The sequence below is a fragment of the Hyperoodon ampullatus genome (genome assembly GCF_949752795.1).
Source record: "Hyperoodon ampullatus genome assembly, chromosome: 5".
NCBI classification, from domain to species: Eukaryota; Metazoa; Chordata; class Mammalia; order Artiodactyla; family Ziphiidae; genus Hyperoodon; species Hyperoodon ampullatus.
The window spans coordinates 74,174,553-74,245,843 of record NC_136918.1 but is presented as its reverse complement, the minus strand read 5'-3'; the positions used below and the strand labels follow the sequence as shown (position 1 = coordinate 74,245,843).

Below are 71,291 nucleotides of genomic sequence, written 5' to 3'. Positions count from 1 at the left end.
TCTTTAACTTTTACGTATTACGTTCAGATAATACGGCCCTTGTTTCTATTTCCCCACCTGTACGCTCAGAGCTTTAGAGCAACTTTCTAAGGTAACAACAAAAGCAGGAATTCACTAGATGCTCTGTAACTGCAGGCACTGGGCCAGACACTACATTTCAGCTTCTTTACTTCCTGTGTCCCATCTACGCAGTAGGTAATATACCTATTGTATAGACGAGAGACTCAGGTGGAGAGGTAAAGAATGTGTAGGAAGTTGTTAAACTAGGGAATGGCAGAGCAAGAATTTAAACTTTTACCGTCAACACGTAGTACATATGAGGCTTTTTTTCAGACGGTAGGTGCTCAGCAAATGTTTATTAAATAAATATAAACCATGCCCATTATGATTCACGGTGAGTTCAGTGATGCCCATAACTTGGCGTGTATGTGTGGACACACCCTTAGGAAAGGGATCTAGATGCCTAGCTTTAATATATCCCTTTAAAGAAATAAATTTCCACCGCTCCACACTGTAGGTTCAGAGATGAATATTTGTCTTGCTCAATGCTCTATTTCCTGAGCCTAAAACAGAAACTGGTACAAAGTACTCAATAAATGACTAAGTTAATTAACTCTATGTTAGGGAATCATCCCGTACCCAGCTCTAACAGAAAATGTAACCACCTTTTGCTTCTACACAGAACAGCACAAATAAAATCCACAGATAAAACAACTTACATAAGCTGTAACTTCCTCCTTCTTCAATATCCTTAAAAGAACCAAGCAAAACTGAGTAACCCCATGTGCAGGCGGACTCCCTCCCAGGAAGGCGGCCCCGGCCAGCACCTGGGAACTTAGATTTCGGGGGGGTTCCCACCACCGTTGGTCACTGGCTTATGCTAAACACCAGCTTTCCTTCTGGGCGTCTGGGATTTGGCCGCGTGCCACCTAGGGAATACCCCCCACAACCAGCCCCCAGTAGGATCCACGGCCCCGAGTCTCTAAGGAGCTTTGCTGTCCGGGAACATGTCACCAGTGCTGGGGGGTGACAGGCATCCTGAGTGGCTCCACTGAGAGGTGTTCTGGGGAGCTGGCACCTGGGGCCCCTAGACCTCTCCCCATGCGCCTCTGCTGACTTTGCTGGGTTCTTTGCCCAAAATAAATCAAAGCCATGAGTCCTCCTAATGAATCTTCAAACCTGGGGGTGGTCTTGGCTACCCCCATCCACCTAGCAAAGCAAGGTGACCATTGACTCTTGCCAGCTTTCCCTCCCTTGAACACAGAAGTGCCTACACCATTGTTTTCTACAAAAAGGTGCCTGTTACCAGCACTGACTCTCATCAGCTTGGCGTCTAGGACAACTGTATACCACCGACAGCACGCATTACCTTCTATCTCTTTCCATGCGGTTGTGCCTCTCCCTCTGCTGGGACCTGCCCCGTGGGGGCCCGCTCTGCCTCTGCTCCCCGAGGGCGGCCTGGGGCGACTCCACCGACGGCAAAGCACCCTGTGCTGCTGTGGAGCCTTCACCCACATTCTGGAGCTCTCCAAGGGTTCTTCGTTCTATGTTTGTGTCCAACTGACGTATCCTACTCCGACTCCTCTTATTTATTGCTTGTTTACATAGCGCTTCTTCTTTGCAAAAGAAGGAAAAAGTGGTATTTTAATTTTTTGATTCTTCTAAACTTACCCTCGTGAATGCTGAATATATTTTTTGTTATTTTCGATCCAAGATATAAACATCAATGGGTAAGGAGCACACAGAACCAAACAAGAAGCACTCCAAAATTCCATAGAAACATCCGGCACAAGGCTCTAGGTTTCAAACTATACAACTGAACATAAACTAAATTAAAACACCCCAGAGGGCTTTCCTGGTGGCGCAGTGGCTGAGAGTCCGCCTGCTGATGCAGGGGACACGGGTTCATGCCGCGGTCCGGGAAGATCCCACGTGCCGCGGAGCGGCTGGGCCCGTGAGCCATGGCCACTGAGCCTGCGCGTCCGGAGCCTGTGTTCCACAACGGGAGAGGCCACAACAGTGAGAGGCCCACGTACCGCAAAAAAAAAACACCCCAGGTATTATGTAATCAATACAGCTTATACAGCAATACAATCAAAAGTCCCCCTTTTAAATCAAGAGCCATTTTAACTGTCATCTAGGAATAAAAAAACCAAGAAGTTGTTTCATTTTTCTGATATTCAGAAGGGGAAAAAAAAAACAAACCTAGAAATATTTTCTCCAAAAGATTTTCTTGATATGCAATTATTCTCAGATGACAACTGATATTCTAACTGCAATGCTCAGAAGAGGACAGAACCTAAGTGGTTTAGGATTAAACACGCCCTCACCTTACAAGTGAGATTCCCCCCACAAAAGGAGTCATCACGTCATAGCTTTGACCTGTGCTACAGAAATATGTCAAATTTCTATCACAGTACAGCAGGCGTCTAAGAAGTACCTGTGGTGATGTGCATTCCCGAGGTACCGTACAAAGCCAAACCCTCTACGATGAAAGAATCACTTAACACACATTTCAGAATGGTGATAACTTTTCAAAAGACATAGAGAGGAATTCACAAGTATTGGTAATATTTTGGTTCTTCAGCTGAGTAGTCAGTACAGGGACTATTTTAATTTTAACCTTTATACCTTACAAATGCTAACATATACTTTCACAAGCAATGTCATAAGAACAATGGAAAATTAATCACTGGCGTGGGAGAAAGAAGGAGAGCTCCATCCCTACCCTGTCTTTATCAGCTCTTGAAAAGCTGAGTGTGAGCTGTGTTATTGTTGGGTAACTCGAAAAAGAATATTTTCCAGGAAAAACGGATTGAGGGTTAACGTCAGGGGTAAGCAAAGTTTGCCTTCAGAAGTTTCTTTCTTTCTAAGACTTTCTGTATCACCTTATGGCCTCTTGCTCCCAACTCAATCCTTTGCCCATCTGCAGATGGTCCCCTAAAGCTCTGAGCGGATTTCAGACTCCTGCCTCACTCATGAAGTATGAAATAAGAGAAAAAAAAAAAAAACCCTAAATTTGCTGTCAGTAACGAAAATGTACCTAAGTCTATCATGTTTCTGTTTAAGGAGGTTACTGTTAAGAAAAAGCAGCCCCTAAACTCAACGTTTCCAGGCCAAGTATAAACGTGATGTTCAAAATTCGCAAGGATGTTCCAAGTGAGGTGACTGGGCAGAGGGACAGAAGGATTCCTAAGATGCAAGCAGGCTTCCGAGATCCTTTCATTTGTTTATAAACCACCTCTCTCCCCTCCCCCACCCGTGGCCAAAAAAAAAAAAGGGGGGGCAGAGACATCAGGCAGGAGGAGAGAGCAGCTGCCAGCTTCTGTTTTATCGCTTACCTCCTAATTTAATCCGAACGTGCTCAGGCAAAGCTTTGTTTCTACTACCCAAAGTCTGTTTAGTGGATTCAATTTACTTCTGATAACAGAAAGAAAATGCTCTCGGCAATCCAATATCCTGATGCTTGGTAGCTTCAAGTACAGAACGTGAGTTACTACAACTCTGGAAAACAATGAAGCAACAGGAACGTTATCAACAGGTGACAATCTCCTCTCTACGCACAAATAAAATGCACTTTAATAGAAGTAACGTCAAAGTTATTCACATGAACTTGAAGAACTTTAGGTGCACTAAGGATTTTTAAATATCCCCGAACCACATAAATACTCTCGATTTTAACAAGTTATCGAGCTCAATGAAAGACAAAAACATCCTTGGGACCTAACTAAAATACAATTTATCCACTTAACACAAAAGAGCAAAGCTTCGCAAATCATTTTCCCTACCTGTGTTTGTGAAAGATTAGAATTTCCACTAGTAGAGCAACTATTTGCAGTTAACAGAGGGTATGTAAATTGAAGAGCAGTAGTTGCAGCAGCTGTTTTATTTTTCACTCATGTTCTACATTTGTTTTGTTGCTGATGAAGTGGAACACTCATTAATCCGGATGGATGGCGAATAAGAGTTACCAAACTGCCAAGACAAAAGAAACCCAGAAACACATGAAGAGTATGTGGCAGGTAAGTTTCCTGAAACACCACAATCACTATCACACTCTAATGGCTAACATTTGATTTTCTGGATAGGAACTCGAATCTGTTACCATGAATGCCCCCCATCATGGAAATCTCTACAAAGCAATTATCAGCTACTGTTGTAGGGGACAAGTTCAAACTTTCTTCCTCACATTGGAAGGTGTGGCTGTGTGTCATCTTTTAGTTACACCTCCCTTCCCATTACACTTCTGACACCAATCTCTGGTTTTTTTTGGCCACCCTCCAAAATCTGACGACTATGGGCAAAACGGGGAAAACTACAGGGTGGGGACAGACAGAAAGCTGAGGAGACACCCTAGCAGACAGGCTACTCCTCTCCGATAGTTGTTGCTGCGAGATCACTTATGGGCTGGCAGTCTGGCTGAAGGATGAAGCTGCATTTTACACTCAAAGACTCACAACATGACGTCTGTCCTCCCAGGGGATGCATCTGTGCAAGATCAGGTCAGCCTCAACCTGAGTCAACAGAGGGGGAAGCAGAGGTCTCTCCTGACATTTAGGTGGGTGATTTGGGGACAAAACCTTTGTTCCTCAGGAACACGTGTGCACTTATCTCAACTCATCTCTCTTCCACATGCAGACGCAGAGCGCACAACGCAAAGGTAATGCTGCAGGCTGTGTACTTAATATCTGCTTGCTGTGCCTGCACAGAGCACACAAACTTTCAGCTCAGCCTCCACACCCACTGAGGTCTGCTCCCTGTTAAGATGCAAGCTGCAGTGAGGCCGCTGGCCTCTGCAGAAAACCCGGGTCTACATCCAGACCGAGGCTGGTGCTTCTCTGCACAGGACCCTGGTCTACACCCGGACCCAGGCTAGTGCCTCCCTGCAGAGGCCCCTGGTTCCACCCGGATACAGGCCGCTGGCCTCTGCTGAGGACCCTGGTCTACACCCAGACCCACGATGGTGCTTCTCTGCAAGGACCCTGGTCTATACCCGCACACAGCCTGCTGCTTCTCTGCACAGGACCCTGGTCTACACCCTGATCCAGCCGGGCCCGCTCCCTGGGGGATGCACCCACTTGTTGAGCGCCATGCCAGGCTCGGGGGGATCCGCACCGCGCGGGGCTGGCGGGGGCTCGGCTGCTATGCTGCTGAAGCCGTCCTCCAGGCGGACGCGCACCGCCCACTTGGCCCGCACCTCGGTCGCGCCCTCCACGTTCTCCTTGACGCCGCCGTCGGGCGCCTTGGGCCGGGGTGCGCCGGCGCCCGGCACGTCGGCGCCCGGCGTCTTCTCGGCGGCGCGGGGCGCGCCCGCCTCGCTCAGCAGCATCATGCGCAGCTCCTGGAAGTCGATGTGGCCCAGGCACTGGTTGGCGCCCGGGAAGCCACCATCGGCCAGCGCAGGCGGCACAGCACCGGGTACACGGGCGGCGCGACCCCGCCGCCGCGCCCACGGCCGCAGCGAAGCCCCCCGCCGCTGCGCCCGGCGCCGCCGCCGCCAGGAAGCAAGAGTTGACGCGCGTCTCGAGCTCGCCGTCGGCCGCCGCCGCCTCCATGTGCGAGTACAGGATGTGCTGCAGCTGCATGTACTCGATCTCCGTCATCTCCACAAGGCTCAGCTGGCTGGTCCTGAAACTCAGCCCCGCCTCGCCGAGCGCCGCGTCCGCGCCCTCGGGGCCCGCCGGCCCGCCCGCCTGCGGCGGCTCCTGCTGCCCGGGACCCGACATGCCTGCGCCAAAGGCGTGTGGCACGCGGGCGGGCCGGCTGGGCCAGGCCGGGCGGTCGCGTACGCACAAACCGCCGCCCGCCCGCAATGGCGGACCCTCCCCGGCCCCTCCCCGCCCCGCCCGGAGGCCACACCCCGAGGGCGGGCCACACTCACCCCCCGCCCCGCCCCCGCCGCGGCGCCCCTTCCCGAGCTGCGCGCCCATGTTGGGGGCGCGGGGTTCTGGTGGCGGGGGCGTGGCGCGCGGGTCCAGGCCGTCCAAGTCCAGTGCCTGAGGGCCCAGACCACCCGGGTCGAGTGTCCGCAGGGCCGGGCCGCCCGGATCCCAATGTCCAAGGGGCCAAACGCCCGAGTCCAGTGTCCGAGGGTCAGACACACCTGGGTCGAGTGTCCGCGGGGCCGCCCGGGGCCTGGCCGGGTATCAGGGCGCATGCAAGAGACACCTCTCTAGGTAACGCTTCACCACCAGTCCACGTATCCACGGGGTGCCCTGCGGTCCCCCCCTTCTCGGGACACGAGGCCTGCAGTAAGCCCGAACAGTAGACAGGTGAGACAGCGGCCCCAAATACAGGTGTGACAAGGCAGGCTGTACGTAGGTGAAAACTCAGGCAGGTAAATCAATACACGTGGTGCACGGTTCCTCCTACAACCGGCAGGGCTCGTGTAATCAATGCACTGGACAAACACTGGCCACTGATGAGCTGGAATGCACGTGCCATGTGGGTTCATGCTTTTAAAGTGCGCTCTTCAGTGGTAGTGTGTTCACATGCCATCACCACAACCAGTTTTCGAACATTTTCATCACCCCAAAGAATCCCATACCCATTAGCACTCCCTAAACACTAACCTTCTTTTTGTCCCTATGGGTTTGCCGACCCTGGGTACGTCCTATAAATGGTATCATAGAATACGTGGTCTTTAGAAGAATTAGTTTTGCAGGCTCAAAATGATGACTGTACCCACCTCTCACCCTTACCCCCATCTCAACCAGTGGCTGTTTTCTGTATGGGAACCACGTGCTTTAAAGAAAGGCCTGTGATTTAGGCACAGTTTTCTTCCATCAGGCTCTGAATCGCTCATTCTGTCAGAGCTCAGACATCTATGGAGTGCTATTCATTTCTTCTGCAGTCTCTTTTCTTTGAACAAGGTAAGATCATCCTGCACTTCCCTGGAGGACCAGTGGTTAAGACTCCGTGCTTCCACTGCAGGGGGTGCAGGTTCAATCCCTGGTAGGGGAACGAAGATCTCACATGCCACGTGGCACAACCAAAAAACTTTCAAAAAAAAAAAAGGAAAAAGACAAAATATATATAAATTTGCTTTTCTTTTTGTCGACTTAATATGTCCCCAGCAGGATAATGATGGACCACTTACTCAAGAAAAGGTATCAGGTGTTTGGGGGGGAAAAAGAGCACTTTTTCTCACACCTAACATAAAAATTAGTTTCAGATCATCGAAATACCTACATTTAAAAAGAAAATTATACAACTACTATATATATAGGATGATATCGATAAAATCTTTGAGAAGATTCTCAGCGTGACATCAACACATACCGTAATGTGCACAGGCTCGCCCTGGGGATCTTGTTTAAAAGCAGATTCTAATTCAGCAGGCCTAGGTGGGACCCGGAATGCCACCTTTCTAAGGAGGCCCCAGCTGACGTGTGTGCAGCTGATCAGTTGACCCCACTTTGAGCAGCAAAATCACGCAGTATGGTGACATTTACAATGTTTAAAAAAGAAAATAAAATCAAGATTATATGCGACTTGGTTTTTTGCTTATTGGAAATAAAGACCTTTGGCACCTACATTGTTTTCTGTGTTTCTTGATTTGGGCGGATTCCTTGCAGATAACAGTTTTTGAGCCCTCTTTTATTTAGACATGAAACGTGAGAATGATCTGGCTTTAGTGGGACTTCTTTGATAAATAAAATGTGAAGAAAATATAAAACATGTCTTTTTCAAACTCTAAACGTGGCTCCAAGTGGTTCTGGTGTAGCCCTCCAGGGGTAGCCCTCCTTAGCTGAGGACCCTGGCTGTAGGGTCAGGCAGAGCCCAGCGGAGCAGGTCAGGGCGGGAGAAAGGCCCCACCTGGGCTCCCCTGAGCTAAGAACTAAACATGCAAAAAAATCAATAAATGAATAAGTAAACAGCATCATGGACCGATGCGAAGGGCTGGCTTTCGAGAACAGGAGGAGCTGCTCTGTGGACAGGCCATCGTGCAGGGGGAGACCCCCAGTGGGTGGCAAAGGCAGTTTAGTGGCTCCGGACTAACGGCCAGAGACCCAAGCACAGCATCCATGTGAGCCTCAAGGAATGCGGGCAAGCGTTGGACATGACACCGCTGTATAAATATATGGATTCGGTGGAACCAGCAGGGCTGGAGAGCAAAACCAGATAGAGAATAGAGACATTACAAGAAATTAAAACTACAGGCAATATTGGACATGAACAAATAGGCACACATTCTTTTTTTTTTTTTTTTTTTTTTTTGCGGTACGCGGGCCTCTCACTGTCGTGGCCTCTCCCGTTGCGGAGCACAGGCTCAGCGGCCATGGCTCACGGGCCCAGCCGCTCCGCGGCATGTGGGATCTTCCCAGACCGGGGCACGAACCCGTGTCCCCTGCATCGGCAGGCGGACTCTCAACCACTGCGCCACCAGGGAAGCCCCTAGGCACACATTCTTAACAAAAGCTTAGCAAATTGAATCCAACAAGATTTCTTAAAAGGAATAACTCATCGTAACCAAGTGGTGTTTATTCCAGGGATGCAAGTTTTGTTTACATTTGAAAATCAACCAATGTAAATTACTATATTCATAGAGCAAAGTGGAAAACCATATGATTACCTCAAAAATGCAAAAAAAAAAAAGTGGCTGGCAAATCTAACATCGATTCCCAATAAAAATTAGGCAAACCAAGCATGGAGGGCAAGTTCCTCAACCTGATAAAGGAGTACATGAAATTACCACACTTCACATCATACTTAAATGGCAAAAGACGGAATGTTTTCCCTCTCGATGAGGAAAAAGGAAAGATACCCACTGTCGCCACTTCTATTCAGCATTGTGCTGGAGGGTCTACTCGGCGTGACAGGGCAAGAGAAAGAAGAGCATGCAGGTGGGAAGACCAGAAGTGGAACTGTCAACTTTCTCCCTAGGCAGCATGATGACCTAGGGAGAAACTCCTACAGAACCTACAGAAAAGCCAGTGAGTTCAGCGAGGTCGGAGAACATAACAACATCCTAATACCAGTCATGTTCCTATACAATAGCGGTGGACATGCAGACCCTGCAATTAAAGTACAGTAGCACCTACCATCACTCAAGTGCACACCGAGGTGTGAGTGTAACAGAATACGTATAGGACATGCATGTTGAATAGCATACGGGGTGCTTTCACTGCCCTAAATATCCCCTGTGCTCTGCCTACCCATCCCTCTGCCCCTTTGCCCCCTGGCAGCTACCGATCCTCTTACTGTCTCCATAGTTCTGCTTTTTCCAGAGTGTCATAGAGGTGGCATCATGAGGCCTTTTCTGATTGGCTTCTTTCACTTAGTTAAATGCATTTCAGGTTCCTCTGTGTCTTTTCGTGGTTTGATAGCTGATTTCACTTAGTGCTGAATCATATGCCATTGTCTGTGTGGGACACCGTTTATTTATCCGTCACCTGCTGAAGGACATCTTGGTTGCTTCCAAGTTTTAGCAACTATGAATACAGCTGCTGTAAACATCCGTGTGCAGGCTTTTGTGTGGACATGGGTTTTAGCTCCTTTGGGTAGGTACCAGGGATTGTGCTCCTGGAGCGTATGATAAGCGGATGCTTAGTTTTGTAAGAAATAATCAAACCATCTTCCAAAGAGGCTGCACCATTCTGAATTCCCACTGGCGTGAACGAGAGCTCCTGTCATTCCACATCCCCAGCCCCATCTGGTGTTGTCAGCGTTGCATGCTTTGGGCAGTCTACGAAGTGTGCTTGACGGCCTTTTGAAGACTCAGTTACTGTGCCGGCCTGGTGGCAACCCCGTGCGGCGCAGGGCGGGGGCGATGTCTCCCAGGACACAGTCTGGGCTCCGCGACCAGTGGTGCTCTTGCTCCAGGATTGCTGGATCTGGAATCAAGGGGTGCGAATGGGGTGGCCCCTCTCCCTATTACCTCTCCTGATGCCCCGCAGAATCTGTGCTTCCTGTCCTGTGACTCTCGGTTCTAGAGGGCTCAGTCCCGAGGGGAAGAGAGCTTCCTTGCAGGGACGCAGTGAGGCTTCCTGGGGCCGTGGGTGGAGGCTGTGGCCTGGCCACTTGGGACTCTTCAGGCCCAAAGCAGGGGTGGCAGGGCCCGACTGTCCAGGGTGAGGAGCCGGAGAACCCAGGTCCTCTTCATCCTCCAGGCCGGTGGACAGCCACAGCGATGCCCTCGGGCCCGACGGCTGAGGCTCAGACCCGTTAGAAGCAAAGGTTTGGGTCACCCACCAGGCCACGAACCCCCAGCAGCTGCTCGGGGCCCCAGGGAGCGTGGACGGGTTCATGGAGGAGGGTCGGTGTCGGTACCAGCGCCGCGGCTGCCACCAGGAGTGACGGCTGTGACAGCCGCCCCTCGTCCTCCTTCTGATGGAAACGTGCCTGCGTGTTTATCCACCGCACGCTTTTGTTCTCTCCTCCTTGCTCGTCCCTGGTCGCGTAGGATGCGACGTGAATGGCCGGCCTTATTCCCATGGTCTGCAGGACCGGGCAGCCCACCCAGAAGTGACGGGAGGTCCGGTCCCCTCTTCTGGGGGCGGGGACAGTGGCGATGGGGGCGTCGCGTTGGGTGGGAGGTGACTTTGTGCCTGTCTTCCTTTAGGAATTCGGCTCAAAGGGCGGCTGTAAGCAAGGCATGCAGGCGCGCGGGGGCTGAGATGATGGGCGCGGGGCGGCTAGCCGGGCCCCTTTTCTTAGAAGCCCCTCTGCTGCGTGTTCGCGGTTGAGGGGGTCAGCAGAGACAGTTCTGCACGAGATCTGGAGACCAGAAGGGAAGCAACAGCCACACCGATATTTCAACTCGGACGGTCGACCTGGGGTCACACGCGTAGCATTCGCCTTGTTGGGGGCAGTGTCCCCACTGGCCACGCCACCTCCCGGGCCCGCTCAGCCTCCCTCGGGCCAGGTGTGCCTGTAACCTCTATGACAAAGTGTGCCAGCTTCTCAGGCCGGCTGTCCGCACCGTCCAGGCTGGAGGTAGAGAGAAACACGTGAGAGGGGCTAGTCCATCCTCGTGGGGCCCGGCCTGGCCTCACCTCGCCCTCCACGCCCTCCCCTCTGCCCGTCCTTCCCGTCCAGCTCTGGCCGCAGCAGCTCCCACAGCTGGGGCTAAGCCTGCAGACCAAGCCCTGATGCGTCCCCCCATCCCTGTCTTCCTCTTCTCTCCCTCCCTCTCCTCTTCTCTCTGTCTCTCTCTGATCCAGATAACGAAGAGACGGTGAAACCCACGGCACCGGCATCTGTAAACCATTTGCTGCGCATCGTGTTATTGCTGTGATTTGTGAGTTTTGTTCGCTTCTTAAGGGGTAAAAGAATCGGAATACCTTTGTTAGAGATGTGATTTCAACCAGCGGCTTAGGAGAATTCGATTAAATACCTTTGTGACCGATTTCTAAATATTTGGGAAAATTGTTCAGTATTTAATTTGGTGTTTAAGTGTTCGATATTGTGTTTAAATATCTCTAAAAGTATTGTTTAATAGATTTATAGGACTGAGAAATAGGACATTGAACAAAATACGAGTTTCCTTCTGATTGCTCGAAAGTTCCTCAGCTAATAAAGTATTGATTAATCACACACACACAAACACACACGCACATGCACACGCAACGCACAGAAGGAAAGACAAACTAAAGGAAAGTTTGAGCAACTGCTTTTGAACTTCAAAGGAAATTAACGTGAGTTTGAGCTCGCGGGGTCAAGAGATGAACACTCCAGTGACGAGGGGCAGGGCAGCAGGAATCAGAGGCCAGCAGAGGCAGGGAAGGGTCGAGTCTTCAGTTAAAACTGCAAAATCACAACACAGTAAGAGCAGCAAGTGGTGGAGCCAGTGCTGGAGAGAATCGGGTCCGAATGCCCAGCAGGGTGGAGGGATTCCAGGACTGGCCTAGAATAAGGCACGATGCAGCAGGACGCCAGAGCCAGGGATGCACAGGGCCGTCCTGACGGGGGTGATAGCGTGACTGAGAAAAGCAGCGGCAGAGGGACCCGAGGCCGCTGCACGGGGCTCCTCTCCTTCCCTCTGCCCTCCTCCTCCCTCCCCACTCCTTGTTTTCCAAACAAAAGGAAAGCTTTCCTTTACCACTTGATTACACGGGTGGGGATCTTTTCTGAAAACCAAGAGTGCGCCACTACAGATGAAAGGTGCACATCGTCCAGGGAGAGAAGCGTGACCGCGGCCGGTTCGCCTTCCACACTTGAGCTGCTTTCTTTCCGTTCCTGACACGTGTGTGTGTGTGTGCCAGTGTGTGCACACATGTGTGCGTATCCGTGTGCATGTGTGTGCGCGGGGGCTGGGGCTTATCCCTGCGAGCTGCCAGCCCAGCACTTGGTCTCCCTGTGCGTCTGGGTGTTGCTCACGGTCAAAGTCACAAGTGCAAACAGCTGTGCCTGCAGCGCTGCCATCGGACAGGACGCCCCCGTCCCCCAGATGCCTCCCTCGTGCTGCCCCTTAGAGGCCCCGCCACCCCACCCTCTCTGCAACCTGCCCCCTCCAGCATGTCCCTCAGGGGGTCCTGCGGCCAGTGGCCTTGGTCTGGGGCCTCTCTCACTGGATGCACTTCCCTCCTCCCCGTGGCTGGGCCACGATCCACCCCCGTGTTGACTGAAGGGCACCTGGGTGGTTTCCTGGTGTAGGCAACTGTGAATAAATCACTCTAAGTACTTGGGTTCTCAGCCCCTTGGGGTGACATTGCCCTCACTGATGATGCATGCTTTGGGGTGAATGTCTAGCGGGGGGTGGCCGGCTTGTGTGGAATTTAATGACAAGTCACTGATTGGAAACCCGCAGCTCTTCCCCAGGGCGGTGCCACCTTCCCTCCACGCCACCCCGCATCCTCGCCAGCACTTGCTACAGTCAGTTTTCTGACCCTTTACGTAAAGGGACACCCTGGGGTGGGGTCCACAGTGGCTGTATTCCTCTTCTTTTTCTCTGGCAGACCCCGATACCCTGATTTGCTGCCTTGTAGCCAGAGGTGGCCGTGTGCCAACCTGGCCAATGAGGTCAAACCAGACATTTCAAAGGGGAACAGAGGCTCTGTCGCTCCTGCTGGCTTCCTCCTATAACAGTGAGGTGATGACGTGATGGCTGCAGGGGCAGCCTCCTTGCAAACACGAGGACAAGAGTCATGAGCTGAGGTTGGCAGAGCACGGGGGACCCTCAGTGGCATTGCAAGCCGCTCCAGCCACCAGGGCTGCCTGCCCCACCCTCGTGGGAAGCTCGAAGATGGAAAAAGTCTCTGTGCTTCCTTGGTGACCCCCTCACCTGAACACCAGCAACATGGGTACAGGAAAAGTGGGCCAGAAACACCATTAAGAACAGTTGTCTCCAGATGGCGGCATTTGGGAGATCTTGATTTTCTTGGTACACCTCTTTCATTTCCCATTCTGGGAACACACAGGACCCCACAAATCTCCAGGGAGCCCACATTCTCTGGAAAGTAGAAGTTAGAAACTTTTGAACGATGTGAGAAATGTAAATGATGCCCTTTTTAATATACAAATATATTTATATATTTTTATTTTTGGCCGCGTTGGGTCTTCGTTGCTGCGAGCGGGCTTTCTCTAGTTGCGGAGAGTGGGGGCTACTCTTCGTCGCGGTGCACGGGCTTCTCATTGCGGTGGCTCCTCTTGTTGCGGAGCACGGGCTCTAGGGCTCTAGAGCGCAGCCTCAGTAGTTGTGGCTCGCGGGCTTCGTTGCTCTGCGGCACATGGGATCTTCCTGGACCAGGGCTCGAACCCGTATTCCCTACATTGGCAGGTGGATTCTTTTCTTTTTTCTTTTTTTTTTTTTTTTGGCGGTACGCGGGCCTCTCACTGTTGTGGCCTCTCCCGCTGCAGAGCACAGGCTCCGGACGCGCAGGCTCAGCGGCCATAGCTCACGGGCCCAGCCGCTCCACGGCATATGGGATCATCCCAGACCGGGGCACGAACCTATGTCCCCCGCATCGGCAGGCGGACTCTCAACCACTGTGCCACCAGGGAAGCCCGGCAGGGGGATTCTTAACCACTGAAACACGAAGGAAGTCCTAAATGATGCTCTTGATGAATACTTGATCACTTTGGGAATTGCCCCGGTTATAAGAAGTGAAGAAAAGATACAAGAATGTATAGAATCCCAATTTTGTGAAAGAAAAATAGAGGGGAAAAAAGATTAAGGGAAAAGAGACAGATGACTGCCCTTGGTGACCGCTGGGTGGAAAGTGTGGGTGGTGTTGGAGGGCCTCCCCTGTCCTAAATGTCTGATGGGAAGCAGGCGTCAGAGCCATCCCAAGCCAGGAGCTCCCATCCGCACCCTGAGGGGCCCCCCCAACCCTTGCTCAGGCCCCTTCAAGGGCACAGCCAGTTGGTCCCCGTCGCCGTGCCCTCACCCTGCTGTCTCCCTGGCCCTGGCCCTGCTGGTGCGGCGGTGGGGAGGTTCCGGCCCCTGGGGTGTGATCCTCCCTTGGAGGCTGCTTTCATCCTCCCCGACGGTTGCCTCTGCGGAGCTGGATGGGATACGGGGCCCTGCCAGGCACCGCGGGCCTCGAGGCCTCCAGCGGGAGGGAGTCCTCATGCCAGGTTTCCGGAGAGCCAAGCTCTGCACGGTGCACCTGATTGCGTGTGAGTGACTTTGGCTAAACGGGGTCACGGGTTGGAGCCGTCAGGGCTGGTCCTGGAGGAGAGCAGGGGAAGCTGGCAGCGTGAGGACAGAGCTGCGCGCGCCGCGGGAGTATATTCTCTGCAGCAGATAAAGCAGGGATTGGGGAGGATGCAAATGTCCCAGCTGTACTCCAGGGACGGAGGATTTTAAAACTTGGGCATATTTTCCCCGACGTTTTGGGAAAACTGCTTGGACATCAGCCTGCAGGCCGGAGGAACTCACGCGTTTTGGAGCCAGGCACCGTGCCCAGCCCTGCTCGGCGTCTCTCCTGCAGGATTCGGGATTTCCTCTTTGGCGGGAGGTCACCGTAGGGCGGTCTTCCCCAAGGTCAGGCTAGCGCGGTGGGTTCTCCGTAGATGAGCGGCCACCCTCCAGGCCTCGCCTGGCCTGACGCCTTTCTGAGACGGCAGTGATGGCGGCGTCCCCTTGCGGGACCCCTGCTTTGCGGCACTTTCCCCTGGTTTCTCGTGCGCTCAGCCGAGTAAACCAGACCGTAAGCTACTGACTCTCCAGCCCACAGGGGTAGAGCCTGTCCTGCCCGAGGGATGTTTTCTGGCTGTCTGGGCTCACGGTGGGCATTGGGTGCACAAACTTGTTGAGAAGCTAAATGCTGGCACAAGGGCCACCACGTTGGGGCCAGTCACCGGTGGCCCTGAAGTTCAAGGGCAAGGCCCACACCTTTCTCTTTTCCTCCCAGCGGCGGCCGCTTCCCTGACCTGAAGGCACCGCATCTGCTGGTCCAGCCCCTGCCCCTTATTCCACCCAGCAAGGTGCCTGGGCCACCAGCTCTGCCTCACCACACGCTCGTGACCAGCCCAGTGCTCCTTTAAGGCCCGAGTCAGCGGCCGGGACTTTTGGGTGCCTGCCGACCCCGTCGGTACCTTTGTCGACCGACAGCACCCCCCCCCACCCGGGCCCACGTCTCTGTCATCCCCTGACCGTGCGCTCCTCCGTTCTTCCCTTGGTGGCCTCGGGCTTCCTGCTCGACATGGGGTCCTGTGCTGGAACCATCCCGGGAACGGGGTGCATCCGGCAGGCGTCTTCAGGCCAAAGGGCACCGATGCCCACACCACGCCGACTGCCAAGAAGCGGGAGCTGACGCATCCCTCTCCAGACCCGACTTTCCAACGCGATGCCACACCAGACAGAAAACCTTCTGTAGATGCTTATTCTACTTCAAGTAACAAAGCTATGAAGCTCCATGTTTTAATGTACAGTGATATAATTCTTTGCAATATAAAATACAATTTACAAAAATTTCTATCAAGTAAACCTAAACAAACACACTTCATTTTTTACATTTGTTGTAAATTAGAAAAATTTTGTTTTACACGTAAAAAAGCCTTCACATGTCGTTAGATGTTGGAACTCGTCGCCACTTTAACGTAACCTACTGACAGGGTCTCTAACACCAATCACTCCAAATTGCTAAGTTCTCGATGTTCTCATAACTTAAACGTTTTTGCTAGAAACTGAAAAATCTGTAGTGATGTTCAATGGAACAGACTCCAAAGAAAAAATGAAATTCTCTCATTTTATGTTTGCAAAAGTAACTTTATGAAAATATAAAAAAATTATCAAAGTTTCTTTGTACAGTCAAATAAACGAGCACGTTTTTTCTCTCTTTCGCACTTCAGAAGTACTTGGAAAATACACATGACGAGAAGCGGTATACTGTGTCTCACAGTGAAAAGCTTTCTAGTTGGCAGTTCTTAAGCTAGTATCACTATTTTATCTCAGGCTTTACACAAATATTGTTCCGTTTCAACGACAAACGTTGAGATTTGTCACCTGACAAGTACCACAGTGCAGAGCTCGTGCACCTTTCCCGGGACAGAGAACGAACCGCTCAGATGGTAAAGTTCAACAAACAAAAACGTTCCTGATTATCCAAATCAAAGAAACCTACTCCCTCCACCCACCCTGCCTTTTAAAGTACACTTGATTGCTTTCTTTTCTCACTTTCTTTAGGCTGGTAAAATTTACACCTTTCAAAATAAATTGTTCTTTAAAATTCCACAATTTCTATGCAGATGTTGCTTTTAATCCTGTTTGGGGCTGGGGGGAACATGTAAGGCGATACCTAAACACTGAGCAAAACCAAGAAATGTGTTTTTGTTTCCTGGTTGAAATTTGTATTTCAAATTTCTTCATGACAAGAGAAAGATGCACCTGTAAGTCTGGTGTTTCTCAACATTCCAGAGACGAGCTGACACAGCCATGCACAGAAACACGCGGCCGCCTGCCCCGAACCCTGTGAAGTTAGCTTCTGGAAACAGGTATCACAGATGAGAAGATGTCAGGAAAGGTATGGCTCTGAGGTCCACTAAACTCCCTTAAAATTTACAACAGTCAAGTTATGAGAAAAGATAACTTTATACTCTGAAAAGCAATATGCTCTTGTAGATACTTTCCCATTTCAGTACATTCAAATGGACATGTTAAAGACTTCTTAGTTTTTTGTTTTTATTTAAAAAGCGTCAGAATTGTAAAGGTGTGAAATTTTGTAAGAAATAATCACACACAAAATTACAGTAATTTCTCAAGTCCAGAAGGTTCTGTCCTGTGCGTCAGCTCCCAGCTCTTTCCAAGACCACCTGCTTAGCATGTGAGCGCGGCTTCACGGGCGGCCCTAGGTCTGGGTGGCGGGGGCGGCGCCCCGCGGGGCCGCGGCCTTGGGGTCCCGGGGTCGCTCCGGGCTCCGACTGCGGTCCCTGCGGCACTCCTCCTCGCGGGCCTTGTCGCCTTCGTGGTCCCTGCTGCAGGACCTCTCCCGCTCACGTCTGCGGTCGCGGTGGCAGCTCCGTCCTCGGGCCCAGTGCCACTTGCGCTGCTCGGCCCTGCCCGCGTTGCGCTTGCGGCCGCGGTCCCACTCGCGGCCAGTGTCCTTGTCGCGGGGTTGGTCCCACTCTCGGCCTCGGTCCCAGTCCTGCTCGCGGCTCCAGGTCCGGCCGCGTTCCCGCTCCCATGGCTTCCCACGCTCCCGCTCACGCCGCCGGTCCTCGAGGGCCTGGCCCGGGCGGCTGTCGGGCGGTGGGGCCTCGGGCTCCTCCGGGGCCTTGTCCCGGGGCCGCCCCTTGCAGCCTGGGCCTCTGTACTCGTGGCCCCTGCCCTCGCGGAATTCGGCCTCGGGGCCTGGGGCCGGCGCGGTGGGTGGCTGCGCAGCTCCAGCAGCGCCCGGGGCGCCAGTTTGGCTCTGGGGTGGCTGGGCCCTGGCAGTGGAAGTGTGGAAGCACCGATTCCCTCTTCTCCGGGAAGGGAGTGGCCCCCCGGGGCCCCCCAAAGGGCAAGGGCGCCGCTGCCCTCTGGCCGGTGAACCTGGGTGGCGAGTGGACCCTCTGCTCTTCGAACCGCTGAGGCTGCATCCCCCTGGGTCGAATCCAGGAGCTTGGCCCATTGGGCCTTCAAACTGCCCAGGGTGTGGCCCCCTCGGGCCCACAAAGTGGCCCGCGGTGGGGGCTTCTCTGACCTCTGAACTGAGGGGGAGGAGGGCCACCTCGGGGTCCTTTGAACTGTGACAGCAGAGGCCTCCTCTGGCCCCCGAACTGGAAAGGCGCGGTGCCCGTTTCCCAGGAACGGGGCCTGCTCGGGCCCCTCGCTCTGGCCAGGGGGGCCCGAGGCCTCACCGTACGGGGCCTCCGGGAACTCCCTCTTCTCCCCGTGGGGGTCCTTGCGGTCTCCAAATGGAGGCGGCCCTGCTCCCCTGGGCCCGCCCACGTGGGAGACGGATGGGCCCCTCCCATCCCTGTAGGGAGGTGGCCCGTGTGGCCCTGAGAACAAAGAAGGGATGGGCCCGTTTGGGGGCCCGAATCTGCCTGGTGGAGGCCCCCCTCTCGGCCCATCGTTATTCGAATTCTCTTCCGAGAACGGAGGGACTGGCCCCCGTGGGCCTGTGAAATTGGGGCCGTGAAAGCCCGACATCCCGAGAACGCGCGGTGCAGGCTCCCGCTGGCCTCGGAACTGGGGCCGAGGCCCCCCTTTCTCTGCTGCGGTGGGGAACGTGCCGGCCCCCTCAGCCGGCCTGGGCTGTGGCTCTCTGTCTCTTTCGGTTTCAGCTGCCAGGGAGTCACGTTTTTCGGGAAACTGAGCATTTCTCTGATCCTCGTACTGGCAAGAGCCCAGAGGTTTTTCCTGACAGGCGTACACTGGACCCGAGAAAGAATCCCTTCTTCCGGGAGGGTGGAAGGTCTGGCCGTCGTGCTGCCAAGGGAAGAGGGGCTGGAAGGAGGTGCCCTGCAGCGTGGGCAGCAGCACCTCCCGGGCAGGCCTGGCCGCGCCCTCCGCGCCGGCCGCGCCCGCAGGCCCCGGGCTTTCTGTGGGCTCCCGCAGGGGGCCGTCCTGCTTGGCCGGCAGTGGGGCCTCTTCGCCCGGAGCCCACGGTGGAGGGGCTGACTCTGGCTCCTCCTGGGCTGGAAGTGGCCCCGGGGGAGCAGCGGCCCCTCCGGGCGCTACTCTGGCCGGCGGGGGCCTCGGGGCGCGGCCTCGCTCTCGTTGCTCTCCGTGGCCAGCCGCCGGGCCTGCCGCGGGTCCCGGCTCAGCCGCGCCTCGTCGCTCGGGCCCGGGGCCTGGCTGCCAGCGGGGGGCGCGGCCGCCTTGGCCGCGGCCTGCGGCTCCTGCGGCAGCAGCGCGGGCTTGGGCGGCGGCGGCGACATGAGCGCGTCCGACACCCAGAAGTGGGCCATGGAGGCCCCGATGGCCGCCCTCTGCTGCCTGAGCGCCTCCTCCTGCTCCTCCACCTGCTTCTGCTGCTCCTCGATCTGCTTGGTGAGCTCCTCTATCATCTGCTGCCGCTCGGCCAGGGAGGGCGCCTGCAGGCCAGGCCCGCCGTGCGCGTCCACACACATTCTGGTGGGCAGGTCGTCCACGGTCACTTTGGCTTCTTCTAGGATCGTCTCGTCCTCCGGGTCATAGGCCACCTCCTCCCGCTCAGCTGCCTCCACGGCCTTGTCCGCGTCCTGGCGTCTCCCGCGGTCTCCGAGCTGAGTGTCCAAGGCTCTCTCAGGACCGTACTCTTCCTCGGGGTCATACGGCCTGTCGTCTTCCTCCTCCTCCAGAGCTCTGTCTTTGGAGAGCTGACCAAACTGCTGGACAATTGGGTCCAGCAGAAGCGCCGACGGCACCCCGCCGCCGGCTTTGGCTCTCGAGTCTTGGTGGGGGGCTGGGGCCGACTCGGCAGGCTCTTCGGTGGGGGTGTCAAACGCCTTCTTCTTCCCGAAGAGAGTCTGCAGGATATATTCTAGGGGTGAAGAAGAGGAAGTGACAGAGGAAGCGGCCACCGCAACCGTCACTGACGCGGGTGATGCTGTGACAGTGTTCGTGGCTCCTGGTTTGAGCGACGACGGTATCTGTAACCCGGAAGATGAGGCCGGCGCACCTGGTGCTTCTGGAGGAGGGGCTGGGGGTGGGGGAGACCCCGGGGGTGTGGTGCTCACAGCCGCGTTCCCTGGGCGCAGCGGGTACTTGCGGGGCTTCTTTTCAGGGAGCAGGGCTGCTGGCATTCTGGGGTGGACGGCATCCATTTCTTCTTGTGTCTGAATACGGGGCCGCTTCTCCTCTGTCTTGTCTAATTTGCCAGCATTTGAAGGCCGCTGTATTTTTTGGCAGATTACTAACCCCAGTATTATGTTTGGACGCGGTGACTCAAGACCTAAAAAGCAAAACAGTTGTGCAAATTTTAGAATCGAATTGTAGCTTTTGTCCTTCAGGGGTCAACTCTGGGTGTGAAGGGCAGCGGGGGGATGGTTTCCAGAGGGAGGAGGAGGGGGAAATTCTGTGGCAAAATAGAACCAAGTGTTCGAAGACCGGCCGCAAAAGACGCAGACTGCACCGCGCACCTGCCCAGCCTGACGGGCCCACAGACCACAAAACCAAGGGCCCAATGCACACGCGCATTCGCCCAGTGCTAAAATTATTACAGGTTTTCAATTATACACAACGCTAGGGTAGAGGCGCGCTGGGGGAGGTGGGGAAGGCCAGCACGCACACACTCCAGGCCGTTCACCTACTGGGAGTGAAGCCTGTATGTACCAGGATGTTTTCTAAACAAACTCTTAGCCGTGTACCTTCATTTGCCTCTTGCTACAAATCAGGAAGGCAGCACCCCCTTTCGACTTTAACTTATGAGCTGCAATATGTAAATTAAGCTATTCATACTAAAATTAAAGGTTCAATTAAGGACCAATTCTACAACTCAATTATAATGATCAACAAAATTATACGGATCGATATAGCACACGCCCTTCGGTAAGTTCATGAGTCACTGGTGTCAAAATGACAATTGATGGGAAAAGTGATGCTGACCAAACTGCCTAAAACAAATGTTCTTGCAGGTTTAGAAAGACATTCAATGACCAGTAACTTCTCAAAAGCTACCGAACGCTCAGGTCTCTGTCAACACAGGACGTGCGGCTTAAAGCCCAAAGGTGTTCAGGACAGGGGCAACAGAGGACACACCACGTGGAGAACACGCTGGGAATTTCAGAACATTGCACAGTTCTTAAAACATAATGATTTCTTAACAAATTCTTGGTCCACACATTCTGGATTGTGGTGCACTGGACCAGGAATGCTACTGTTTCTGTACGGCTCCGCCACCCTCACAGTAATAACAAACCTGGAATACCAACAGGGGAACAGAGAAGCCCACGTCACAGATCAGTAAGTTAGGGAGAAACGATAAACACGGCACCAAAATTTTGTTTCAACAGCATATTTTAAATTAAATTGTATAAACTCAATTTACACATAAATCACTATTGTGTAAAAGACATTCATGCTATATATTTTTTGTTGACTCACTAAAAAAGAAAATCAGCACTGTTTTTCCTATTCTTTCTGTGATTTGAAGTTGATCACAGATCAAAGAGTTGTCCCTAGAAACCCTCTGTGTAGTTCTGAGCGCCTGTCACCCTTCCTAAATTCCAACAGAGATGGGGTGACATGCCGAGCACGAGGGTGGCGGATGTCCCGTCCCGCCCCCGAGGAGGAGGAAGACCTGGCATGCCAGAGGGAGCTGGGCTGGCCCAGCATCCGCATGGATCGGCGAGGTACTGCTGGCCCCCCTCCTCACTGTGCTCAGCGCCTCGTTTCACAGGCTGACATTCAAGGGCTGAGGTGCCCATGAAGACACCCACTCATGGTAAGAGGAATGGCTTCCAGAATGTCCTCTGCCTGCCCTTCTAATGACAGTGGTGACTCAGGGGAAGGAGGAGCTGGGCAAAGGACGGCGTGGACACAGGAAGGCCAGGCCCACTGCACTGAGCATGGCATCCAGATGGTTCTGCTCAGATGTGAAAGATGCTCTATCAAGTTCGCTTTCTAATCAAAATGAATTATTTTAACTTAAAATAGTAAATCTCTCACTCGCTGTAACAGCCACTTACTGAATAATTTACAGCTCACTGATATCCAGTCTGGGGCATAGTCAATAGCTCAACTGGCTCTCGTGGCCCTCTCTGGACCGACTGTCACCGACACGGCCCCAGAGCTGGCAGAACAGGTCCCCAGCCGAGCCACACGCTGGAGCGTTGGCCAGCCCCGTGAGCAGGAGCAGCAGAGGAATGTGCTCGGCCACGCGGGCGGGGGCGGGGAGGGCTGGGGAGCCCTGGCCGGGGGCGTCCTCTCAGCAGCCCAGGGCCCACGACTGTCCTCACTGTCCTCAATGCAGATGGGCTATGCTACCTGTGAAGAGCTAAACCTCTAAGGTGCCAACACCAGGGCTTGCGGCATGAATCACGTTTCAGGTCAAAGATGCTGTGTGTGGAGGCTAAGGCACTGCGTTAAATCCAGGGAGATGGGGTCCTGTCCTCGGGAGGTGTGCCAGCCCTACAACTGGCAACAGCTTTATATGCCTCCTAACAAAAAGGATACACCCCAGACTTGGCAAAATTCTCTAGACTCTACCCTTTGGGGCCACAGGCATCACAGCTGAGGGTAGCATTCAATTACTTAACATTTACATTTGTTTCGAAAACAGTAAACTCCCTGGAGACCAGCATCTAACTAAGCAGCTAGTAGTTTTAAATGCTTTCAGCTCTCAACTACTTCATCTACACACACCCGTAAGCGATCTAATAAAGCTCCAGAGTTGGAGGAGTGTTAGTTATGCATTTCCCCACTAATCTTCCCCAGGATTTGACATTTGAATTGGGCTGTTTTTGAAGCAGTCAAACCTTCTCTACTTCACCTGTGCACGTTATGGCTGCATGGAGACTTGAAATGTAACTAGCACCGTGGAGATGACTGACTCGTGGAAGAATATGATTCACTGTGCTACCGGGGTCTCGGCAGTGACCTTCAGGGAGGTGAGGGCACGTCTGGCTCCACCCCGCTCCGCACCCTCACGACAGGCGCCTGGCAAGGGCACGCTGGACACAGTCAAAGGGCTACTACCACTGGGGCGGTGGCAGGGGCAGCTTTCCCCCGAAGGCCCCATTTTCTGCCTGGGGCCCCTGTGGGCGCGCCCACTGTTGAGTGTGACCCCTGGAGAGGAAAGGGCGCCCCGAGACGGCGCAGCAGCAGTGAGCACGCTGGCTGTGTGCAGAGACAGGGCTCCCTCTGGGGGTCCGGGGCGCCGCGCCGGCTCCGCACAGGGCCTCTGTCCCATGGTTACAAGGGGGGTGCTTACTTACCGACCTGCCTTTGAGGGTAGTGGTGAGGCTTATGACTCATCAAGTAGATGAGAACTAGGTGGGAGGCCACTGAACTATCATTTCCAGACAAGGGGTACTGGTCAGACTGAGCACCGGGGTGTCGGCACCCCTGCCCGACCCCCTCCGAACTGCGGGAGCAAACGTGTCCACAATGTCCCGTGTGGTTGAAACGAGCCTTCCTAGCTGCATGTAGGTCCCCGAGTCTTCACGGTGAAAGAACGGGTCAGCCCCAGACCACCCGTACAAAGAGAGAAGTGGACAAACCCAGGGACGAGGGACAGCTGAAAAGGTGTGTGTGGATTTCCTGAGCCAAGACCCAAACCAGGATCTGTGTCCGGGTGTGTCAGCAACAGGGCCGCGGGGGAAGCAGCCCCCATGCACCTTGGACGTGGCACAGCGGGAGACGAGGTTTAGTTTTAATTAATAAACCAGCTGAAAGCTGCCCAACTATCAAATGAGGCTTTTACCCCTAAATCAACCTGGCATGCTCCACTCTTCAGTATTTACAGTGAACACCTTTTTATGGTCTGAGTCCGACAAGACAAAACGTCCACACCTGCGGGAACAGAAACTGTGCTAGAGTTAGCAACAAACATCCTCAAAGAGGACTTGGGCAGAGACCCAGCAAATACAGGGAGAAGCAGCTGCCCGCCCGCCACACTCGGCTCCCATGCAGACTTCGCCCGCTCCCACTCTTGGGTCCCTAAGACCTGAGCAAAGCCAGGGCTCCGCGTCCCAGTGAGGAGAGCGTCGTCCATCCGTCCGTCCGCCCGCCCGTGTCCAGGCGCCCCCAGCGCAGCACCGCCGCCTGCACAGCCAGAAGCACACTGGCGTCGGCTGAGGCAAAGCAAGGTGGAGACAGTCCTCCCTCACAGTGCACCTGGATGGGCACCAAGAGCTACCAAATGGTTCAAATTCAGACAAACAATGGCCAGTTTCCATGAAATATTCATTGATTTCAAAGGAGAGAGAAGCACTTTCCATTCAGCACCATTTTGCCTTTGATTACAACATCTGTACACAGCTACGCAGGAAGACACGCAGAAACTGAAGACGTGCTTTTATCTGACAATACTGCAAGTCACGGAAACGGTCTGCTGTTCAGGAAGCAGTTAAGAGTGAGGACAGAAGGCAGACACCACGGATGGAGCCAGCCTAAGAGAATGGCCCTCTCCCGGCAGTGCCTCGGAAGGCAGGTCCCTGTCCTCTGCTCAGGGTGGTCCACACCTTAGATGCCCGAGGGCCCTCGACAGGCGCCCCCCACCCCCTCGGGAGGGCCGGGCACCCTGGCCTAGGCCCAGCGTCCCATCTGACTGCTCTTCCTTCCGTGAATAAAGCCCCTAGAATTAAAAACATATATACTAAATTAAACAAGCTGAGATTTAGAAGCCCTTCGATTGAAAAACAAAGTCTTTAAAAGTTTATGGTAAAATTTCCCGTACAATCACGTTTCCAAAACCCCTCCTACTACTTTATTTTAATGAAACATTCGTTCTCTATTGTGGAGGAACACCTGCAGGCTTTTGAGCATCCCCTTCAGGAAGTGACAGCCTTGGCAATGCAGGTGGAGGAGTGATGTCCACTCCGCTGGTCATCAAGTGTGGTCACTTAGCAGATGAGGTGGGCGCCCTGCCCAGCCTTCCTTGTCCCCGTGTCACCCCGGAACACCCAGCGCGGCCCCCTCCCTCTGCCAGCCGGGCCCCAACCCAGCACTGCACCAGCTCCCGCCGCGGCTCCGACCGGGGGCTTCCTCGGTGGCCCCCGCACCCCTGCCTCCTCACCACGCCTGACCTCGTCCACCTCTGCCCCCCTCAGGGTCTGTGTGTGGCCCCGAACCTGGCAGCCCCCTGCTCGTGTGACAAGGTGCACCGGGACGGTGTCAGGCAAGACCCCATCGCGGGCTCTGCAGGTGGAGCCGTGAGAGGGGCTCCAACACGGGTGAAACAGGGCTTCGTCACCTCCCAGGTCCCGCTGCTACAGACGCGCAGAGTGTGCGTGTCACAGGATCTACGCTCACACTAGGCCCCGCACAGGCTTCCGCCCTTGTGACTGACCGGAGGCTCTTCACGGTATCGGGAAGTCGGCTTCACCACCGTCACCGCTGCCTCGGGAACACGGCGTCCAGGGAGCTGGCCGGCGCCCCGGGAGCTGCCCGCCAAGAACCTCGGCCACAGCCCTCCCTGCTGCCCGTCAGGCGGCACCGCTTTAGCGCGAGGAGTGGGACAGCCCTCCGGAGAGCTTGGCTTCTAACATGTTTGGCACTGAGACAGTTCTGTGTGTTGTGTCAGGGGACACGAGCCGTGAGGTCACGGGGACCGACCAGGACGCTGGGCCCAGCCGCAGAGCTGCCGGGGCGCGTAAGTGCCTGGCCGCGGCAGGGGCGCTGGCCATGGACACGGAGGCGCCGGGTGCGGGCGTAGCTACTGCCTGTAGAAGCAGGTGCTTCAAGAGCCCTCACCGCGGGTTACACTCAGCATCTTTTAGGCTTAGCCGTTTTGGGGGCGCCATGGACAAGGAGACACTCCCATTTAGGCGAGACTTAAGTCCCGTCAACTTCTCAGGGTTAAGGGGAGTTGGGTCCCCAGAGACCACGCCCCCCTTGGAATCACCCTTAGCTCCCTTGAGAAGCCTGAACTTTCTTTCTGGTCAGCCTGGAAATAATTCTTTAGAAGCAGCACTTTCTAAGGAATGAGTGACCAAAACGTGGTCTGCCAAAGACACGCATTCGAGCAGCAGATTTCAAAGTGCCTATTTCTAGAACTAGTTCCTGTCTCTCAACGCTATTTTTCGTTTCTCCTCAAAACGAATGCCTGCAGCCAAGAGGCTCTGCCTGACGCCTGCAAGGAGCCAAGCCCGCAGGCCAGGCCCAGGCCCCGCCCTCCCGGCACTGCCCAGCCCCTGCCAGCAACACCCTGCTCATGCCAGGCGGGCGGGCTCCGGACAGGGTTGTCCCTCTTCACAGGACTTTTCTAAGACAATGCACACCTTCCTCAGGGGACCTCCCGTGCCACCCTCCACTATCCGCTGCTTCACCCCCGTTCCCAAGTTCCGCTGCCAAAGGCCGGGTCTAGGTGAGGCACGCAGCTTGCTGGGACGGACTCCGCAGTGTGTGGGGGGGACGTGTGGGTGGAAGCCTGGGCCTACCTGGTCCCTCAAAGGGCAGGAGTTTGGAGGGGACGGGGTCCGCGGCGCTCAGCGGGATCAGGTAGAAGTCCTTGACATGCCTGCTGTTGTTTACCACGACGCCGAAGCGGCCGTGGCTACTGAAATAGGAGTACAGAGAGATGTAGGCCACCTCCTCCTCCTCCGTCGCGGGGTGGAAGCGGATCAGACACAGCTCCTGCAACAAACAGAGGGCGGGGAGCATTGACCTGCGGCCACTCGGAAAGGCAGCCCCTTCTCCTTGCACCTAAGCCCCCAAAGCAGGAGGGAAGCGAGGAGAGAAGCGACCAGCCCTGATTCTGACTGTCACAGCCCTGCTGCCCAACACATCAGAACAATGAGCTGCTGAAGAGGACACAGGCCCGAGTCTCAAGACTGCTGGGTTTGATCTTGGTTTCGGAGGACCTGCTTTAAAACTACTTAGCCCCGCTGTCCTCAACACAGAGCCCACCTCCTGGGGCTCTCGTACTGATGGGGTACTCTGTGTGCAGGGCCAGTCTGGGGCAGCGTCTGACACAGAGCTAAGTGACCACTAAGCGTGCGATGAGCTGCCCGCAGCTCCGAAACGGGAGGGCTGAACTAGACCAGGGTCATAACCCTTCTGTGACCCCAGTGAAAACCAGAGCCCCTCCCCCAAAGAGCACTGCACACGCAGACACACAGCTGCGTCCGCATCTCAGCGGTTCACAGACTCCAGCCCAGCCGCCTCCCCCGACCTCTCCTCCATCAGCTCAGACAAGAAGGGACAGAGCATCTGTATTTCTAACTCTGAACCACACACACGCCTTCACAAAGCTTCCACCGTCGTGCTACTCAGACCCCCCTTCACAGGTTAGCCAGCTATCAACTTCAACGTCCACCTGCAAACATCTCACCAACTAGAGACAGTTCAAGTATTAACGTGCAAGACGAGATGTCAAAGAAAGAGCCGTGTGTAAACAAACCCCTTCTTCCTTGGGTGCAGAGGTCAGACTGTGGGCAGGTACCTTAGACACCGAAGACCTGAGTTTGCCGACGTAATCCCAGACTGTCTTCGGGGCAATCCGTCCGCCGATGTGAATTGTGTCGGGCAGATCCTAAGTGAAATGAGCTCTGATTCAATGGCCGGTGGAACTGTGGCCGTCACAGAGAGACAGACCCCAAACTACCCGAGATTCACAACTAAGACAACTGCAACTATCCCAAACACAGCGGCAATAACTGTGTCAAATGTTGCTTAGTTGACTAACATCCGGGATTATGAGTGACCAAACCCAAGGGTGGTAGGAGGATAAGCTTCTGCTAAATAGGATGACATTTAGCAAAGTGTGTTACTGTTGTCTTTTAGGAACATACACATACAGGAAAGATCCAGGTATGTCTCAGAAGAGACTGAGCACTCTTTCTTAAGTCTGAAATGCTAGTGCTGTTTCGTTAATTTTGAAAAATAAAAGACCTGTCACGTGTGCCCCTCCACACCAGGGCAGGTCACGCGTGCCTGGCCACACCTGCAGTGGGCACATGCACACCCAGCTTTTGCACAAGCTCTAGCGGAACAAAGGGAGAAGGTAGACAAGCTTCAGCTTTGTCTGATTTCTCATTTCAATTTTCGCCACTGGCCAAACTGCGTAACCTGCTGACTCGGCCCGGCAACCCCTATTTTGCCTTCAGAGGTGCTTGTGCGTCCAGACACTCAGCAGGAAGGTGGTCACACGCCTGACTCCAGCGCGGCATCAGAGTGCCTTTGGAAAACGCGCGCACGCATGCACACGCACACACACACTTCTCTCCCTCCTGGTTCTAACCTCACTGAGATAATCAATATATCCAGAGACAGGAAACGCCTTAGTGACAAACTTCGCTACACTCTGCATGTTAATGAATCCTTTCCAAATGGTGCTGAGTTGAGACAAAAAGAGGGTGGTATCTTCTTCTGGAGGGGACTGGGACTCCGAGATGCTGTAAAACAGAACCACAGAAAATACGTGAATCTTTCTCTGCCCAAAGAATCCCCAAGATTTATTTATTTATTTATTTATTTGACGTGTTTATAAAAGCAAAGTGAATTCCTGCAAGTTTTGATAGCTTACTTTTTCAAATTAATTACCTTCATCATAATGATATGAACACATTCTGGTCAAAGAAATATAAACTATATAGGCAATAAACTGGATGGCTGTAAATTCAAATTCCAGTTTTCAACAACTATATGTCTAAGGTGATAATTAGTCATCCTAAAACTGAAGCTTTAAAAAAACGCCTTTCTAAAATAGAAAATTGAGGAGAGTTGTATATCTGAGTGGATTTCCGAGCCGAACGACTGAATCACTCATTACTGCTCCTTCTGTTCATCTGAAAGAAAGGCCACAGCTCAGCTGCTCAGACCGCACACGGGGGCAGCACCTGATGCTTGGCGACGGCGGGACCGACAGCAGGTATCTGGGCTCGGGCAACGTGGACGGCTTGATCAAGATGGACTTGGGCACCGTCACGGAAGTCGGCAGAGGCTTCGGGACATCCTGTTGGGGCTCTGCTGGGTGGGCGCTGCCTGGGCGGGCTGCCGAGGGAGCCGTGCCCGTGCTCGGCCTGCCTGGTGCAGTCCTGGGGTCTCGGCCGGACACCGTGACTGTGGTGAGCACTGCGCCGCCACCAGGAGCCAGGCAGGGGGCGCCTTCCAGGGCGGACGGCACGGGGTGGCCATCCTCTGGAGGCACCAGGAGGGATTTTCCCTCCAAATGGGCGCGAGCAGGGCTTTCCAGGTCTGGCTCCAAGGTGTTTTCAGGCAGAGTTTCTGGGGCCGCATCATCGGCTGAGCTGAGAGCAGGCTCAGAGGCAGAGCTGTCACGCTTGGACTCTGAGTCCTCCTTCTTGGTAGAAGTTGACCACTTTTGTCTTCGCAGAGCTGGCTCATCTTCCGACGATGGAACCTGACCTGGAGAACAGAAGGCAGGCCTTCGTGAGAAGTCCCACACATTGGAGAGCAAAGCCTTCCCATGGGTAGACAGACAATCACTGCTTTAAAACAACAACACTATAAAGGGAGGGGCTCACTTCCTAAGCTTGAAGAAACGATTCTAGCCTTTCCACTGTGTGACTTGGTTTGAATGCAGCCATCCTGAGAAGGGTCTCCACAGTCTCCCCCCAGATCTGCTCACCTGTGCAGATCTTACAGTTCCGGTCAAAGAGGTGCGTGCGGTGCTGCCCGGTCGTGTCCTGCAGCGTGCCGCCGCCAAGGCCCAGCAGCGGTACCGCGCTCCTCTCGGGGGCCGCCCGCACCGATTCTTGCTGCCCCTAAAGCACAAGAAGCAGAGGAGGTCATGTCTTTCCCACCCCCTCTCCAAATGAGCAGCACCCATGGAAAAAACATCTCACGTGATTAAGAACCACTGAAAAAAGAGGAAAAGGACTACTGAATACAAGTCCTCGAGAAGCAATACAACTACACACACTTGTGTCAGCTCAGTGTCTTGCCCAGTAATTCAGGCACCTAACAACGCCTGGAACGGGATCATCTTTGTCAATTCTCGTGAGCACTGGAAATCCTAAACGCTTACATCACAATCTGATACTGGTGGAGAATCTTCCATATCGGGAATAGTTTCTGGTTTAACGGTCAGCTTCTTAGTCTCATTATGCAAGTTAGTTCCGGACTCCATCACCTAAGATGAAAAAGACAGACAAACGTAAACCCTTAGCCCTTGTTTCCCAAGGGGACTCTCTCATGCCAACAGGCTATTAATTCACTCTGGGGTGGGGTTGGGGGCGGCGTTGGTGTCAGGCTTCTGGCATCCGCAGCCGCCTCTCCCGTCGGCACACACAGGATTGGACGATCTCTCTTTCCACATGGAAAGCCCTTTGGAGACAAGTTCTTCTGGCTTCATTCTCACAAGTTTTGCCAAAGAGATTTCTTCACGCAGAACACGATGGAAGAGCCCCTGTAAACAAATATCTCTTGTTCACTCGTTCAAAACCCTCTAAGATACTAGAGAGGATGTGGAGGTGGGCAGCAAGGCAAGCCTCTGCCCCGCGGCAGGACGAGGGCCCGGAGCCTCCCATCGATGCTTGGAGAACAAGGGCCCTGAATTCGGGCACCTCATCTCCAGTATCCCACTGCACTAACCCTGCTACAAAGACCACTTCACAGAAAACACAATTGACTGAAGAAGGTACACTGTTAGGGACAAAGGTAGAAGAAATCCCTTCTGCCAGGGGGTTAACAAGGCGAAATGGAAAGTCAAGAGTATGTGCCCTGCTTCTAAACACAGGCAAGAGGTCAAGAGGCCGATCCAGACAGCGTGGGCCCCGGCAGGCACACAGGCGCGCAGGTGGCAAGAACCTCAGCTGGCGAGCGCCTGGCCCCACGGGAACAGCATGCCACTCACCCGCAGCCGCAGGGGGACCCAGTGCCCTAACCCAGGCCTGGGCAGCCCCTGGCCAGGACTGCCCCCGCTCCTGACGGTCGGACACGCACCTGGTTGTTGGGGTCCTTGAGGTTGAACATGAGGTTGCGGTACTTGCTCTTGTACCGACTGTCTGTGACTCGGAACAAGTTAAACATCTCCTTCTCGAGGTGCAGTGCAATTTTTCCTACTTCATTTTCTGTCATGATTAAGTCATCGCTGTCAGTGACTCTAGATGGAATGAAGAAAGCCCCACGGTAACTGCTGCACTTACCATGCCACATGGGATCTCAGCTCCCCAACCAGGGATGGAACCCCGGTGCCCCCTGCAGTGGAAGCGTGGAGTCTTAACCACTGGACGCCAGGGAAGTCCCACATGGGACATTTTTCATAAACAGCAGGGCCATCGTGAAACAACCACCCTTTACGTGGAAAACTTTCCACTTTAACAGATAAGAAACAAAGTGGAACAGCCTACCTTTTCCACAAGATCTCCTTCAAGGAGCGTCGTATGTTTTGCCAAATTTGAGAATTTGGCTGTGACGAGGCGGGCCGCGCGGGGCCCAGGCGTCCCGGGGCTGGAGAGGCCAGGGGAACCGAGGTGGTCCCAGGCTTCCTGATGGCGCCCACCGAAGCAGCGGAGCTGGGGAACTTTCTGGAAGCAGACGTGGCAGCAACAGGTGCCAGCCTTGCCTGCTTGGCCGAGGGAGCGCTGCCCGAGTGGGAGGGGGCAGCCGAGAGCCACGGCCTCTTGGGGATGGTGCCCTTGAACCCCGGTGGCAACTTTTTGATGGCCGGTTTGGCTGCCACCGCGTTTGCAAAAGGAGGGGACTTCTTTGGAAGGAGACTTCTGGGCGAGGGTGGCTTGAGGCTCCCCGAGGAGCCTGGAGGAGCCACCTTCTTCGGCACCGCCGCCACCGCCGCCTTGGCCTCTGCGCGTCTGTCCTCCTTCACGGCTGAAAGGAGAGGGGCCGCTTAGTGAGGCAGGGGTGCAGGGGACCCCACACAGCATGTGCACCCGAAACCAGCAAAGCTAATAACCAGGCATCACTGTGAGACACATTTAAAGAGGATTTTTAAAGTAACTGTTAAATTCAGAAAAGGAGTGTAAATAGGGCTACCAGCAACATTTACGATAGTGAACATACTTTGTTTCAGAGAGAAACGCTTTAGTATTAAAACATTTACTCCAACCGATAAACCAGTAAGCTATCAAAGGCTTGATGTGAACCGTTAGCTTAGCTTGGAACTCCAAGGCCAAATTTCGCTGTATCAAGAGAAGGCATAGATTTCAAAGACCACTCGCATGGAGAGTCCCAGTGCAGTTTTTGGTGAACAGGAGCTTAGAAACTCTTCCCAGGGTGGATCAGACACATTCGCTTCGAATGCATATCCAAGCCCCACCTCGGGGGCCCTTGGGGCACTGGAAGGACTAGCGAGAGTCCACCCTGGGGTTAGGGGCTCACAGGTGCTCATCGTCCTCTTGGACAAGAGTCAACTGGACACGGTTAATAAATATAGAGAATGTTGGCAGAGAACTGCAACATGGGGGGAGACCAGTTACTTTTACACTAGGAGCTCGGTGGCAGGAACGCCACCTGCTGTCATTCACATTCCCATTCACACCCCTCTAGTAGCAGCTCGCTATTGGGTAAGACAGTAGGTTAGCACTTTTAATGCAAACAAGGATTACAGCCCAAAGCTAAAATGAGAATCTTTATGCCAGTACTTCGTATGGACTGATTCCACTTAATCCTGTATCAGACCATCAGAATTACAGTCAGAGGCAAGCAAGGAGGTTCATCCTAAGACCAGTCCCTCGGTCTCAGGGGCGGGCGGCCCAGCAGACGTCCATGGGGAGCCGTGACGGAGAGCTGGGGCGTGTTCCCAGATGGCCCCGCTCAGGCCCACCGCCCAGAACGTCTGGGACCCAGGGCAGAACGGGGTGGGGGGGGCAGGCAGGTCCAGGGAGCAAGCCAGGAGAGCACAGGGACACCACCTAGGGCCACGTCACACAGGACCGACGGAGAAGCCGCCTCCCCAGGCGCAGGCTTTTCTCAAACTACCCACAGCGCAATGAGCCCCCACATGCTAAACAGGAGACTTCGAGATGCTCTAGCAGCCTTCCGATTTTACACAGGGCTTGAACACCCACCAATGCCAGTCGGCTGCCGGTGCTTCTTGCAACTGTCCTAGTGAAGCAGGGAGAAAATCTGAAGTCCGGGGACAGAGGTGAGACCCTGTCTACAAATAAGGCCTGACCCCACAAGAGCCCCCAAGGCGTTCACAGCCTACACCCTGCGTGACCATCCTGGCCAAGGGCCGAGCGCTGCCCTCAGGACTGCCTTCCTCCAGCACTGGTCAGGCCAGTTCAGCCACAGGTGTTAAAAGCCCAGGGACCGCAAGAGTTTTCCATTTCATAGTACAGGTGAAATTACCTATGTTTAGAAACTTTGCAACAGCGCTACACACATCCAAAACTTAGAACCGTGTCAGAAGTACTTCATTGTCATCAAGCAACCATCCTGACTGCAAATCTCCTATTTTCATCTCACAGAGCAACCCCCCAACCTTATGTCCCCTTGTCCACGGTGTCCCAATCACTGGCCCCACGTGTGCCGGCACCCCCGGGCTATGCTGTCCAGGCTTTCCCAAGACCACCCGCTCCCCGCTGAGCAGCACGCTTGTGCTCTACATCCACCCTGCTGGCTGTCACCCACGTCCCGTCAGCAAGTCACAGCTGTCTGACAAAGGACGAACTGGCCACGTCATAGGAACTAAGAAGTATCTTTCTACGTATATTATTCATCAGCTCAAATCCATATTCCTAAGGCGCTACCATACCTCAGTACATGGAAACTTATCTTTACCAGCTCAGCCTCGGCTAACGGGGTCCACAGCACTGAATCCAGGCGGGGGTGGGGGGGTGGGGGGAGAGACTGCTAGAGCTTAAGTTAAATGAAATGGACAGAGGCCCCTCTTCTTGGGGGAAGGAACGAGAGTGGAGTGGAGCAGGACGCGGCGCCAGCTGTGACTGCCAGCAGGGGAAGAAGGAACAAACCCGTCCGGATTAAAATCGAGTCCTAAAACCAGCTCACTCACTGACTTTATACGAACTTTGCTGAGATTATTTTAGTAGCACACTTTTAAGCAACTCTAAAAAGCTGGCCTAAGGGGCTTCCAGAATTCTCAATGAGGCACCCATGATGGGGCCTCAAACAAATCTTATCATGTGACATTTACATTGTTTCAAGTGAGAATTCCTGTCAACTCCGAACACATTCACTCCCTAAGATCAACGCTCCTACTGGTCTAACCGGTGTTTTGTCTCATGCAGGGAAAACAGAAGCCAGGAGCTTAATTTTAGGACATTCACAGTACAGGTGATTAAAGTGACCTGCTATCCAAGAGTGGTAACGGCAAAGGAACGTACTCTATTTAAAAAGCAGGGGATGGCTTTCCTTAACCATTGTGCGGCTCTTCTAGAAGATTAGCTGCTTCTGGCTTTTAAAAGTCAACTTTCATTATCCCTCACCTGCGTCTCAGAGCGTATGTAAGTATGATTACAGAAATAAAAAGTTGGTCAAATGTGGAAACTGGTGGACCCCGACAAGTCAGCTCTATCCCTCTTCTACTTGGAGGAAAAATGCTCAAAACAGAAAACAGCTGCATGTGGTCCCACCGTCAGCTGGATGCGGGTTAGCTGCTGCTGGAATGGCAGTGACACCATGTAGTGCCAAAGCTTCTGACAGTGACAGAAGCATTACTTCTGAGTAGAGCTAAAATCACATTTGCAAATTCTTCATCCAAATTCCCTTTTAACTGTATTATGTGTATACATTCACAGAAGAGCAAGGCGTAAACAACCGACCTCGAAGCGCCAGTTCTAGAACAGGACAGCAGCCCACCAACCCCCGGCAGAGTGGCTCCAGCAGTGGCAGGGCCCCCAGTGCTGCCAGCTCGAGGCAGGGTGACCACCTGCCCACGTGCCGGACAGAGACGGCCTCCTCGGAATGTACACCCAGTCTGGGCCATCCCGGGGGCTGCCGATGGGGAAAAGAGTGGCCCGAGTTCCAGGCCAGGTGCTGTCTCGGGGAGCAGATACAGGAGGAAAGGCTGGCCGGTGGCCAGGCCACCGCCCCACATGACGTCGTTTCTGCTGGGTCTGGCCATTGGTTTCTACTGGAAACGACTTGTTTGTGGTGAAGCCCGGCAGGAACCAGGCAGGCCGTTGCGCTCAGGGACCAGCAACAATCTAACTGGCTAACTTCCCAGTAAGCATGAAACTGGGGGCCTTGCCACACGGCAAGGTGGGCCATGCTGCTATGGCATTGCTGGCCACTGGGTGGCACTGGTGGGCCTTCGAGGGGACAGGAGGAAAAGGGAGTGGAAGCTGTGTTACTGGGAGCAGCCAGTGCTGTGCAGCAGCACAAGGAACCGGCGCCTGGCAAGAGCCGAGTCGCACCGCACAGCACAGCATCGCGCGGCCCGCGCCCACTCACAGCTCAGTGACAGCCGTTGCCGGGGTGGGCCCTCACAGGGACCACTGAGAAACCCTGAGGGACGGTCACTGCTTTATACCTTTTGTCCTGCCCCAAAGAGGTGCCAAGTTACCCTACAAATCCCCAGATATGAGGCTTTCAGTCACACTGACACGGTGGGGGGTAGTGGGGGAGACACTACTCAGAATGATTGGCTGTAAACGCCAAAGGAAGCGAAGAGCTTCTGATGTGACCAGGCGCCAAGCAAGCCCTCGTGGTGCAGGTCGGAGCGTCCCCTCCCCCCCGCCATTCCCACAGGGCCCCAGATCCACCCAGGCTCAGTGGTGAGGCCGAGGCAGCTACCGCCACAAGGCCCGGGTAACGTAACGGGACCAGCCAGGGCTCAGAGGACACAGTGGACCAGCGGCAGGGGTTGGGGGGAGTGGACTCTGCTCACTGTGACAGCGGTTCTAATTTCAGCTCAGCCTGACACGTGTACGAAGACGCTTCTCATTACAACTTTGTTTCTTGGCTGTCAAGACTTTAGTGTGAAAATTCAAGTAGCAAGAGAGAACCATTTTACTTTTGTGCCTTTGCTTAAATAGTTTGCAGTGAATTATTCCTGTAGAAGTTATGCTTACACAGAAACAGAGACAATCCCCACCCAAGACTTGGGAGGCCTGATCTCCATCTCTGGGGCCCTCACGCCAGCTGCCCTCCATCGCTAGGGGTCTGTATGTGGGTCCACAGCCAAACTGCCACGATCTGGGGCTACACAAAGCTTGTCCAGATTGACTTTTTCTTACTGATGTGCAGTATTTGAGCGACTTACACCTCAAGAGAGGTGCACAGAACCGGCCGTAACAAGCTTGCAAAAAACCAAGTACGCCTCCGGAGGCAAATGGACCCTTCCTTCTTTTCAGAGTTTCACAGATTTTGAAAACCAAAAGCCAATTCACGTTGGACTGGTAATATATGAAAAAAATGGTCACATCATCCTTCAGCACGAACCACGAGAAGGAAACGGGGCCGAGGCTGTGTGTGAGGCAGGCGTTCCACTCTCCTGTCTACGCCAACTGGACTGGCGGGGACTGGCCGCCAGACCTGACACTCAGCTGCAAGTAGAGCTGCTGCTTTCCCTCATCTCCAAAACCCGCCAACAGGCACTTCACCACTTTGACAAGGTTCAACTTTAACTGTTATCTGTGCCTGCACCATCTGCTACTTCAAGCAACATGATGGGGTCGAGGGCGTGATAAGACTCTGGGGCACAGAGCCCGCGGCACCTGCTGACCCCGGCGGGTTTAGCGGCCGTTACCTTTGTGCTCGTCTTGCTGACGCCTCCAGGTGCACGGCAACGCCCCGACCTTCGCTGACAGAAATCAAAGTGGAAACCCTTCTTCTCGATCTTCCAGGTTTACTTCTTTAACTTTCAGAAGGTAAGACTATGACTACGTGCACGGTGAGGTGCAACACGCAAAAAATCAAAAACATTACTTTACAGCTTCAAGTGTACCTGAGACTCCTACACCGTGTGGGAGGGTTTACAGCTGCATCTTCAGAAAGATCCCTTGGGACTCGATGCCACCTAAGGGACTCTGCCGCGGGACCGTCTGTGAACAGTGCCACAGGAGATGCAGAGCCCCAGAGGCCACATGAAGGCCAAAGGGCAGGTGAGGTGAGCAGGACCAATCCCGCTAGAAACTTCTACCCCGACCCCCCGCTAAAGCACAAGAACTAAGGGGGGCAGCCAGGATACATCTGAGGGTCTCTGTCAGAAAAAGTACATGTACATGCAAAACCTTCCCTGCACTAATTTTCTGAACAGTTGGCTATTAAAAAAAAAAAAACCTGTAAAAAGTAAAACACTTAAAAATACAAGAGAATGCCAATGACCAAGAAACTTCCAGGTATTTGGATAACATTAAAAACAGCTGTCAAGGTAAATCCTTATCAGGACAAGTTTTGGTTCTCTCTCCAAATGGGGGGAGCAAATTGGTGAGATGTACAAGGCTGCTTTGTCCCCACCCACATTTTTTTGCCACTGCAGATCTGGAAGAGACAGAGAAAAACAGCTCGTGTAGCTGATAAAACATGCCTCTCCCACCGTTCCATTCCTACCAAACACCCCTTGGTCCAGGCAGCGCCCCCCATCTATGTCACCATGGGGACCTGTCTTCTCTTACTACCTGTGAAGCGTGCTCCCGGAACTCACACCACCGATCCCTGTGAAACCCGCGCCCCCAGATCCACTTCGCCACAGCACAGGAACCGGACATGTGGCACACGGAGACCACGGGGCAACGCTTACGTCAGGGCAGGATGCTAACACATCACTGGACCTGGGTGCACAGGTTCTGCCAGGGGTCCCCATTTCAATTCTCAAACCTACATGGAACTGCAGAAATCTGATTTCCCAGTCAAAATTTATTCAGGTCCCCAGAGTTTCAAGTCATCTCGGAGCCATTTAGGGAGCCCCCAACATGGGACCATGTACCTATGCCTAACACAATTCCACTTCCAAACCCTAACCAACCAGGGCCACTTTAGAAGAACATCTTCAGCCCTCTTCGTGCCTGTGCCTGGACAGTAACGAGAGGCGATGAAGAGGAAACAAAGAGAAACCATGAGGAGGACTACGAGACACAGGGACCTGGGGGGAAATACAATGGCAACTGTTTCCCTAAGTTACACTGTTTTTGTTTTCAGAAACTCTGGAAAACAATTTAAAAAACTCATCAGAGAACAAGTGGGTGTTAATCCCATCACTGTGAGGACCTTAAGATCCACTGACTGCCCCACGAGAGAAGCAGGTCAGAGCCTCTGTGTAGCAAGGTCTTGCCCACGATGCTCAGGAAAGGCTGCCCTGAACCCACAACCCAAGGCCAGTGCCAATGGCCTGGGAGAAGTGGGGTGGGGGCAGAGCACCTCCAGGGGCCGCACACTGGCTGCCTAAGGATCCACCCAAGACCTGACCCGAGTCCAGGGCAACAGGGAAAACGCCCCCTCCGAAGAGCTGTCCCGGCATCACCTGCACCCAGAAACATATCACGCTCTGCAGCCAGGGAGGCGGCTGGGGGCGTGGTGGGGGTGCAGGGCTCTGCTGAGTGTGTGCGGGGGGCCCCCTCCCATTGTGCCTGTGTGTGGGGACCCGCGGAAGGTCCACAGCCACTGCCACTGTCAAGTAATGGTTTGGGGAAGAGGCAGAGGCACAGCTGCTACTCACCGAGGCTCAAGTCGGGTGTTGACCTTCGACCTTTTACACTCCTCCCAATCATCTTTTGGGAAGAGGACATTTCTGGGATAACAGAAAATGATCAGAAGCAACTAGCTCAACAGCATGTCCCTTATGCAGGCTACAAGCTGTGGCTATCCATCCACGTACTTCTGAGACGTAAATGTGCTACAGTCATCAAGACAGTGTGGTGCTGGCACAAAAACAGAAAGATACATCAATGGAACACGATAGAAAGCCCAGAGATAAACCCACGCACATATGGTCACCTTATCTTTGATAAAGGAGGCAGGAATGTACAGTGGAGAAAGGACAGCCTCTTCAGTAAGTGGTGCTGGGAAAACTGGACAGGTCCATGTAAAAGTATGACATTAGATCACTCCCTAACACCATACACAAAAATAAGCTCAAAATGGCCTAAAGACAGAAATGTAAGGCCAGAAACTATCAAACTCTTAGAGGAAAACATAGGCAGAACACTCTATGACATAAATCACAGCAAGATCCTTTTGGACCCACCTCCTACAGAAATGGAAATAAAAACAAAAATAAACAAATGGGACCTAATGAAACTTCAAAGCTTTTGCACAGCAAAGGAAACCATAAACAAGACCAAAAGACAACCCTCAGAATGGGAGAAAATATTTGCAAATGAAGCAACTGACAAAAGATTCATCTCTGAAATTTATAAGCAGCTTATGCAGCTCAAGAGCAAAAAACAAACAACCCAATCCAAAAATGGGCAGAAGACCTAAATAGACATTTCTCCAAAGCAGATATACAGACTGCCAACAAACACATGAAAGAACGCTCAACATCATTAATCATTAGAGACATGCACATCAAAACTACAATGAGATATCATCTCACACCAGTCAGAATGGCCATCATCAAAAAACCTAGAAACAATAAATGCTGGAGAGGGTGTGGAGAAAAGGGAACACTCTTGCACTGCTGGTGGGAATGTGAACTGGTAGAGCCACTATGGAGAACAGTATGGAGGTTCCTTAAAAAACTACAAATAGAACTACCAGATGACCCAGCAATCCCACTACTGGGCATATACCCTGAGAAAACCATAATTCAAAAGGAGTCACGTACCAAAATGTTCATTGCAGCTCTATTTACAATAGCCCGGAGATGGAAACAACCTAAGTGTCCATCATCCAATGAATGGATAAAGAAGATGCGGCACATATATACAATGGAATACTACTCGGCCATAAAAAGAAACGAAATTGAGCTATTTGTCAGGAGGTGGATGGACCTAGAGTCTGTCATACAGACTGAAGTCAGTCAGAAAGAGAAAGACAAATACCGTCTGCTAACACATATATATGGAATTTAAGAAAACAAAACGTCATGAAGAACCTAGGGGTAAAACAGGAATAAAGACACAGATCTACTTGAGAATGGACTTGAGGATATGGGGAGGGGGAAGGGTAAGCTGTGACAAGGCGAGAGAGAGGCAGGGACACATATACACTACCAAACGTAAGGTAGATAGCTACTGGGAAGCAGCCACATAGCAAAGGGAGATCAGCTCGGTGCTCTGTGACCATCTAGAGGGGAGGGATAGGGAGGGTGGGAGGGAGGCAGACGCAAGAGGGAAGGGATATGGGAACAGACGAATATGTATAACTGATTCGGTTTGTTATAAAGCAGAAACTAATTTAAAAAAATGCGCTGGGAAGGTGGTCAGTGAGGAGGTGATGTGCAGAGGAGGGGGGTGGGGCAGAGGGAAGAGAAACCTGGCCTGTGAGCAGAGCCACCACCTCCTTGAGGCCGGGCTCCCCGCCCCTCCACCCCAATCTTCCCTCAAAAACCGGGAAGTCAGAACTGGGGATAAGTAAGCAGCCACCCCTCCCCCAAACCCCCGCCAGCTTTCCTTTCTCACTGTGCGCCCTACATCTGACTCCACACTCCGAGCCTGGGGGCAGTCTCCCGATTCTCGTCCACAGACATGGAAATCAACTGAATTGAAATCAATCACCCAGGGTTTTGTGGCTACACCTCGGTTTCCCTTTCATTCTGTCACGTGCCTATAACCAACTGAGAACATTCAGCCCAGGATTCCAACATGATGGCTCCCCACCCATTCACAGCTGGGCGATGCTTATATTTAGGTCCACTCGTAACCCCTGTAGAGGCGCTACGGTGTAGAGGTGCTACAACTTGATGGATGTTTGCGACACGTTGTTAGCATGAAGTTTTTGGATCAAACAACCTGAGGTGTATTGAGACTCATTTTAATACAGCAACTGGTTAATTCTATATTTAACCACTCACTCCAAAAATCCAAAAATAAATACACAAATAAATATGTATAGAGACATATACACACACAGTATTGCTTGGCACTTTACTTGCAACTCCATTTCTTAGGTCTTGGGTCATTTACATTCTCAAAATGCATCTAGTTATGCAGTCTTCTAACCACACTACATCCACGAGGCCTTCCCTCAGGCCACTGGCCTCAACAGCCCGCTGAGAGGAGGAAGCAGCACGTGGCTATAATCCTGGAATTTAGGGCCATTTAACCTCTTGTGCTTTTAAAAAAAGTTGCAAGAGTATAAAAGATAGCATAAATAAAAACACAAAATGACCTTAATCATAGAAAAATAAGAATAAGATGTGCCCCAGAGCAATTTAAATTTCTAAAATTTAATTTTGGAGAGTGAGCTGAGAAAAAGAAGAAGGAGAAAAGATTCAAGTTGCATGATCTCATCTGGGATTGCAAAGGTCTGTCTGAACTTGAAGCCTGGGTGGCATGACCCAGCAGTGCACGCCAAGACTCCTGGCCTGGGTGCTGCTCAGAGTGGACAGACATTGTGCTCACTTACTTTCAAGCACGGGAAGCAGGGTAAACAGCCTTCAAGACTGGCATGTGTGTTTCTGTTGTGTGTAGTATGTGAATTGGACATTAAAAAAATTCCGGTTCGGTCAAGAATAATATAACTCCTGCAAATCATGCTTCAGTTGAAAATCAGCTACAACACTACTGTGCTAATAGTAATAGGTTCCCACAATATACAAAGAAGTGAGGGTCACGTGTGCTGGGAGCAGACTGTGTGGAAAGGCCCCCGCGTGGAGAGCCCACGGCGGTGACGGCGCAGTGGTGAACACCTGGATGACGGCGGACCCTGAGTGCCGGGCAGCGCGCCCCCTTGTCAGATTCTGCTGAAGATACTACACATACTTACCAGAGCCTGATAATAAAGAAAAGCAATTAAAGACATCAGTCGTCGGAGGTGAGACATTCAGCAACGGGGCTGGTACAGCTTTTTGGAAACACGGACAGGAAGTCCCGACAGACTAAGGATGGGCACGCGGGGCTCAGGAGGCCTCCTGGACTTGGGCAAGGGCTTTGATCTCTGCAGGTGCAGCAGAAAACACGGCTAGAACTCCTAGCTCTGGACAGGCCCGAGTGCACGGCCGTCCAGAAAGACCGGGAAGGGTCCAGAGCTCCCCGCCGGCTGATACATACATTTATACAACAGTGGCGGCCAGGGGGCGGCAGTCTTTTCTGGCTTTACTGCATTGTACTTGTGGTCGCTGGCCCACGACGGCGTGCTGCTCTCACAGGGCGGCTCCTTAGCGAGGACCTCACTCCTTGGAGGCACCACCGCCACCTTCCTCGCTGTGTTCTCCTTCTTGTCTGGAGCCGGTCTCTTGTGCACAGAAGAGATTTTAATGCCTGCCTGGATAATCAGTAAAGCCCCAATCATGAACGAGGTCAGAAATTAACCTTTGTGCATTTCACTCTGCAGTGAGGGTCACGACTCAATCAGCTCCTGGACCATCCTAAGCCCAATACACTGCATCTGCTCAGCAGAGGGCTTGGCTACTCCCCCACATCCAGCAGGCCCGCATCAACATCCGAACGATGACAAGGTCCCTGACACAACAACCCGTCAACCTAGCATCCTGATGACGCGCTAGGCCGCCAGGATAACCGAGGGGCCGTGGAGTGAGGCAGTGAAGCAAGGCGGAGAGCACGACAGACCGGGGCCCCGTGTGAGAACGCGCCCAAGCAGCACTGACAGGCAGGAGCTGCAGACACAACAGCACGTGGAGAAAGGACAGGCGTACAAACGACATCCCTGTACCCTACCGGGCACTCAGTGCGGTGCCCCCAGAACCCACTGGCCACCCCGCTGTGTGTCAACTCCCCGCACAGACTCCAGCAGGGACCACTCTCCTCCCAGCGGGGCTGGCGTGTGGGTGGACAGCTATTCCACGCAGCAGCCGGTTCCCACGTTTCTATCAGTTAATCCCTCGGCAGGAGGCGGAGAAGGAAAACATGAGAACACGTGCCTATTTGTCATTTCGACAAGAACACTGGTGGGCAAGACGGAGGGCAGTGTGAAGGTGCCTGCACCCCGTCCGGGCCTGTGTGCCCTACACTCTCCAAATCAACCCACCGAGCCTGTAAGCTCCAGACGCTCATGGGTTGAACTACACAAATGGTTGGTTTCAGTCAACTTACCTGAACGCTCCATTTCTGAAGAATGATTTTTTCCGGCCTTGTCTTGGGTTTCTTTTTAGGTTTTGGTTTCTGATCTTTCCCTGCGCTCAGGAAGCGCATGGTGGCCGCGGCGTGTTTCCGGATACACTCGCTGCTGCAGTAGACAGAGTCGGGCTGCGCCACGCTCGAGCACCCGGGGCCAATGCATCTGGCGGCACCAGGCGCCTCTAGGACCTGCAGGATCAGACGTGGCTTCAGTGTACTCACCCACCGGGTGGGTACGGCACTTTGTAACAGAACTATTTATGGTACCGAGATGACTGCTTTTAATCATGTATGAAAAACTGTGAATAAACATGTACCTTTGTTTATTCAAAACACACACATCTACCTCCCCTGAGGAAGGCCCTCGGCTTCTTACCTGCCCTTCAGCCACGCAAGAAGGGCGGAACCCTAAGCGGACCCGGCGCTCACGCTGCGCACTTCTGAACACAATGGGGTTTCACACCACAAGTAGGTTCCCTTATCGGGCAAATGGGCAGGGATTTTACCAACGCATTAAGATCCCAAGTGAGAGGATTCTGAGTTAGTCCAAAGGGTCCAACTTCATCAACTGAAAACCCTTCAAAGAGGAACTGAGCCTCCAGAAGATAGAGGATTCCACTGCTGCCTCTGCTGAGAGGGCGCCCATGCCTAGGCTCGGCGGGCAAGCTTGGGAGACGACACCCAGGACACCCAGTTAAACGTGGCTCTCAGAAACAACAGATCACTTTTTGCTATTATCAGGCCACAAAAATTGCCCGGGATATATTTTTCATGCTAAACCAAGTCAGAGCTTTTGGAAGTGGATCTTTCCCCAGCCGAGCCTCTGATACCTCAGGCCCCACAGACACCTGGAGGGCAGTCTTGTAAGACCCAGAGCAGAGGGGGCCCAGCTAAGCCAGGCCTGGATTTCGGAGCTAATAAATGTGTGTTGTTTAAGCTGCTGAACAAGTCTGTGGTTGCCTGCCGTGCAGTAGGAACCTGGTTCACTACAAGGGCTGAACACAGCTGTCCATCATCACTAGAGCATGTTCTGATGGTCGAGACTAATAACATACATGAACATACCCCTCCAATGTACTGGAGCAAAATCTTAAATCTCAAATTATGCACTTAATTGTTTTTCCTCCACAGAATCCAAGTTTTGCTCAGAGAAATACTTAAGTTTCTGGGTAGTCTCAAACACATCAGCAATCACAGGACGTTTCCTACTGACTTCCATTTCCATTCATTCTCTTCCTTACCAGTTATCATCATACTTCCACTCGATGCCTCCTCATACGCCCGTGACAGGTAAAATTTAAACGGTCCAGCCCTCGAGGCTACCTCAGTGCAAGGGGGAGACGGCGGGAAGCTAGGACACGGCCACCGCAAGGTCGTCTGCATGCCCAACACTGGCTAGAGCACGGGCTGTGGGGGCGGCATGGGCCCCCAATTCAAGGAAGGCCTGGGGTGAAAACATGCTCTGAGTAGGACGATCATGAGAGCCTCAGACAGCTCTCAAGATGCACGGAATCCATGACAAAGCATCACGGCCCTTGGGCAGGAGACACGAGTGAACAGACTTGGGAAAGGAGAAAACACAGCTGCACAAGCACTGGTGAGTGGGAGAACACCATAACAGAGGGCGTGCCAGCCGCAGCTGTCTTGTCAGCCTGGGGACCTGTGCGGTCACCACCGCTGGCCTTGGCATCTTGCTGCGAGGCAGGGACTAGACCACTGGTTCTCTCAAGGCGCTGACGGGTAATATAGGTGCACACGTGCCCCCGTGACTCAAAAATAATTTTGTTTGTTCACATATGTACGTCAAACTCCGGATCCATTCATGAGAAAACTTAAGGGAAGACTTACAAAAGTGAGTCCACTTATGGAAAATGTTAAGTCAGTAATAACAGCATAGGAGATAGATATGATTAACAAACATAGAGAAAGAATAGACAGGCGTGCCAGCCTTAAGCAGGTGCATGGACCTGGGAGCTCGCAGAGCCCAGCCCCGCGCCCAATGCCACTCCTGGGAAAAGCTAACTTATCTCAGGAAACAAACGCTTCTGTCTTGATGTTTCTGCCAACGGCAGCTGAGGGCTCCACAGTCACCTCTACCGCTGACCTTGGGAGACAGGTACTTACGGGCTGGAATATCTTGAGTTTTTTCTTGCAACTTGGGTTTGCAGCTTTCTCAATTCTAACCTTAATTCCTTGGTCTTCATTCGATTTCTGCTCCACGATTCCTAGACTTGTACAGTCCATGCCGTCGGCATCTGCAGGTCTCGACCTCGAGTCCTGCGTGCCTGTGGTCTCGGAGCTGGGCTCGTCCTGCACTTGCAGGATGGTGCAGTTTGGGCAGATGTAATCCTGCCCGTTCCTTTCCAAGAGCCTCCCTCGAGCCTCAGAAATGCCCACACAGTCGCCATGAAACCATTCTTCACATCGGTCACAGCGAATCATAAACCTGGAATGATAAAATAAGGAATGGAGATTATTATTAGTATTACGAATGGAAAGTGAGAGACCAACTCAATTTTAAACACAAATCAAATTTCAACATTCTATTATGAAAAAAACAAAAATATTACAGACACGTGGACAGAACAGAATAAAGAGCATCCACGTGCCCCTCTCAATTTTACTAACATTCAATCAAATTTGCGTCATCTTTTCTTTCAGGGGAGCACTCTGCCCTGGACACCACAGTTCTTGTCCACAGGAGGGCAGCCATGCCTTTACCCGCCCCCTCCCTGAGCTGCCCCAACGTCCACACCACAGCCCAGTCGCAGCCGCTCTGGAGCAGCGTCACCCAGCGAGCTCTCTGGGACAGCAGATCCTCTCTGGTCCAGGCCGCCCTGTCTGTGGCTGTTGGGACCGAGGCAGCCAATGTCCCACGCCAGCCCCCACCTTGGTGGAGGGTGTGGCTCTTGGCAGTGCCCACCCATGCCGTATTTGTTTTTGTTTTTTGACAATGACTTGCTCGTCTTTCCCAAGAGAACAAGTCCCTCATTCAGGCCACCCTGGGACTCTCTAAACTAAGACGAATGGAAAACCCTCTCTGGCAATTTCCACACCTCGGATTCCCCCCCGGAAGCCTGGGCAGCCACTTCATCCCCCCACGACCCACCTGTTGTTGTGAGGCTGGCGGCACAGGCAGTACAGGGCATTGGGGTCGTACACTTCACATGCGGGCTTGTGTCGGACTGCGTCTCCGGGTTCCTCTGCATTCCCCCCTGGGGCCGCCCTCCCTTCCAGCTGGCTCTCTCTGTCCATTTTCGCCGCCTGGGACGCAGCCCCCAGGTCGGCCTCCGGCTCCTGCGGGACGGGCCGCGAACCCTCCATCGCATCGCCTGCCTCAGCATCCACGGTCTCCACCGGGTCCTCCTCCCGATGCTTCTTCCTCAGGCGGTTCTGGATGCCCTTTGGGGGCCTGTTGGTGGGCTCCTGCTCGCGCTTTCTCCGCAGGCCATTCTGGAGTTCTTTCAAAGTCAAACCGTCACTGTGGCTATTGGAGGTGTCAATCTCGTCGCCACGCCCTCTGGCCTTTGCCGAGGAGGCCGTTCGTTCCTTAGCACCCGTGCAGCCAGACCTGGGACCGCTATTCCCATCCGAGGTGCTCTCCATGCTCCCCTCGGAGGCGCTCTCCGCTTCTGTCACTGGACAGGATGCCGGCTCCACTGAGGCCTCTAGGGACACGGAGGTGCCCCTCCGGCCCCGGCGCCGAACCGTGGTCAGGAACTCCTCCACCCGCTCCGTACGCTTCGGCTGCCTTCCGCTGCGACGCAGCGACGGGCTCTGCTGCTGCCCGGGCAGCGGCTCCAGGGAATCCACCTCCGCATCCCTGGCGCCCTCGCGCTTGCCGATGGTGGTCCTCCGGAACCTCCACGTCTTCCTGAACACTTTGCTGGTGGGCTTGATGGCCTTGGGCGCGTCCTCACCACTCGGGTCATCCTCCTCGTCCATACCTAACAGGGAAATGCAACCAAACCACGCCAGGCGTCAGCCAGGGCCGCGGTCCAGGCCCAGGACCGGCACCCACCAGCCACGACAGCGCACCAGAAGGGGCACCACCCGCACGGAGGAAACCCAGACACAGTGAATCGCAACAATTCTCCACCTACAAAAACCGAAGGCTTTTCCTAAAGTGCGCTGAGAGGATTCAAGGTGATCTCTGAAGAAAAGTGTAACACTTACGGAGCTAATGTTCAGTAGAAAAACACAGCTAGCAAACCAAATCTGTGCATCTGTCGACTGCTGAGGACCAGGATTTGTACAAGATGTAGCGGGGAAAGAGGAAGCGAGCAGCAGTGCTGCCAGGACAGGACAGGGTGGCGGGTGCCTCGGGCTCTCCCGCACAGAGACGCGGGGCCCACCTGGCTCTGCCCGCAGAGCTCGGTGGACAGAATGCCGTGCTGGCTCCGGGCCTAGTGCTTGGAAGCCCCGAGCTGCGTGTGAGACGTCTGACCACGCTGCTGGAGGGATCACGTGGAGATGGGGGATTCGGACCCTGAACACCCACACCCAGCCCCCGCTGAGCCCTGCCCAGATTCCCGAGCCACGACTGTGTTGACACAAGATGGGCCCATCCAGCTCTGCACGCAGGGTCTGCAGCAGCAGACCATCAGGACACTGAGAAAATACTGACCCACGCAGCACCTGTGGTATTTATTTCTTCTCTCCTCTTTCTAACAGACTGTTTAAACGGTCGTGTTTGTGAAAACTTCACTCCTGTTTAAAATGAAAAAGCCTGAAAAAGATAGTATATACCTTGAGAATTTTTTCCCAAGCTGCGCGGGCTTCAATTACATTTAAATGCTAACGATGACTCAGGTTTTACGCCATGATCCATCCCAGGGGAAGGACTAGTACAGAATGGAAACCTTCAAACAGAAAACACACAAAATTAAAAATCACACGTAACTGAACTCTCTTTTTCGTTCCCACTAAGTATGGTCACCTCCCATTTCCATGTCCAGCTCTGCAACTCCCCCACCCTGGGCCTGGGCCCACACTCTCCCAGGACACTTGGAAGCTTGCAGGAGTAGCTGTGGCATCAGCACCTGTGCCACCAAGGACCACGCCACTGTCCTGGTCACCCAAGTCTTTCTGCAGGAAGGACTCTCCTCTACAAAACACAGTTCTCACCAGAGACAACATACAACGTCATCGTAAATGCACTAAAGAAATCACCCATGTAAAAATAAAGTAGTGCTCTGAATCAGATTCTTAACACACAGTTAGACACTCTTCAAGAAATCTTGGGCTAAAGCTTAAACCACTGCAAACAAATACTAATGTCACATCAGTTTCTTTACATATAATGCTGCTTTTGAAATAGAAAACATGACATCTAAACTGAAAATTGTGTTGCTGGCGTTTAACACTATTGCCACGTTACCTGCCCCACACGGAAGCTTGGGCGCTTCTTCCGACTTCCTAGGAACAATGAAAACCTGGCCGATGCAACTGCGGGGTCCAAGGGAAGCGCCAAGCCCCGAAACCCTGCTGCTGCCGGTCACTATTCACAGATTACAATGCAGATTATCTCGAGACTGTCACCACGGAGTAAGCTCCTAAAAGAAGACAACAAAACAGTTTAAAGATTTAAAGCAACTATAACTAAAATCATGTTTAAGAAAAAAAAGGCATGAAGCTTTCCAAACAATCTCTTATTTGAATGTACATTACATGACCCACAAAGACACTGGGCGAGTCGACAAACAATATCCACAAAACAAAGTCCCCTGCTTCCTTAAGGACTTTTAAAGAAGGGAAGATACTTTGACTACACCTCAAAGCAGGGGGCTGGAAAGGCCTCCGCTTGCGCACTGGTGGGGAGGAAGCTGGTGGGCAGAGGGCAGAGGCCTCAGTGGGAAGGAGGGTTTCAAAACTGATCATTGGTACCAGCTGCTTTCCAATTACAATCGTACTTTTAAGATGGACCCAGGTCAGTAAAAACCCAGAGACAGAGAGAAAGGAACAAAACATGAAAAGATGAACACAAAAATTACACATGAAAGTCATTATTTAGAAATTCTTTTCTTTTTAAATCTACTTATTTAAGTTTTGGCCGTGTTGGTCTCTGTTGCTGTGCGTGGGTTTTCTCTAGTTGCAGTGAGCGGGGGCTACTCTTCGTTGTGGTGCGTGGGCTTCTCATTGCGGTGGCTGCTCTTGTTGTGGAGCACGGGCTCTAGGCGCATGGCTTCAGTAGTTGTGGCACGCGGGCTCAGCAGTTGTGGCTCGTGGGCTCTAGAGCACAGGCTCAGTAGTTGTCGCACACGGGCTTAGTTGCTCTGCTGCATGTGGGATCTTCAGTTCCCTGACCAGGGATCAAACTCGTGTCCCCTGCCTCGGCAGGCGGATTCTTAACCACTGTGCCACCAGGGAAGCCCTACAACACTATACCTATGTCATCCTTTTAGTTAAAAATCTAAGGAAGATTTCAGAGGACTAATGTGATGATGATTGAACATCACCGGGGTACAGCTCATCTATGTGTATTTACATATTGAAAGAACGTTTCTCCTCCTGTGCCCTCATTCAATCACGATACCTAGTTTGCTCCACAAATGTGTCTCTGTTTCTAGGTAAGTCCGCAGTGTTAACATTTTAACACATTTTGCTTTCTAGACCCAGGACTCCCTGCCCGCAACTCACCTCTTCCTCACCTCACACCAACTGCCTCCCCTCTAACTGTGGTCTCCTTGGGTGACCTCAGAGCAAACATTCCGTCCCACCTCCTTTTAAAGAGATAGCGACCATCTCACTCTGGTCACCCCCGGCCCCCCATGGCCACCACCTCTCTCACATATGGTCAACCCATCTCAAAATGAGAAACTTCTCAGGAGAAACTGTTCAGAACAGTGAACATGTATAAAAGCAAAGAAATTACGATGGTCTCAGGAATTAAAAAGTTTTTAAGGTTTGTGTTAATCTCAACCACCCACCCAAGAAAAAACCCATGCCTCTGGATTTGACTTCTGAATCATCAGAAAAGGAAAATCCAGCTATTTCTGTTAAGTGGAATGAAGTACTTTATTCAGAATACATCATATCATTTTAGATCATCTGGTTCATTTTGGTTCTTTTTTTTGATTTTACATTTGCAAGATCGCTTTCATAATTTCTTCCCAGAAATTCTAAGGTAAAATTTCAGGTCACGAAACAAAAACAAACTCCTATGATCAAGGCAAAAGTTAAAAGAGAAAAATTGTGTTCTGTTCCTAACACAACTTAAAATGTGGGTCCACACACAACAGCAGGTCACCAAACGGTGCTCACACCGTACTAGTAACAACTTTTCCCCAGAGGAAAAGAACGGTGGGCGGTCATCCCTGAAACTGGGAAAAAGAAAACCTGGAGGCGAACATGATGCACTGAGATACTTTTAGATCTTTACATTTCTAAGTGCAAATGTCCTCTCAGCTGAAAACGGCTCCACTTCCTAAGCAGACCTAGGAATACCAACACGAAACCTTAGGTTCCCCCAGGCCACCCAAGGGCAGGAAGCAGCCCACCACCTCCCAGGCAGCTCTCCAACGTTTTGCTGTCAAGGTCCCTTTATACCCTTACAAACTGAGGACCCCAAAGAGCGGCTGCTCATGTGGGATATGTATTTCCAAAATTAAACCTGAGAAAGGCTTTCAGAATTGTGGATGTTCCCTGATACCACATCAAACCTCGACAGGCCGCAGTTCCATGAAAACTACTTGGGACACGAATCTGCAACCACAGCCATGAATGCTCCACACCTTCCTGCGTCGTAACGCACTCTGAAAACAGCTTTTGCCTATGTGCACGGTGGCCAGTTGGACACGTGCAGAGTCCACACGCTGGCACATTTCATTAGACGACATGAGACGCATCTCTTAATGTGAGCGCCCATCTCCTGAAATGTCTTTCATTACTGGGAAGCCATCAAGCTCAGGGTGGCAGATAAAAGCTTTTCCAAATGCTAATTTTCCTTTAACACCGGAATTTTGTCATCAGTAACAAATATAGGCAGTTGATTTCCTCGAGTCTCACGCTGTGCATCTTCGAGAAAACGCCTGACACACACCACCTGAAAAATGCAGTCCATCGGCACTGCTCTGCGGCCCCTGGCTGCGGGCGCCTCTGGCCCCTCAGGGGCACTACCAGGAACCTCTGTGCCAGCAGTGCAAACGCCGACCCGGCAGGGCTGGCTCACGAGGCCGACTGTGACCCTGGACAGGGCTTCTGAGCTCTTAGCCTCCAAAGGGTTTCAAAACACACCATTTCCGGTAGCTCAAGAACATTCTGGATACACGCCAAGCGCTCACACGAATCCGCACTCCAGTGTCAGAGGAGAGGAAACATTTGCTTCCACAAAACTGTTCTAAAGCCCCACTTCGTTTTCCCTTCAGACTATACAACCCTTGGAAAACGTTAAGCTGCCAGAAGTGATTTTCTTTCAAGCAAAACCCAAAATACGCTCCCCAAACAAACAACGTGGGTGCTGCCCGACTCTACAAGCACGTAAATCTGAAGGCTCCACTACTACAAAGCTCGCCACAGGTAAGTAACCGCATCTTACCCATCTGAAGATGCTTAGTTCTATGCACTGGAGACTAATTTCTCTGAGATACTTTAAAATGTAGTATATAACCACAATGAAGCTCCTATTTTCACAGCACAACAAACACGAGAAAACCGTTGCGGCTTCTCAAAAACATAACACACAAGCGTGCACCTGCCCTGCCCACCTAGCGGCAAAACAAGGTGGTCCTCCGAATCTCACACCCCGAAACAATATTCAAAGCTAACAATTTTAATTTTGAATCAATTCTAACCTGCGGGTCACAAATTATATCCAGTGCTACAACATAACCTCATTATTTCGCTCACAAATTATATCCAATGCTACAACGTAACCTCATTATTTCGGACTCTGCTAACTCAACTTATGGTTCTAATAGGCTGGGCCAAAGTTCTCAGTTACGGATATTTCACGTTAAGAGTCTTCCGTCTCATGACGAATCCTTTGCTGGGGATGAGGAGGGATCGAGAAGGTGCTGAGAGTTTTATGAAGTACTGAAAACAGCAAGCTTTCACAATTTCACAAGCTTCTTGCACAATTCCGTTTTTATTAATGGGACAGTCACTAACGAGGCCACGCCCAGGAATTTGAGAGGACATGCGACATCCTGCCGACCTGGCAGCGGTCCCTCTCAGCGACCCCACGCTCATCCTGACTCGACTGCCCTAGTGGCACTGCAGTCCTTTAGGTGGCCAATCCAAAGTCTGCTGCTTGCCAAATAACACTGTCATTCAAATTCCACTGAAGCAAAAGGACCCACAGCACGATACGCTTCTCAAGCGGTAACTACAGAGAGAAATCTAGGAACCACCTGCTGTTCAAAATTTCTTAGGTGTTTTTGCTTCACAGGTCTGTGCAGACAAAAAGTAAAACTTGTTGCTTAAAAGCTCGCCACGACTGGTGCCTCGGCAAAGCTCTGGTGAGGCCGGGACCCCAGCTCCCCCTTGGCGGGCGGGCAGCGGGCACTCTGCTTTCTCTCTATCCACTTCCTAGTGAAAACACAGGCTTGTGACCTCGGTGGGCAGCTCTCCAAAAGCGCTTCAGGAACAACCAGCAGAGCCACCTGAATGCGTCCAGGGTAAGGTGGAGGAAACGAGGCTTTCCCTGTCCTCTACGGAACCGCTTGCTACCTTGGATGGACTACTCCTGGGGTCTGCACGTTTGTGCCCCCAGAGCCCTCCTGAATGGGATATCTGCCCTGGAAAAGAGGCCCCAGACCCCACCTGGCCCTGCCACCGGGACCCAACTGCCCCGGCATCCTGACCTCGGGCCTCCCGCCTTCAGAGCTGCAAGAAATCAAGTCCACTGTGTCAAAGCTCCTAGTCTGTGGTCCTTGCCACGGCAGCCCGAGTGCACTGAGGCAGCTCCCTCTTGTCTCTCAAGGAATAAGAAGACATGGCTTCAAACACTGGCAAGGGACTCTCTGAATCCTACACCCTGGGGGTTGGTGATTGTAAGACAAGGCCCCCGCCAGGGTCTTAGGGACCCTCTGAACTGCACAGGCTCCTGTCCTCACCGAGTCTGCAAGATGGGGCAGGTCTGGCTAAATGCCCAGGACAACACTGGGATGGGCCCCCAAACGGGAGCCTCCCCCATCCTTCCCCAACCAAGACAGAGGGTGTGACTCTGAGGTGGGTGGGAGGGAGGGTCACAGAAGGGACCTGGGCACAGTAAGTCGCTCCCCAGGACAGTCAGCCCTGCTGGGCACCTCAGGGGTTGCTTCCTAGGGACCCTGATCCTCCAGCTCCGCCCCCCTAACCACCCACCCTATCGCTTTCACATCCGCAGTGGTCTGTCTGGGCCCCGAGTGCACCCGGGCTGGCTACTCCCTTCCAGCACCCACGGGGGCACTGCTGCCAGATCCCCGTGTCACCCGTAGCACCCAGTGCAGGCCCGGTGCACCGTGTCTCACTGCGGCAAGAGCTGTTGGTAAGGATCCGGTGAGAGGCTGTGGGTGAGGACAGCCTACGATAAAGGCAAAATGCCACCGTTCCCTCAGGCCCAAAGACCCCTGGGGCCTCCTCACCCACAGCGCACCCCGGCTGTACTCTGGGGCTCTGGTTCCCGGCGGTCCACTTTGAGGGGGATGTGTGCACTGAACCCTCTTCACTGGGGACCACAAACTAGCCAGATAGTCCACGCTGTTCCCAAAAAGCAAGAACGTGGTTGAGGGCCCCCTGAAAACATTGCCTATCTTCTTAAAAGTAACCCATTTCCCCAGGTGTTAAAGTTCAGAGTCAATTGCCTTTTGAAATTCCCATTTCTCAACAACAAGAGCATTTCTAACCATGACCTACAGCAGAGGTTCTCAAAGTGTGGCCCCGGGGCCTTTCAGGAGGGCCCTCCCAAGGTCAAACTATTTGCACAACACTAAGGGCACAGACGTGGTGGTTTCTCAGAAGCCAAATGACAGAGATAGGACGAAGGAGACAAGAGAATCCGGCTACTGTCGCTTAAGCCAGACGTTCAGGAGACCTGCAAAGCCCTAGGACAACACTACCTTTCTCATTAAATTGTTTTTCTTTTGGAACATAGTTTCCATAAAGTGTTATTTACGTTAGTATTTTTAAGTATATTTAAATGTCTCATTTTTAATGCCAAATATGGAAAATATCAATAGACACAACATAAACAAAAGCCCTTTGGGGTCCTTGTTAATTTTAGGTGTAAAGGGGTCAGTCTGAGTATGGCCAACGGCACAGACTTGACACTACTGGCTACTTCAAAGGGCTGCTCTTGATGGGCCAGTGAGACTGAAGGGCCGTGACAGTGACGCTCCAGGAGGCTGCTCTCCCAGACCCTCCCCACCTCTCCTCGGATGACTGAGAAGGCACCAGTTATGAAACGGCAGCATTCAGAGGGACGGCCACCCAAGTCCAAAGAGAAAATGGCTGGAGGAAAAAACCAAAGGCCTGCTGCTGTCTCACAAGTACGTGCTTCATGAGTGGAGCTGCATCTCATGCCACAGGCCAAGGGGCAAAAATAATGCTTGGAGACCTTGGAAATGCAAAAGTCAAGAATTCAACTGTATACTTGAGCTGGAATCTTCCTTTCTTTCTCTGAGATTAGAAGAGGCCAATGTCTACCTTTGGGGGGCAGTGGGGAAGGTCCAAGCTTAAATAAAGCAGTTATTAAATAAAAACAGGATTTTACAGATCCACGCAGAGCTCAACTTGAGGCAACTTCTCCGACTCCTGCCACCACTGCCCGGGTCGCAAAAGTGCAGAAGAAAGCCACCTTACTACTAAAAACACAAATACTGTTTAAATTACAATCTAACAAACCTAAAGAGCCAATGGCTAGCACTGACCTAGCCCTGTCTCCATGGGGCACTGGGGGCATTTCAGGGGGACCACTCCTTGTGCCGGCTCAGCATCCCAAGTCCTGACCAAGGCAGCCCCCAGTGTCCTCCTCCGCTGACCACAGCATGACCACACCCACACACTAACAAGTAGGGTAAGTCCTCTGATAAGCAGATAGGGGGCTGGGAGGCTCAAGGGGCAGCACCACGGAAGAAGGCAGGCTTCACACCAGGGTGTCCCTGCCTTCAATCCCAACTACAAACCTAACAGCTAGGTGTGCTGCCCAGGGAAATGGGGACAACTGTGAAACTCCATCGTGTCAAGTGCCAGTCAGAGTATGATAAATAGCCTGTGTCATTTGTAAGGGGGCTCCCAGCATGCCTTTTTTTTTTTTTAAATTAAGGGACACAAACCAATGTCCATCACCAGGCGACCAGTTTGAGAAAAACCCAGAAACAGCCATATGATGCAATTCTTTAAGACTGTAATTAAAGGATGATGAACTCCACAGCCCCTGCCATGGAAAGAGCCCCACACCCTTGAGCGAAGCCAGCAGGTAACAGTTCCCAGCGCATCTTGACCCCCACCCCCACCCCGCCCCAACCAAGTTCACAAACACATCCACAGCTGTAACTGGGCTTCCAAATGGTGCCATTTCTGGGGTTTCTGCTCTCTTTATATCCTTTCATATTTTATATCCTTTCTTTATATCCTAATTTTCTCTCTATATAAACTTATCTTTGCAACCCACACACAGTACAGCTCTCTTTACATTGGGGGAGAACCTCATTTCCCTTCCTGTAGTAAAGGTGTATTAAATACCTCTTGAGTGTCTCTATCACCATATGAAAAACAAAACCATAGCACCTAAGTTTGACACTCAAGAGAGAAACTTCTGCTTTACAAATTACAAACAAGATAATCACACCGACTAAGTAGGTTTTACAATCACGGCTACAACAATTCTTATTAAAATGCGTACAATTACCTATTCAACTTCACGCAACAACTTACCCTCAAAATTAGAGGTGACCTTTCAACAATGCAGGAACTGGACTCCCATCCATTTCCCGTGGATAACTTATACTTGGCCTCCGTATACAGCAGACTGTGCAGTACCGTACTATTTACTACTGGAAAAAGTCCCTGTGTAAGTGCACCCGGACCGTTCAAACCCATGTTGTTCAAGGGTCAACTACACTACTCAAACAAATAAAATGAAGAGAACAGTATGGAGGTTCCTTTAAAAACTAGAGTTGCTGTATGATCCAGCAATCCCAGTCCTGGGCATGTATCAACCTAAATGTCCACTGATGGATGCAATGGATAAAGAAGATGTGGTTAATGTATACATCAAAACATTACTCAGCTATAATGAAATGCCATTTGCAGCAACATACATGGACCCAGAGATTATTATACTAAATGAAATCAGACAAAGACGAATATATATCACTTATATGTGGAATCTAAAAAACTTGACATAAATAAACTTACTTATTACAAAACAGAAATAGACTCAGACGTAGAAAACAAAGTGTATCCCACGGCCCGCATGCTCGGGCAGGGGGATAAATTAAGAGTTTGGAATTTAAAAAAAAAAGGCCTACGCGAGAGACTCCAGGAAGTGTGGGCGCTTAAGATCAACGGAGCTCAATGTAGACCGTTAGGCCTCCTCCTTCCCAAATAGTACATGTCCATTAGCTTTTAGTCACAGAGCCTTTGCAGTGGAATTAACACACATCATTTGATGCTGGCCTTAAAGAGAGTAACATTAGGTTTCCACTGTACCTGACGCCACCATTTCAGTAAGAAGAAATGCAAAAGGGACTCTTTAAGGGAAGTTTTTCTTAAAGGACTTCCCGAAGCCACCAGTTGTATGAGAAATCAGGCCTCTACTGGACACAGTGCCCACTGCAGCGACCCAAGTACAACAGTGAACTGACCTGTAAACATTCAATCTTCGCTCTGTAAGAGCCAAATGGAAGTTACTTGGTAGCCTGCAACACGTGGATAAAAAAGGTAAAACACGTCATGTTAACAGAAATAAAAAACAATCAGTACCTGGAACATCTGGAAAACACACACACAAAAGACCCAGTCCGCGGGCTGCCAGGGAAGGGGCTCCGCGCCAATAAGGCACCCTGTGCTCAGTCACGGAGAGACTTCCAGTGTCAACAGCAGGACCCACAACTCCACCGCCAAGAAGAAAACGGGAGCCGAGTCCCCACTCCAAACCCTCCCCGCCTCACCAAGAAGATAAACCCCACCCACACGAAGGGCCACCTGAAGCACTGGGCGTCGCCCCGTGTCCAGGTTCCAGTGACACATTTCCTCAACAAGCCATGGTGATGCTCACACACGCATACATGCTGGGAGGGGCACTGCTCGCCAGAAAGAAATGGTGACCCCCGGTAACAGCAGACAATCAGGGGAGGGGCCAACTGCCCAACTTTGAATTCTGCCCTTTCTTATCAGAACATAACTCGCTTCGCCTGGAACAGCCTGAATTTAATCGAATACTAATAGAAGACAGTTCTCGGTGGAAACTCAGAAGGAAATTAAAGATACGCCTTATTCCTAAACTCACTGCTAACCTAAGTCTGCAAGAACACGGGCAGCTAGGAAACAGAAGGTGCTCAGGAAATGCATTAGGCAGAACGCTTCACAACAGGGTTGGGGCTGGGCCTCCCCAGGCGACCCCTGAGACGTCTCTGCCGTGTTAAGATGGGAGAGCAGAGGACTAGACGTGGAGACGTGGATGTTCAATACACGCCACCCTCAAGTGCCAACAAGGGGCCCCAGGCTCCAGGGACATGGCTGCCGACCCTCACAGGACCCCATCACACACGTCTCCAGGGCTGGGAAGGCCACCCTTCTGCTCCCTGCTACAACCAGGGTGCTTGGCACACAGGATGCAATAAATGTTTGTTGAATACAACGAGAAATCGTTCTAAAGGTCACAGATCTTATTTCCTTAAAATCCATGACTAAGATATGGGGATATGTGCATGTGGATAACTGAGTCACTTTGTTATAAAGCAGAAACTAACAAACCATTTTAAGCAACTATACTCCAATAAAGATGTTGGAAAAAAAGAACCAGGGCTAAAGCACCTTTCTTGGAAACATGAAGGCAGGGACTACGTAGCTCTGGGGAAATCATGGAACATTTGTTTGGGGTTGGCCCAACGGCCCAGTTAGAACCCAGCTCTGCGATCTGGATTGCTGGATCTGGAATCAAGGGGTGCGAATGGGGTGGCCCCTCTCCCTATTACCTCTCCTGATGCCCCGCAGAATCTGTGCTTCCTGTCCTGTGACTCTCGGTTCTAGAGGGCTCAGTCCCGAGGGGAAGAGAGCTTCCTTGCAGGGACGCAGTGAGGCTTCCTGGGGCCGTCGCTGGAGGCTGTGGCCTGGCCACTTGGGACTCTTCAGGCCCAAAGCTGGGGTGGCAGGGCCCGACTGTCCAGGGTGAGGAGCCGGAGAACCCAGGTCCTCTTCATCCTTCAGGCCGATGGACAGCCACAGGGATGCCCTCGGGCCCGACGGCTGAGGCTCAGACCCGGCAGAAGCAAAGGTTTGGGTCACCCACCAGGCCACGAACCCCCAGCAGCTGCTCGGGGGCCCAGGGAGCGTGGACGGGTTCATGGAGGAGGGTCGTTGTCGGTACCAGGGCCGCGGCTGCCACCAGGAGTGACGGCTCTGACAGCCGCGCCTCATCCTGCTTCTGATGGAAACGTGCCTGCGCGTGTATCCATCGCACGCTTTTGTTGTCTCCTCCTTGCTCGTCCCTGGTCGCGTTGGATGCGACGGGAATGGCCGGCCTTATTGCCATGGTCTGAAGGACCGGGAAGCCCGCCCAGAAGTGACGGGAGTTCCGGTCCCCTCTCCTGGGGGCGGGGACAGTGGCGAGGAGGGCGTCGTGTTGGGTGGGAGGTGAGTTTGTGCCTGTCTTCCTTTGGGAATTTGGCTCAAAGGGCGCCTGTAAGCAAGGCATGCAGGTATGCGGGGGGCCGAGATGATGGGTCCACTCACCCAAATTTGGGTCCACTCACCCACGCACAGTAAGGCCAATCTACTGACACTGGCTTGCAGTGAAAGAAAGTGCAGCTTTTATTGCGGGTGCCAAACAAGAACTTCAGGTCTTTTGAGCAATAGCTGCCCACACTGCTTCTTTGGCACCTGCAAGAGACGCTGAACTTTTTTTCACTGCAACTGGTGGCAGCAAATTGGCTTGACTGTGCGCAGGCAAGGGGACCCAAATATCGTTCAGTACCATTCAGCCTCATCAATAAACAAACAGCAAGGAAAATAGGAAAGGGGAGCCGTAACAGATTAAAAGGTATTTAAGAGCCATGAACCAAATGCAGTGTTTGGATACGGATTTAAGTAAGTCAACAGTAAAAAGACACCTGTGAGCCAATCAGAGAAATCTGGACACGGATGGAGATTAAGGAAGATGATGATGACATGATTGTGCTTTTAAACAGCCCTTTTCTTTTTAGAGATACGTTTGTGAATGAAAATGATATGACATCTGGAAATGCTTTAAAATAACTCAGTGACGGTGGGAGGATGGCGATGTATAGGTGAAACAAAGTTATGCCTGAAGCTGAGTTATTGCACACGGGAGTTCATTATTCTAGTCTCTCCGTTTTTGTGCATGTATACATTTCTGTAAGTTTTTGGGTTTTTTTAAGCATAGCATTCCTACACAATTAAGTCTAAGTTTATATGTTTTTATTGTGGTAAAATATATATAACATAAAATTTGCCATTTTTTACCATTTGGAAGTGTACAATTCAGTGGCTTAAGAAAGTGATGTTGTATAAACATCACTGTTATCTATTTGCAGCACTTTCTCATCTCCCCAAACGGAAACTCTGTCCCTGTGAAACATGTACCCTCCATCCATCCGCCTCCACCAGTCTCTGGAACCCGTCATTCTAATTTTTGACGTTATGAATCTGATGACTCTAGGTACTTCATGTAAGTGGAATCATACAGTATTTGTCTTTTTGTGTCTGCCTCTTCCCGGTCAGCATCCTGTTTTGGAGGTCCATCCATATTGTGAGGCATGTGTCAGAACTTCATTCCTTTTGATGGCTGAATAGTAATCCATTGGCTGTACAGACATTCTGCTTATCCATTCGACTGTTGATTGGATTGTTTCCACCTTTTGGTGACTGTGAATAAAGCGGCTATGAACACTGGTATACAAATATCTGTTTCAGTCCCTGCTTTCTATTCTTCTGGGTAATTCCTATTCTTTTGGATCATATGGTAATTCTGTGTTTCACTTTTTGAGGAACCACCAGCTGCACCATTTTACATTCCCACCAGCAATCCCGAGGGCTGCAATTTCTCCACATCCTCACCAACACTTGTTGTTTTCTTTTATAAGAGCCACAGCCAATGGGTGTGAACTGCTATCTCACATCCATTAAAGTGCTTTTGATTTGCATTTCCCTGATCATTAGTCATGTTGAGCATCTTTTCATGTGCTTATTGGCCACGTGCTTATCTTCTGTGGAGAAATGTCTATTCAAGTCCTTTGCCCATTTTTGAATTGTGCTGTCTCTTTGTTGCTGGACTACAATAGGTTGATATTTAATTTGTGTCCAGGAAGGGAAGTATAAGCGCTCTCTCTGCTGCCACTGCGCTGACTTCTGAGTCATCTGGAACGGCTGGAGCACTCCACCTGTCCACACGCTAAGTGGCATCCCAACCAAGGCCATCTGCCATTTGCAACAACTGTCTATGCTCAGAAGCTATATCTGCACATAAATACATTCTAATTTCCTTCCCAAAATTTAAAAGATTTTCAACGGGTCTTAATGCAATGTAAGATGAACCATGGTTTGATATATTGGTTTCTATATTCTGACACCCAAAGCCCAACTATAAAATATTTGCCTATATTTCAGAAGGTAGAATTTACCTTTGAGAATACCTAAATAGAAGTCCGAAGGAAGACAAGAATCATCTCTCAGATGTCAGAAAGTACTTCAAGAGATTTTCTAAACAATCGTCATAAAATGAGGTGGATAGCCCTGGGCACCCGTCTTTATTTTGAATACTTCTGCCAGCAGTGGGGTTAAGGTGTAGCTCAATCTAGACTCTCACGAGGTCCCTGGGACTCAGTTCATGGGAACTTGGGGTGACCGTGAAAGAGGGAGACAAGTGGACACCTCCCGCCCTTGACTGCCTCAAAGGGAAGCTAGTAATTGTTACTCTGCTCTCTCAAGTAGCGTCTATTTCAACGAAACATAATCGAAATACCTGAGTTTGAAGGGATTTTTACAACTCATCAGACATCCTGAGATGACCTCTGGTCAAAGTTGGATATTCACATTAAATTTGTAAATAGGAGAAGGTCAATAATAAAAACTATTTTTAGTAGGAAAAAAGAAAGACTGTTCCAATTACATGTCAAGAAATTATACCAGGAAGTCAGGAAGAGGAAGAAAACTGGTGTCATCTGTACAGAGAGACGAGAGACTTAAAGGAAAAGGGTTAATGAAACCAAGCGGGGTGACAAACCTTGGGGCCCCGGGGGGAGGATGTGCCCCCGACACTCAGACACGCTGAGAGCCCCACAGAGATGGGACAAGGCCAGTCACGGCGGGAGATGCCACGGGGGCTCTCAGAACCACAGGTCTGACAGACAAGAGAGGACAGGAAAGGCCTGAACCACAATTCGTAACCTCAACCTAATAAACATACAGAATTCGCCAAACAGAGAATGCACATCCTTTCCAAATAAACACAGAATTTAAAAAAATTGACCACATAAGAGGTCACAATGGAAGTCTCAACAAGCTTTTAAAAACTACCATCTTCACTGATCACAATGTGATAAATAAATGGGAGAAATAGACAAAATGCTGTTCTTACAAAAGAACAGTCTTATCTGCAAAACAGAAACAGACTCACAGACATAGAGAACAGACTGGTGGTTGTCAAGGGGGTGGGGGTGGGGGATTGATGGAGTGGGAGCTTGGGGTTAGCAGATGCAAACTATTACACATAGGATGGATAAACAAGGTCCTAACCCTATATAGGGTTACAGTTCCCTGTATAGCACAGGGAACTATATTCAGTAACCTGTGATAAACCATAATGGAAAAGAATATGAAAAATAATGTATATATATATATATATATATACGTGTGTGTATATATATGTGTATATACATATATATACACCTGAGTCACTTGGCTCTACAGCAGAAATTAAAACAACATTGTGAATCAACTATACTTCAATAAAATAAATTTAAAATAAAAAGGACAAAATTCCTACTGCACAGGAAAGGGAGAAGTAATAGTACAGCTGCACCTGATAACTGGGGCTGGTGCGCAAGGACAAGTGGGTGCGGGGCGGCCCCCAGCCCGTCTTCAGGTGGAGGAGGGAAGACAAAGCAGGGGGGCAGCGCCACCGTCCTGCCCAAAGACTGTGATGGTGACACGACACAGGAGAGGGGAGCACAGAGTGAGAGACTGCCTCACAGCCCCAGAGCCTGGCTAGGGTTCAAGGTCATGACCCCAAAATGTCACCTCACAACAACTGTGTCACCAGTGATCCTGGATTGGGGCTGGACGGGGAAAATGGTGTAGAGGATGTTATTGGGACAAGAGGCAAAATTTGAATTAGATAAGAGTATTACAGCAATGTTAAGTGTCCTGATTTGGGCCATTGTATTCTGGTTATGTAAGATAATGTAATAGTCTTTAATATCACAGACTGAAGTGTTTGGGTATCAAGGGGCATGGTGCCCACAGTTTACCATCAAATGGTTGAGACTGCGAGAGACAGAACAAATGGGGCAAAATGTGAACAACTGGGGGTTCTGGGTAAAGCTGGGTGGGCACACAAGGAGCTCTTAGCACTCATCTTGGAATTTTCCTGCAAGTTTAAAATTATATAAAAATTTTTAATTACCATAAATAAATACAACGAATCATCTAAATCCAGGGTCCTACAGGCACCTGTCTGGCCCGATCTCTTCAAAATCTCAGTGCCGTAATAGAAACTGTGGGGTAGGAAGGACTGCTATAGCTTAGAGACAGAAAAACGTCACTAATGCAACACAGGAGCACGGCTGGGTGCTGGTTTGGAAAAACACGCAGCCATAAAAGTCACCTTTAGAACATCTGGGGGACATGGGAATACGGACTAGGTAGTAGATGGTATAAGACAATGACTATCGACCTTGTGAGGTGTGAAAACGGCACTGGTGTTACGTGGGCGACGCAGGCGTAAATATTTAGAGGTGACGGGTCATGACATCTGTCATTGTCTTTGAAATTGTGCTGTGCGCGTGCACGTGTGTGTTAAACATGGGAAATGTTGACGGCTCACACTAGGTGAGGGGAGGGCAGGTGTTCAGTGAACTCTGTGCTCATTAGAAAAATAAAACAAAGAGAACCACCTGCTTGCAGACTCGTTTACTCATTCTCAACTTCTCCACCTGACGCCTCCCGGGCACTGAAAACCTAGCCCGTCGGACACAGAACGTGGATTCCGCCCCACCCCATCCTGCTCGTCCACACGTCTTCCCATCTGAGGAAATGGCGCCACCCGCCCACCTGCTCCAGCCAGACGCCCCACTGTGATCCCCACTTCCTCTGCCCAGCAGCCCTACATCCAGCACCGCGGGCCCTGGCCAGTCACAGCAGAGCGGCTGCGGCCTCTGACCAGGGTCTGTGTCTCCACTCCTGCCCACCCCCAACCTCTCCTCCTGGAGTCCAGTCTCCCTGCTGCACAGCAGGGAGAGCCATCTTTGCAGCATGTCAACCAGACCCCACACCGGGATGGAGGTGGCCCATTCACCCTCGACCTCTTAGCCGCTTCCCTCCAGCCCACGGGGTCTCTGTCTTATTCAAGGTGCCCCCAGTGTCTGGGACACAAGCCTGGTTAGAGTCGGAACAGACCTGTGGCATGACATGTGTACTGAAATAATTTAGGAAAATCACGGAAGACTTTTGGGTATCACATCTTTCAAAATGTTCATGCAAGGAAGAGGGGGAAAGTCACTAAGGAAACAGGAAGGACACAAGGGTTTAAGCTACCTACATTCTAATTCCCCCCCAAGTTGCTACTGACGTCACTTCAGCCTGTTTCCTGATGGGTCTTGTAATCCGACCCAGAAACAATCTACAACTTCAATGTAACTAAATTTCACAAAGATTCAGGAAGCCTAAGACACATAAAAATTAATGTCCGGAAGTTTTTAACCTATTTAATCTTTGAGTAGAGATAGTGACAGTTACGTTTTTTTATTGCTGTAAACACCTTCATCATATTTGAATGAATCATAGAAATAATAGTTTACCACTATTACGTACACACAGCCAACCATTAAATCATTGTTTTAAATAGAAAAGCTTTATTTTTTTACAATAAACCAAGTCTATCGCTAAAAAATAATGTTAAAGAGTAACCACACTATAAATAACCAGAAATGATCCAATCAGCACAAACTGCACACAGGGATCGCTTTCAAAGGCAACTAAATATACAAGGAAAATAAGGAACTTGACCAAATTACGAAATACACAAGATGGAAATGCCCATAGGCACAGAAAAGGGAAACGGAGAAGACAAACTCTTAGCACTCAGCCCCAGGGGCCTCACTCCAGGCGACCTGGGGCGCTCGGCCGGCCGCTGCCCCAGGATCTCGATACGGAAGGCTCTTTTGCAAAAGGTTCCACGTTTACAGTGCCAGCCTCAGCTCGGTTCTCTAACCAGGCCCGTGCTGCCGTCAACGGCAGCGACTACATGACAGCCGGGACCAGCAGCCAAACCCGGACGCTCTTCACTAAGGCCTCATCTACAGCGGCCAGCCCCCCTTCAGTGGCCCACTAAGCCCAGTTGCGCTCCCTGGAAAGTTTCCTGTTTACTTCTCCTGGGCCAGGAGCAAGGACCAGGTCCAAGTCTCTAGACCAAGGATGGACCCAAACCCTCTGAAACTGGAAGCAAAATTGTGTGTGTGTTTCTTCTGGGCAGGACATTCTTTCACTCACCTGCCCTCCAGGTGCCAAGAAAGTCACAGAAGCTAGGATTCACAGCTTTCATCCTCCAGGGGTCCCGGTTCATAAAGGACCACAGACTACCAGCCGGTTAATATCCCCAAACCTGCTCTTTTTAGGGATGATTTACATCACAACTGGAGTCTTAGACCATCTTTAACTTTTACGTATTACGTTCAGATAATACGGCCCTTGTTTCTATTTCCCCACCTGTACGCTCAGAGCTTTAGAGCAACTTTCTAAGGTAACAACAAAAGCAGGAATTCACTAGATGCTCTGTAACTGCAGGCACTGGGCCAGACACTACATTTCAGCTTCTTTACTTCCTGTGTCCCATCTACGCAGTAGGTAATATACCTATTGTATAGACGAGAGACTCAGGTGGAGAGGTAAAGAATGTGTAGGAAGTTGTTAAACTAGGGAATGGCAGAGCAAGAATTTAAACTTTTACCGTCAACACGTAGTACATATGAGGCTTTTTTTCAGACGGTAGGTGCTCAGCAAATGTTTATTAAATAAATATAAACCATGCCCATTATGATTCACGGTGAGTTCAGTGATGCCCATAACTTGGCGTGTATGTGCGGACACACCCTTAGGAAAGGGATCTAGATGCCTAGCTTTAATATATCCCTTTAAAGAAATAAATTTCCACCGCTCCACACTGTAGGTTCAGAGATGAATATTTGTCTTGCTCAATGCTCTATTTCCTGAGCCTAAAACAGAAACTGGTACAAAGTACTCAATAAATGACTAAGTTAATTAACTCTATGTTAGGGAATCATCCCGTACCCAGCTCTAACAGAAAATGTAACCACCTTTTGCTTCTACACAGAACAGCACAAATAAAATCCACAGATAAAACAACTTACATAAGCTGTAACTTCCTCCTTCTTCAATATCCTTAAAAGAACCAAGCAAAACTGAGTAACCCAGTGTGCAGGCGGACTCCCTCCCAGGAAGGCGGCCCCGGCCAGCACCTGGGAACTTAGATTTCGGGGGGGTTCCCACCACCATTGGTCACTGGCTTATGCTAAACACCAGCTTTCCTTCTGGGCGTCTGGGATTTGGCCGCGTGCCACCTAGGGAATACCCCCCACAACCAGCCCCCAGTAGGATCCACGGCCCCGAGTCTCTAAGGAGCTTTGCTGTCCGGGAACATGTCACCAGTGCTGGGGGGTGACAGGCATCCTGAGTGGCTCCACTGAGAGGTGTTCTGGGGAGCTGGCGCCTGGGGCCCCTAGACTTCTCCGCATGTGCCTCTGCTGACTTTGCTGGGTTCTTTGCCCAAAATAAATCAAAGCCATGAGTCCTCCTAATGAATCATCAAACCTGGGGGTGGTCTTGGCTACCCCCATCCACCTAGCAAAGCAAGGTGACCATTGACTCTTGCCAGCTTTCCCTCCCTTGAACACAGAAGTGCCTACACCATTGTTTTCTACAAAAAGGTGCCTGTTACCAGCACTCACTCTCACCAGCTTGGCGTCTAGGACAACTGTATACCACCGACAGCACGCATTACCTTCTATCTCTTTCCATGCGGTTGTGCCTCTCCCTCCGCTTGGACCTGCCCCGTGGGGGCCCGCTCTGCCTCTGCTCCCCGAGGGCGGCCTGGGGCGACTCCACCGACGGCCAAGCACCCTGCGCTGCTGTGGAGCCTTCACCCACATTCCGGAGCTCTCCAAGGGTTCTTCCTTCTATGTTTGTGTCCAACTGACGGATCCTACTCCGACTCCTCTTATTTATTGCTTGTTTACATAGCGCTTCTTCTTTGCAAAAGAAGGAAAAAGCGGTATTTTAATTTTTTGATTCTTCTAAACTTACCCTCGTGAATGCTGAATATATTTTTCGGTATTTTTGATCCAAGATATAAACATCAATGGGTAAGGAGCACACAGAACCAAACAAGAAGCACTCCAAAATTCCATAGAAACATCCGGCACAAGGCTCTAGGTTTCAAACTATACAACTGAACATAAACTAAATTAAAACACCCCAGAGGGCTTTCCTGGTGGCGCAGTGGCTGAGAGTTCGCCTGCTGATGCAGGGGACACGGGTTCATGCCGCGGTCCGGGAAGATCCCACATGCCGCGGAGCGGCTGGGCCCGTGAGCCATGGCCACTGAGCCTGCGCGTCCGGAGCCTGTGTTCCGCAACGGGAGAGGCCACAACAGTGAGAGGCCCACGTACCGCAAATAAAAAGCACCCCAGGCATTATGTAATCAATACAGCTTATACAGCAATACAATCAAAAGTCCCCCTTTTAAATCAAGAGCCATTTTAACTGTCATCTAGGAATAAAAAAACCAAGAAGTTGTTTCATTTTTCTGATATTCAGAAGGGGAAAAAAAAAACAAACCTAGAAATATTTTCTCCAAAAGATTTTCTTGATATGCAATTATTCTCAGATGACAACTGATATTCTAACTGCAATGCTCAGAAGAGGACAGAACCTAAGTGGTTTAGGATTAAACACGCCCTCACCTTACAAGTGAGATTCCCCCCACAAAAGGAGTCATCACGTCATAGCTTTGACCTGTGCTACAGAAATATGTCAAATTTCTATCACAGTACAGCAGGCGTCTAAGAAGTACCTGTGGTGATGTGCATTCCCGAGGTACCGTACAAAGCCAAACCCTCTACGATGAAAGAATCACTTAACACACATTTCAGAATGGTGATAACTTTGCAAAAGACATAGAGAGGAATTCACAAGTATTGGTAATATTTTGGTTCTTCAGCTGAGTAGTCAGTACAGGGACTATTTTAATTTTAACCTTTATACCTTACAAATGCTAACATATACTTTCACGAACAATGTCATAAGAACAATGGAAAATTAATCACTGGCGTGGGAGAAAGAAGGAGAGCTCTATCCCTACCCTTTGTCAGCTCTTGAAAAGCTGAGTGTAAGCTGTGTTATTGTTGGATAACTCGAAAAAGAATGTTTTCCAGGAAAAACGGATTGAGGGTTAACGTCAGGGGTAAGCAAAGTTTGCCTTCAGAAATTTCTTTCTTTCTAAGACTGTCTGTATCACCTTATGGCCTCTTGCTCCCAACTCAATCCTTTGCCCATCTGCAGATGGTCCCCTAAAGCTCTGAGCGGATTTCAGACTCCTGCCTCACTCATGAAGTATGAAATAAGAGTGAAAAAAAACAAAACCCTAAATTTGCTGTCAGTTAACGAAAATGTACCTAAGTCTATCATGTTTCTGTTTAAGGAGGTTACTGTTAGGAAAAAGCAGCCCCTAAACTCAACGTTTCCAGGCCAAGTATAAACGTGATGTTCAAAATTTGCAAGGATGTTCCAAGTGAGGTGACTGGGCAGAGGGACAGAAGGATTCCTAAGATGCAAGCAGGCTTCCGAGATCCTTTCATTTGTTTATAAACCACCTCTCTCGCCTCCCCCACCCGTGGCCAAAAAAAAAAGGGGGGCAGAGACATCAGGCAGGAGGAGAAAGCACCTGCCAGCTTCTGTTTTATCGCTTACCTCCTACTTTAATCCGAACCTGCTCAGGCAAAGCTTTGTTTCTACTACCCAAAGTCTGTTTAGTGGATTCAATTTACTTCTGATAACAGAAAGAAAATGCTCTCGGCAATCCAATATCCTGATGCTTGGCAGCTTCAAGTACAGAACGTGAGTTACTACAACTCTGGAAAACAATGAAGCAACAGGAACGTTATCAACAGGTGACAATCTCCTCTCTACGCACAAATAAAATGCACTTTAATAGAAGTAACGTCAAAGTTATTCACATGAACTTGAAGAACTTTAGGTGCACTAAGGATTTTTAAATATCCCCGAACCACATAAATACTCTCGATTTTAACAAGTTATCGAGCTCAATGAAAGACAAAAACAGCCTTGGGACCTAACTAAAATACAATTTATCCATTTAACACAAAAGAGCAAAGCTTCGCAAATCATTTTCCCTACTGTGTTTGTGAAAGATTAGAATTTCCACTAGTAGAGCAACTATTTGCAGTTAACAGAGGGTATGTAAATTGAAGAGCAGTAGTTGCAGCAGCTGTTTTATTTTTCACTCATGTTCTACATTTGTTTTGTTGCTGATGAAGTGGAACACTCATTAATTCGGATGGATGGCGAATAAGAGTTACCAAACTGCCAAGACAAAAGAAACCCAGAAACACATGAAGAGTATGTGGCAGGTAAGTTTCCTGAAACACCACAATCGCTATCACACTCTAATGGCTAACATTTGATTTTCTGGATAGGAACTCAAATCTGTTACCATGAATGCCCCCCATCATGGAAGTCTCTACAAAACAATTATCAGCTAGTGTCGTAGGGGACAAGTTCAAACTTTCTTCCTCACATTGAAAGGTGTGGCTGTGTGTCATCTTTTAGTTACACCTCCCTTCCCATTACACTTCTGACACCAATCTCTGTTTTTTTGGCCATCCTCCAAAATCTGACGACTATGGGCAAAATGGGGAAAACTACAGGGTGGGGACAGACAGAAAGCTGAGGAGACACCCTAGCAGATAGGCTACTCCTCTCCGATAGTTGTTGCTGCGAGATCACTTATGGGCTGGCAGTCTGGCTGAAGGATGAAGCTGCATTTTACACTCAAAGCCTCACAACATGACGTCTGTCCTCCCAGGGGATGCATCTGTGCAAGATCAGGTCAGCCTCAACCTGAGTCAACAGAGGGGGAAGCAGAGGTCTCTCCTGACATTTAGGTGGGTGATTTGGGGACAAAACCTTTGTTCCTCAGGAACACGTGTGCACTTATCTCAACTCATCTCTCTTCCACATGCAGACGCAGAGCGCACAACGCAAAGGTAATGCTGCAGGCTGTGTACTTAATATCTGCTTGCTGTGCCTGCACAGAGCACACAAACTTTCAGCTCAGCCTCCACACCCACTGAGGTCTGCTCCCTGTTAAGATGCAAGCTGCAGTGAGGCCGCTGGCCTCTGCAGAAAACCCGGGTCTACATCCAGACCGAGGCTGGTGCTTCTCTGCACAGGACCCTGGTCTACACCCGGACCCAGGCTAGTGCCTCCCTGCAGAGGCCCCTGGTTCCACCCGGATACAGGCCGCTGGCCTCTGCTGAGGACCCTGGTCTACACCCAGACCCACGATGGTGCTTCTCTGCAAGGACCCTGGTCTATACCCGCACACAGCCTGCTGCTTCTCTGCACAGGACCCTGGTCTACACCCTGATCCAGCCGGGCCCGCTCCCTGGGGGATGCACCCACTTGTTGAGCGCCATGCCAGGCTCGGGGGGATCCGCACCGCGCGGGGCTGGCGGGGGCTCGGCTGCTATGCTGTTGAAGCCGTCCTCCAGGCGGACGCGCACCGCCCACTTGGCCCGCACCTCGGTCGCGCCCTCCACGTTCTCCTTGTCGGCGCCGTCGGGCGACTTGGGCCGGGGTGCGCCGGCGCCCGGCCCGTCGGCGCCCGGCGTCCTCTCGGTGGCGCGGGGCGCGCCCGCCTAGCTCAGCAGCATCATGCGCAGCTCCTGGAAGTCGATGTGGCCCAGGCACTGGTTGGCGCCCGCGAAGCCACCATCGGCCAGCGCAGGCGGCACAGCACCGGGTACACGGGCGGCGCGACCCCGCCGCCGCGCCCACGACCGCAGCGAAGCCCCCCGCCGCTGCGCCCGGCGCCGCCGCCGCCAGGAAGCAAGAGTTGACGCGCGTCTCGAGCTCGCCGTCGGACGCCGCCGCCTCCATGTGCGAGTAGACGATGTGCTGCAGCTGCATGTACTCGATCTCCGTCATCTCCACAAGGCTCAGCTCGCTGGTCATGAAACTCAGCCCCGCCTCGCAGGGCGCCTCGTCCGCGCCCTCGGGGCCCGCCGGCCCGCCCGCCTGCGGCGGCTCCTGCTGCCCGGGGCCCGACATGCCTGCGCCAAAGGCGTGTGGCGCGCGGGCGGGCCGGCTGGGCCAGGCCGGGTGGTCGGGTACGCACAAAACGACGGCCGCGGCGGGGCTGCGCCGCCCGCCCGCAATGGCGGACCCTCCCCGGCCCCACCACGCCCCGCCCCGCCCCGCCCCTCCCGGAGGCCCCACCCCGAAGGCGGGCCACACCCACCGCCCGCCCCGCCCCCGCCGCGGCGCCCCGTCCCGAGCTGCGCGCCCATGTTGGGGACGCGGGGTTCTGGTGGCGGGGGCGCGGCGCGCGGGGCCAGGTCGTCCAAGTCCAGTGCCTGAGGGCCCAGACCACCCGGGTCGAGTGTCCGCAGGGCCGGGCCGCCCGGATCCCAATGTCCAAGGGGCCAAACGCCCGAGTCCAGTGTCCGAGGGTCAGACACACCTGTGTCGAGTGTCCGCGGGGCCGCCCGGGGCCTGGCCGGGTATCAGGGCGCATGCAAGAGACACCTCTCTAGGTAACGCTTCACCACCAGTCCACATATCCACGGGGT

The 71,291-nt window shown here is 51.8% G+C and overlaps 1 protein-coding gene and 2 pseudogenes across 3 annotated transcripts; all 3 read right to left on the bottom strand.

The window, feature by feature from the left end:
* Window positions 1–1,365: 1,365 nt before the first annotated feature.
* LOC307053451 (transcription factor-like 5 protein) lies at window positions 1,366–5,726 on the bottom strand (annotated as a pseudogene). Its single transcript has 4 exons — window positions 5,079–5,726; window positions 3,789–3,975; window positions 3,342–3,504; window positions 1,366–1,616 (listed from the first exon to the last, which is right to left on the bottom strand). The product of its transcript is annotated as a transcription factor-like 5 protein (transcript).
* An 11,508-nt stretch (window positions 5,727–17,234) lies between these two features.
* Window positions 17,235–46,968, bottom strand: LOC307053872 (death-inducer obliterator 1-like; the record flags this gene model as incomplete). The annotated part of the gene is given in 20 exon segments (XM_079705329.1): window positions 17,235–17,749; window positions 17,752–17,790; window positions 17,793–17,976; window positions 17,982–18,062; window positions 18,064–18,166; window positions 18,168–19,066; window positions 19,069–20,249; window positions 26,398–26,593; window positions 27,402–27,491; window positions 28,200–28,353; window positions 28,798–29,326; window positions 29,550–29,685; window positions 29,949–30,053; window positions 30,213–30,329; window positions 30,866–31,025; window positions 31,273–31,750; window positions 41,998–42,211; window positions 43,000–43,212; window positions 45,148–45,469; window positions 46,133–46,968. Coding segments are annotated over 20 exon segments (6,552 nt in total).
* A 19,449-nt stretch (window positions 46,969–66,417) lies between these two features.
* On the bottom strand, window positions 66,418–70,770 carry LOC307053290 (transcription factor-like 5 protein; annotated as a pseudogene). The gene is made up of 4 exons: window positions 70,123–70,770; window positions 68,836–69,021; window positions 68,389–68,543; window positions 66,418–66,668 (listed from the first exon to the last, which is right to left on the bottom strand). The product of its transcript is annotated as a transcription factor-like 5 protein (transcript).
* Window positions 70,771–71,291: the final 521 nt, after the last annotated feature.